Below are 70,636 nucleotides of genomic sequence, written 5' to 3'. Positions count from 1 at the left end.
TGGGATGATGAGATACCCCCCCATCAATACACGGGCAGGAGAAGGGCACGTGGGTCCCAGGTACAGCTTAGTAGTGACTTTGATGGGAAATAGGAACGGTTTTTTTGCCTCTGGCGTCTAGAGTTGTTTTTTTCATCGCAATCAAAGGAATTCAAAGAACAGTTCGACTCTAGGTGAGAAGACATTCCTACATTTTGTCAAACCCAGAAGAAGCCATCCATTTCCTGAATCCCTTTGGAATTTGTGGTTCGACAAATTAGAGAAATGGTGACATGATTGTTCTGTCTCCTGTGTCTAGCTGTGCTCCCCAGCCAGCAAAAATCAAAACAAAGGCCAGGTGGTTTGACCTGCCTCCATAAGACCCTGGAGACCATGGGGACATGGAAACCACTAATAATTTCCACGTCTCTTCCCAAGGCCACTCCTGACCTCCATCTATTTGTCTCTGATTGGAAGGTGTTACTGAGCTGTCCCCATAGGATTCTGTCCTCAGCTCCCCTTTCTGCCCCCTGCAGCGTCAGGGGTGGAGTTAGAGGTCAGGGCAACAGTAAGAACTAGGCTCATTTCAGAAATATTGTTTTTCTTAACTCCAGTTGCCCCTTTAGAAAGATTTTTGGCATGATATTTTCCCCAGGGCCTTTGTAAGGCTGTTTTGATGCCTAGATTGGTTTTGTTTTGTTTGTTTCTTTCTAGCTGTATTTTATTTCATTTGGTGTGAGAGGTTTTGCGTTTTGTTGTTGTTATTGTTGTTATGTCTTTGATTTTGCTGATTTATTTTATTTATTCAGAGCTCTGCTTATTAAGGTGTGGGTGAGGGAAACTGGGACTCTTGGGAAATTCCCTCTTGTTGGCTTTGGAAAGGGGAGGGGAAGTTCTGACCTTGGCCTCCCAGTCAGGAAATAGCTAAAGAATTCCTAGCAGAATGCAAGAAAGACCTTTACCTAATGCATTTAGGGAAAGAGTTCCTGACAATGGAAAATTGAGCGTGCTTTCTTATTTTTTTTTTTTTTACTGCTCTCTAACAATAGGTAACTTGCAAGTTTTCCAGCATGATTTTCTTCTTTTTTTTTTTTTAGTTTAAAGTAATTATTTTTTATTTTATTTTTTAAATCTACATCCAAGTTAGTCAGCATACAGTGCAATAATGATTTCAGAATAGAAAGCAGTGATTCATCTCCACATATAACACCCAGGGCTCATCCGAACAAGTGTCTTCCTTAATGCCTCTTGCTCATTTAGCTCATCTGTCGACCCACAACCCCTCCAGAACCCCTCAGTTTGTTCTCTATATTTAAGAACTTCTTCTGTTTTGTCCCCCTCCCTGTTTTTATATTATTTTTGCTTCCCTTCCCTTATGTTCATCTGCTTTGTATCTTAAATTCTACGTATGACTGAAGTCATATATTTGTCTTTCTCTAATTTCACTTAGCCTAATACTCTCTAGTTCCATCCACGTAGTTGCAAATGGCAAGATCTCATTCTTTTTTATTGCTGAGTAATACTCCATTGTATATATATACGCCACATCTTCTTTATCCATTCATCCATCGGTGGACATTGGGGTTCTTTCCATACTTTGGTTAGTGTTGATAGTGCTGCTATAAACATTGGGGTGCATGTGCCCCTTTGAAACAGCACACCTGTATCCCTTGGATAAATACCTAGTAGTACAGTTGCTGGGTCATAGGGTAGTTGTATTTTTAATTTTTTGAGGAACCTCCATACTGTTTTCCAGAGTGGCTGCACCAGTTTGCATTCCCACCAGCAGCGCAAAAGGGTTCCTCTTTCTCCACATCCTTACCAATATCTGTTGTTGCCTGAGTTGTTAATGTTAGCCATTCTGACAGGCGTGAGGTGGTATCTCATTGTGGTTTTGATATTTATGTCCCTGATGATGCATGATGTGGAGCATTTTTTCACGTGTCTGTTAGCCATCTGGATGTCTTCTTTGGACAAGTGTCTATTCCAGCATGATTTTCTTTCCTACCTAGATAGCCACCAAACCCCAACTCCCAGACTTTGCCATTTTTCTTAAATCTAATACATTAAGCTTTTGAAACACACACAAATTCCAGTGTAATTGACAACCATGTGAAGAACAAATGTAGGAAATACTCTACGTGCTAGGAGATTCTAAATTACAGACTATGTAACTATGTATCTGTTTTCACTTGTAAAATCCACATTCTTTTAGTGTACAGTTCCACGTGTTTTGGCGAATGTGTGCTGTGGAACCATTAGCATGAGCAGAATACACCAGCATTTCCATCACCCCAAAATTACCCTCATTTTGCTCCTGTGTAGTAACCCCACACTTGACCTGAAAAGATGCTGGTATGTTTTCCATCTTACAGTTTCACCTTTTCAGAATGCCATTTAAATTGGAACATTCAGTATGGAACTTCTGAGTCTGGGATTCTTCTAACTTAACGCATTTGAGCTCCATCCTTGTTACTGGGTCTGTAGTGGTTTGTTCCTTATTAGGACTGAGTTCCTTTTCATTTCACTGTATGAATATACCGCACTTTGTTCATCCATTCAGCGCTTGAAGGACATTTGGACCGTTTCCAATTTTTGGTTTTTATGAATAAAGCTGTTATATGCATTTGTGAACAGGTTTGGTGTGAACAAAAGTCTTTATTTCCCCTGAGTAAGTACAAGTGAGGTTTCTGGGCCATATGGTGAGAGTATGTTCAGCTTCTTCAGACATTGTCCAACCATTTCTCAAATGGTTGTACCATTTTGCAGTGTGTGAGAGTCTCAGTTGATCTACATCCTCACCAGCACCTGGTATTATCACTTTTTGTTTTGGTTTGGTTTCTATAGCCATTCAAATAGGTGTGCAGTGGTATCTCATTATAATTTTAATTTGCATTTCCCTAATGTCTAATGATATTGATTGTTTCCTACGTGCTTACTTGCCATCCATATATCTTCTTTGGTAAATCACCTACTGGAATATTTTGACCATTTTTAAATTGAACAGTTTATTTCCTTTTTGTTCAGTTTTGGGAATTCTTTACATATTCTGAATATATATCTGTTTGTCGGGTATGTGATTTGCAAATATATGCCCCTAGCCTGTGGCTTTTTTCTTCTAAAAGTGTATCTCACAGAACAAAAGCTTAATTTTGATAAAGTCCAATTTTTCCTTTTTTTTTTTTTTCCTTTCTGGATCATGCTTTTGGTGTCTATCTAAGGACTCTTTGCTTGACCCAAGCCCAAAGGTTTTTCCCAATGTTTTCTTCTAAAACTATTATACTTGGACGTCTTACATTTAGGTCACCAATCCATCGTTAGTACATTTTTGTATAAAACATGAGATCTACCTGGAGGTTCATTTTTTTACATATGGACATCTAGTTATTCCAGCACCATTTGTTAAAAACACTGTCCTTCCTCATCCTCTTTATGGAGTCTAAGCAGGGAGGTTTGATGAAGCATTTTTTGAAGATGCTGCTGGAGTTTGTCTCAAGAAACAGGAGTAGAATGCATCATGGAAGAGATGATGAGTTTTCTGTTTCAAGAAAACTTCCATTGGCCAACGCAATCTCGAGAAAGAAGAACAAAGCCTGGGCATCACACTCCCGCATCTCAAACTATACAATACTATAGTCATCAAAGGAGTATGGTATTGGCATAAAAACAGACACATAGGTAAGTGGAACAGAATCGAGAGTGCAGCAATAAACCCACACATATATGACCAATTAATTTACAACAAAGGAGCTGCGAACACGCAATGAGGAAAAGACAGTCTCTTTAATAAATGACGTAGGCAAACCAGACAGCCACATGCAAAAGAATGAAGCTGGACCACTACCTTACACTATGTATAAAAATTAACTCAAAATGCCTTAAGGACTTGAACATGAGACCTAAAACCACCAAAGTCCCAGAAGGACACAGGTGCTAAGTTCCTTGACATCAGTCTTACTGATGATTTTTTGTTTCTGACACGAAAAGCAAAGGCAACAAAAGCAAAAATAAACAAGCAGGACTTATTGTGGTGATCACAATATATACAAATATGGAATCACTCTATTGTATACCTGAAATTAAACTAATGTTCAGTGTCAACAATATCTCAATTAAAAATAATATTAAAACTAAAAAGTAAATAAATAAAGAGGCACCTGGGTGGCTCAGTTGGTTGAGTGTCCAACTTCAGCTCAGGTCATGATCTCATGGCTCATGGGCTCAAGCCCTGCATTGGGCTCTGGGCTGACAGCTCAGAGCCTGGAGCCTGATTCAGATTCTGTGTCTCCCTCTCTTTCTGCCTCTCTCTCTCTCTCTCTCTCTCTCTCAAAAATAAACATTAAGAAATAAATTAATTAAAAACTAAAAAAAAATTTTTTTCTTAGTTTTTAATTAAAACAAGAAATAGAAAACTTCCCTAAGATGTGAAGAGTGGATGAATCAAAGCTCTTCAGTCACCTCAGCAGGAAAGGAGGAGAGAGCTGAGGGTTTGGGAAACAGGGGGTAAAGGGAGGGCAGAGCAGAGGCAGGACCTCTGGAGGCTGGGGTCTCAGGTGCTGGGAGTACCACCCGTACATCCTTCCAGGAAGCAGACAGGGGGGCAAGAGCAGACATGCAAGCACATGAACTGGAGAGAAGACCGGTGAAGGATAAAGAAGAGGTTTCCAGAAAAGGTGGGGAGAGCCTGTGGGCTACTCTGCCCTGGGACACCTGGAAAGAGAGGGAGTGGGAAGAGCTGGGTAGAGAGTGTCAAACCGCAGAGCAGTTCCAGGAGAGCGTGGGCCAGGCCAGTGGGGAATCTCTGAGCCAAGGCCGCCTGTGGGGAACTGAGTGTGTCCCCTCTAAAATTCCTATGTGGCAACCTAATCCCAGTGGGATGGGATTTGGCCCTCCGGGAGGTACACAGGCCACAAGGGCGGGCCCTCGGGAATGGGCTTCCGGCCCTTATGAGAAGAGGCCAGAAAGCGAGCGAGCTTTCTCTCTCTCTCTCGTGTGAGGACACAAGGAAAAGACCGTCTACAACTTAGAAGCCTCACCAGAGGCTAACTGTGCTGGTGCCCAATCTCAGACTTCCAGCCTCCAGGAGGGTCAGAAATCAATTTTTACTGTTTAAGCTCCCCTGTCTATAACCCGTTAGGTCAGCCCCAACTAAGACATTGCCCAGGGTCCCACATCTCACAGGCACGGACCAGTACGAGCACCCTGCACACACAGACATTGGCTGGGAACAGCCCACAGGAAGTAGGGCCTTGGCATGGAAGGAGTGAATTGAGAAAAGCAGTCCACCATGACCCTTCAGCATCAGATCCCACAGTGTGAGAGCTCAGTCCCACAAGACCACCCCTCCCACTGCAGACATCAGGCACAAGTACAGGCTGTCCCCTGTGCTCCTGGCTGATTGGTTAGAGATCAGAGGTTTCAATGAACCCCTCCTTGGCTTCGTTTAATTTGCTATTATAAATAACATTTTTTCTAACATTCTTACACATTTACTTTGGTGGACACATGCCCTCATTTCTCTTGGATATACACTTAGGAGCAGCATTTCTAGGCCATGGGACGGCCTATGTTGAGCTCAGTAGACTCTGCCAGATGGTTTTCCAAAGTGGTTATATCAATTTATACTCCCTCCAGAACACACTTGCTCTATATCTTTGCCGACACTTGACATTGTCACCATCTATAATTTTAGCAATTCTGGTGGGTATCAAGTTCAGATTTTAACATTCAGTGTGCTGACCAAACGGAAAGGGCCTGTGAACCTGCAGGCAGCTAGTATGAAACCTTTGCACCTAAGGGCTGTTTGTGCCCTGCACAGGTACCACCCTCCCCCACCGCACACACACACGTGGAAGTCAGGCTCCTCATCTTCTTTGACCACTCATGGGGAGCCCTACTTAGTCCAGGGATCATTGCCCTGCACTGCTTTCCGCCGCTTCACCCCATATCCACCAGTGGTAACATTCCTGAATTATTGCACGCACAGTCCATGGTGTGTACTAGGTTATGATTATGATTATTATCATCAATCACCACTATTTGGAAATGCACAAATGCAAAAGGTACAAAGTCTAGAAGAAATAAAAAGATGTATAAGTGATCTGTTGCTGCATAACAAATTATCTCAAAATTGGGTGGCTTGAAATAATAAACGTTTAGTATCTCATGTAGTTTCTGCGGGTCAGGAGTTGGGGAGGGGCTTCCCTGGATGGTTATGCCTCAAGGTCATTCAGAAGGTTGCAGTTAAAGTGTCATTCTAGGCTGCAGCCACCTCAGGGCTTCCCAGGGACTGGACAATCCCTCACGTGGCTGGCAAGCTGGTGCTGGTGTTGGCAGGAAGGCCTCAGTCTCTCACGGCACGGCTTCTCCACATGGCTGCTTGGCCATCCTCATGACTAGGGACAGCGAGTGATCCAAGAGAGCAAGTCACACACTGTCATTTCCACAATATCTGCTGGTTACACAGGTGCATCTTTCCAATGTGGGAGGGAACCAAACAAGGGTATAAAATGTGAGTCCCCCTCCCATGGGTCCATGCCACCCATTTGCCCTTCCAGAGGCAACCACTCTGACCAGTTTCTCGTGAATTCTGCCAGCAATAATTTTCACACACACGCAGGAGGTCTCACACACACACACACACACACACACACACACTTTTTTGCACCTTACTTTTTTTTGCTCAACAGATCTTGGAAATTCTTCCACATCAGGACATACAGACCTGCCTTCTTCCCTTTGCCTGTGGTAAGCCCTGCCATTGTATGGATGTGCCATAATTTACTTAACTAGCCCCCTGTTGATGGATATTTGGGCCGGCCCATTATTTCCCTACCATAAGCAAAGCTGCAATGAATAAATATGAGCATATATCCTTCTGCAAACACACAATAATGTGTAAGAATAAATTTCTGGGAGTGGATCAGCTGGACAAAAGGATCTGTGCCTTTCTCAGTGTGATAGATGTCGCCACATTGCCCACCATACAAGTTGGATATAACGATTTGCATTCCCGGCAGCAAAGTTATGGATTTCATGAAGCTTCAAAGGGGAATGGCCAAAAATGTGGGGCATCTCAGGCAGCTCAGCAAGTAATTCAAGTTCAATATCAGCCATCCCCATCCTTTGAAGCCTTTCCTGGTTGCCCCAGCCCCACTTCTCAGCTGGAAAGCCTCCCCTGGCCCTCCCCCACACCACATGCTGGGCCCTTGTCTCTCTCTAGCTTGCAAGTTCCTTCCCTAAAATTCCCATTCTTGCCTTAAATGCAGCAGATGAAGAGTTCTTTGCCAGTAAGGCCCCAAAGGCTGACTTTTTGGTGCCAAAACTGTGCTCCAAGCTGTGTTATCCAACTATGACAGTTCTCACCTGAGATGACCTCTGTCCTCTGCCCTGGGTGAGCGTTCTCGCTCCTCATGGATAGATGTTTTCACAAGTCTGCCCCCTGCTCAGCTCTGAGTCTCCCAAGGGCAAAGGCAGTGCTGCGTCCATCTCTGGCTCCACTGCTTGGCAATGGCACAGTGTCCAATGACTGTTTGCTGAATGAATAAATGACCCAGAGGTAACTTTGTCAAACTAGTGCTGTCAGAGGCCTCTTGCTTTACCCTATTCTAGGAACTAGGTGTGTCTAGATCATTCTGAATGTTGTCTTTAGATGCAGCGTTTATTTTATCCACCTGAAGCATTTTTCAAGGGATTATGTTTCTCTTCTCATTTTTCTCGTTTTCGCCTTTGGCCTGGTCAGAGCCTCATGGGAACACGCAGGATGGGAAGCAGGCACAATAATGCTCGCAAACATAAGGACGTGCAGACTTGTCAAACCTGGGCAAACACACACACAGAAAGGGATAAATATTGACGCTGCAGAGGCAGGGGTGTGGCGGACGGGAAGCCACCGCTCTTTTGTGGTTTCAAATCCAATACTTCAGCAATCCTAAATCCAGCAATCTGGAGAGATTTTCTTGTGAAATCAGTTTCCAAACCTCTCAAGATCACCTCCTTTAAAATCAATCTCCATAACCATTCAAATAGAAATCTTTCCCAAATGTCCCACATTTCCACGGCTTTGAGACTCTGCCTTGGGTGCATTATGTGTATTACTGATAAAGAAAGCAGCATGCAGAATCATGGGAATCAAACCAATTTGAAGTCGAGTTCATGACCTGCCCATTGTAAGTAGGACAACCACTGTTTCCTTTTTTTTCTTGTTTTCTCAACTTATGGTTTTGAATATTTTCTTTTTTTTTAATGTTTCTTTCTTTGTTTTTGAGACAGAGGGAGAGCACAAGTTGGGGGGGGGGGCAGAGATTGAGAGAGAGAGAGAGAGAGAGAGGGAGAGTGAGAGGGAGACACAGAACCCAAAGCAGGCTCCAGGTTCCCAGCTATCAGCCCAGAGCCTGATGTGAGGCTCAAACCCACGAACTGTGAGATTATGACCTGAGCTGAACAGACTGAGCCACCCAGGTGCCCCACTGGTTTGAATATTTTCAAACCATAAGAAGAAAGGTATGATGAACATCTGTAAGTCAGGGGTCAGCAAACTCCAGTCTGTGGCCTGTTTTTGCATGACCTGTGAGCTTTTATATTTTTAAGTAGCTAAAAAGAAAATCAAAAAGAGAAGGGCACCTGCATGGCTCAGTAGCTTGAGCATCCACCTCAGCTCGGGTCATGATCTCCAGTTCTTGAGTTCGAGCCCCACATGGGCTCTCTACTCTCAGCACAGCGCCCGCTTCAGATCCTCTGTCTCCCTCTCTCTCTCTGCCCCTCTCCAGCTTGTGCTTGCTAGCACTCTCTCTCTCAAAAATAAACATTAAAAAAGTTTTTTTAAAGAAAATCAAAAGGAGAATAATGTTTCATAACCTGATAGGACAGCAAACGTTAGGGTCCCTAGGTCAAGTTTGCCCATGGGCCTAAGCACCATCCAGGGCTGCTCTCACTGTGCAACAGCAGAGCTGAACGGCAGCCAGGGATCCTGGCTCACAGAGACTAAAATATTTACTATTTGACTGTACAGAAAAAGCCTGCCGACCTCTGACTTAGAGACCTCACCTGTTAATACTTAGCCTCATTTGCTTCCCTCTCTTGCTGCAGCATTTCTGTTGGTCTTGATACTTTGCCCTAAATGCTTTGTGTCTGCCTCACTTTCTTAGGCTCAAAGTGGGGAATGACAGGTCCAGCCTAAGGACAGATAAGAGAATATGAAGTATGAAGTATTTAGCACACAGTGCTTGGCACTTAGACAAACTTGAGAAGAAGATCCAAGATAAATGCCTGGTGTTTTCCACTGAGGTGATTGCCGGAACTGCTAGCTTGAAAATCATAAGCCTTGGCAGTTTCCTGAAGGCCTGGTTCCTGAAGTCTGGAAGCCAGCTTTCCCTCAGGAAGGGCTTCTTACCCGAGGAGCAAAAAAAGCCTCAGGGAGACCTCATTTTTTCCACAGCTTGTGGCTTGGCTGAGTCAACTTCTGCCTTTCCCTGAGTCACGAGTTTTTCCTCGTATTTGGAGGAGCACAGCCCTCCACCCAGGTCCTCTCCACCCACAGCTGGTCCCAGTTGGGAAGGGGTGGACGACTAGCTGGTCAGAGTCTGTGCCGCCTCCAGGGGATTTCCCAGAGCTCCACCCAAATCCACACAATGTCAATGCTGGAAGGAAGGACAGACCAGGAGACTGAGGCCCCAGTGGGCCCTGGACCAGCACTGTGACAAGGCTAGCTGGGGTCTCCCAGCCGCAGGACCTACGGGGTATGCCTCCTCCCTCCGGTTTTGTAGAACCAGGGAAAGGCGTCCCTTCCTGGACACGTGCTCCATGCCAGGCATAGTGCTGGGTGCCAGGGCGCTGTCTCAAACCAGAAAGCCCTGCCTTCAAAGGCTATCCAGCTCCCTTCCCATGGCTACCTCACGCCAGGCAGGGCCTATCTTCCCCAAGAGGCCCTTCTTGCTAGGATGTGGGGGACCTGGTGCTGAAGCACCCATGGAACCTGGCCTTGAAGGTTCTGCTCGAAGTCCCCCTCCAGCACCACTACCCCCTGGCAACCAGCAGTGCATACATTTGGGATGGCATTTTCCAGTGTCTCAAAGTCCCAACCGACCTCTCTGGTTATAAGTCAGCCTCTGGTGGGTGGGCCTTGTCTCCTCCTCTGTACTGTATGGAGGCCTGGCTATACCACCAGAACTCATCAGTTCAAGTGCTTATTCAACCGGAGGCACATAAATGGGTAAAGTAGGGCAAGAGGGGAACCACAGAGAGAGGTGGGGACTGTAGTGAATGGGGTCATGTGCGCAATCTAAAGGGGACAGTTCCACAGTGAGATGGGGGACCAGTGTTTTCAAATCCTCTGATTTAGAAGGTCAAAATCCTGATTTTTATATGAAATCTCTCAATATGAAATGTTGGCAATGCATTTTATAATGTTTGAGTACGTTTATGAGGCCATAGCTTCTGTCAGATGCTCAGTAAACACTGTCTTTGCTGAGGAGGTAATAGCAGAGAAGGTGATAGAGGTGGGGATGTGGGCTCTCCAAGGCCACAATCGGTGGCCCCCTCACTTGCCTACCACCTCCACCCTCTTCTTTCTCCAGGCCTCTCCGTCCCTTCTCCTCCCCTGCCTCATCCCCTTCCTTTCTTAGTCCAAGTCCTGGCCTCACTCCTGTTGGGCTTGGAGAGGCACATTCTCACCTCACAGGCTCCGCCCACACCACCCAGGAGAGCAGGTCACCAGGTCACTGCCACTCAGCTCCTGCCTCCGAGCTCCAGCCTCCAGGCAGAGATCCACTCTGGCTCCTGCTGCTGTCTCTTGCCTCGGTCCTGGCCCGCAGATCCTGCATGGGCCTGAGCCAGCTCCTCTCCCAAGTGCCCAGGGTCTGCCCTATTTGGCAAGACAAACTGCATCTGACCCACAGACATTTACTGTTTCTACTAAGTGCTGAATTCTGATCTCAGCTCTGGAGACAAAGGAATGAATGAGAGGAGTATAGTCCAGCCCATGAGGCTCAGCCTAGGTGAGGGAGACCAGCCATGAACACGTAAACAAGTGATCTAATAAGATGCCTTCGGGCTGGAGAAATACTTTACAAAGTAATAAAACTGGGTGAGGTAGTTGAGGGTGATGGAGTGGAGGCAGGAAGCTGCTCTGGGCGGCCAGGGAAGCCTCTGAGGACATGGCAGTTTGAGCTGAGACTTGAATGCCAAAAATGCAGCCATGGGAATATCTGGAGGCAAGGGAAGCGCAAAGGCCCAGAAGTGGTCTAACAGCCTTGGCGGTGGGAACAGTCTTGGGGATTTGAGGAACAGGAAGAAGCCAGTGTGAGATGGAAGTGCAAGGAGGGTACCAGAGGAAGTCTGAGACGGACCTCCTGGAGTGGTGAGGCTGGGAATTTCAGTCCAGGGTCCTAGAAGGCACGCGATGGCCTGGGTGGGGAGGTCCCTGCTGGAAATGTTGGAGCGGGTGGTGAGTACCTGGATCCCATTAAACTGGACTCAATCAATGTATGTTTGCAAGTTTCCACTATAAAAAAAGTTTAAAATTTAAAACAGATTAAATGCTGCTGATTTTTAATATTATGATTATTAATTTCCGGTGGCTGAGAGCAGATGACTGTGTCAGCTAGCAGCAGGGAAGCCAGCCAGAGGCAGCACACGGCACAATAATTCCACCGCCTCCCTTCCTCCCCCCACTGTTCGGGGGCCCGCAGCGAAGACGCGTCCACAGCGGGATGCGAGCAGCTAGGGTGCGGAGCTGCGGTGTTGCGTTCGGCAGGGGAAACTGGTGGCAGGCGACTGGGGGATTTAGACTGGAGAACCAGCCCTGAGAGATTCCGAAAAGTAATTTCATGCAGGTCTGGCCGATTCTAACTTGGGACACCCCGCCCGCGCACACTTCCTCCGCACTTGGGCTCTGAGTGTGGGGCGTCCAGGCTCCGCCCCCGCCCGCGCGCCCGGGCTCCGATTGGCGGAGCCGCGGTGGGGGGCGTGTCTGACGGGAGTGGGCCGGCCGTAGCGCAGGCCGCGGGAGGGGGCAGGGGCACCCAGACCCGGAGCGGAAAGCAGCGCCGGGGAGCGGGCTCGCAGACGGGCGCTGGGCAGGGTGCAGGCGCGCGGGGACCAGACGGAGGAGGTAAGTGCCCCCGGGCTGGCCGGGGCGCGCGGAGCAGGCGAGCAGTGTGCCCGCCGCCTCCAGTCTCCCCGGGCCACCCTGTCCAGGTGGCTCCGGGGCTCTCGCCGGGCGGGAGCGCAGCCAGGGCCATCTCGGACTCTGACCCGAGCAGAGGAGCGGAGAAGGGCGCTTACTGCTGGTTGGGGGTGCTGGACGCGGGGTGGAGGCTCCAGGGGCTCCAGGGAGAGAGGGGTGAGCGCAGGTAAGAGAGCTGGGCAATCAAAGCAAGATCCCCGGGAATGCACGACGGGCGACGGAGGCGCCCCCGGATCTGCCCCCTGGGTGACAGGGATCTCTGCACGCCAGTTTTCCCGTGATGGTTCTGAGAGACCTGGCCTGACGCCATCGTCGTGGTCTCACTTCTTGGTCCCGGTTTTCGGGGTCTGCACAAGTGGACCAAGACAACTGCCCCAGTGGACTGGGGAGGTGGGGGTGGGGGAGGTGGCAGTGTTTTCCAAGTGGCCTAGGTCCTCTCTGGCCTCTCTCACTGAGGAACAATCTGAACCCCGAAGCGTTGGAATTTGTGACTTTTGGCAGGAGTTGTCAAAGGAAATGGCGGGGCTTAATCTCCCATTTCACAGAGGAAGTCACCGAGGCAGGCCCATAGAGAGATAGTCCCAACCTGGAATGAACTGGAATCTCTTTCCCTCTCTCTCTCTCCCTGAACACGGAAGAGTTAGGCAGGGGAGTGGTGTCATCAGCCCTCTTTGCAGGTGGGAAAATGAAGGTTCTAAAGGTTCCAAGGTTCAGAGTCACTCTGAAACTTTATCTCCACAGTCCAAGGAAAATATCATTTGCAATTTGAGCAAAGCTGTTATCTCACCCCAGAGGGTCAAAAGCCAGCAAGGAGGGGACTATCCTTGCTGGGGTCATTCTTGGCACACAGTTTCCACTTAGTACTGGGGTGTTCCTGGGCACATAATTTCCACTGGGGTCTGTGCTGGCCAAGAGATGACTCTAACTTCAGCCTGTGTCCCTGCACCCGTCAGCCCCAAGACAGGAGGTGAGGCAGTCCAGCTGAGCTTAAGGGACCTGCCTACACCACCCCCAAGGGATCCCTGGGTTGGAGCTGGAGTGTACGCAGGGGATCAGGCATTTGGAGAGGAGCCCTGCGCTCTGGACTTCAGGATTTCTGGTTCTGTCTTCGGTCAACAACAACAGCCTTCCGCAGCTCATGGTTATTTTTGGAGCTGAGCCGTTGAGCAGTAATTTTGATGATGGAGGTGATACTTTCCCCAGTGGGGCTTTTGTGAGGATTAAGTGAGATAATACTTATAATGTGCTTACTTTTGTACGTGGTGAGCTGTAAGCTCTTAGTTAATGGTGCCTCTGGTTTATTTTCCTTATTACTATTTTTTTCATGGAGAAGGGCCTCGGGGAAGCACAGGGCTGGACAAGGCTGAGGGGTGGCCCCCTCTGGAAGGAGAGGACATTTGGATCATGGCACTCTCCTCAGTGTACTTGGAGAAAAACTCAGACCCTCATTTTGGCCTCTGGACCTTCAGGACTGGCTTCTGCTCGTCCCTTTGACCTTATGTCTTACCTCTCTCTCCGTCCTCTACAGCCTCCATGGGTCAGATTCTCGAGCTATTCCCAAGGCCCAGAACATTCTTTCCTTAGCCTTTGCATGACTGACTCTTTCACAGTATTAAGGTTGGTGCCAGGTTACTTCCTCACCAGACCTTGCCTCACCCCCACCCCCACCCCTGCTGTGCCAGGCAGATCCTCTGTCTTTTTCTTCATGGCACTTAGCACTCACAGTCAGAAATTACCTGTTGATTTACTTACTAGTCTGGCTGCCCCACCAGGAAGTCTGTTACTGGAGGACTTGTCCCTAGTTCCTTGCTGAAACCTGGTGCAAAACACAGTAGGACTGTGTCTGGCACATGGTCAGACTTACAGTAAATATTTGGAAGGTGAAATCAAGCAGGTGTGGAAGCCCAATGGGCCTGGTTGGGGCTGGAGGGAAGAGGAGCTGGTGATGAATCAGCCTGGCCCCAGTCAGAAGCCAAAGGATAGTCCAAGGGGCTAGTATCCTTATTCCCCCTCTCTGTGATCTTGGCCAGGTTCCTCCCTCTCTTATAAGCAGTGTCCCCAACTGTAACTCTAACAGAAGGGTGGAGCTGGTGTCCCTCCTAGGTCCTGTTTTCCAGGGTTCCCAGGGTGGGGCCCCAGACATCTCTCTCAAAACACAAAGGCTGTTTCTGAGTGGAAGAGAGGAGAGAACAAGTTCCCTCAGGACACAGCCCCGTGTCAGGTGCATCCCTGGAGGAGTTGTATTATGCATTTGATAGTATGGGGTAGTATAGATCAGGGGTCTGCAAACTTTTTCTATAAAGGGCCAAATGTAAATATTTTAGGCTTTGCAACCAGCCTCTGTTGTCATGTTCCAATGACTTTTATTTAGAAAAGCCGGCAATGGGTCAGACTTGAGGTAGGTTTGACAGACACCTCGTCCGTCATGCACAGAACCCTGGCCATCCAGCAACACTTGGAGCATGGTTCCCCAGACCCCGGTGCTCACTGAGCACCTTCAGCCCAGCTCAGGTGGTGGGATCACTTGTGTTCAAGAGGGCCAGCCCAGGAGCCTGGCACCCTCCCAAACCTTCCAAAAACAAACAAACAAACAAGCAAACAACAACAACAAAACCAGGTCTATTAATTTCCCTGCTGTCAGATACTGACCAACCCTCTAGGAATGTCCCCCCTCTGTCAGCACCCTGGGTGCTGGGTACCACAGCGGAGGCCGCACAGGCACTATCCCAATGCCAGAGGCTGTCCGGAGGCAGGCTAGTCCCAAGAGGAATGGGGTCAGCTCTCCCCTCCCCTGTCCTAAAGGAGAGAGATTCACTTCTTTGGTGAGAACGGTAAAAAGAAGGATTCCCCATCTGCTTGGGTGAAGAGCTGCCATATTTACCAAGAAAAATGTCCAGGCCATGTCAAACCAAGGTGTGACATTACAGTTGTGGGAAGGGAGGGCAGATATGGAGAGAACCCCAGGAGAATGTTGTCTGCCCAGCCCCTCACCCAACCTGGGACCCACTATAGGCTCATGGAGGAGAAGGGCATGTGAGCCTTCTGGATGCCCCAGTCAGTGTGTGGGATCAGCTCAGGGCCCAAATCCCTTTCACAAACACCCCCACACTTCCTGGGCCACATTTTGCTGCCAGCAGCTGAACAGGGGCCACGAGGGCCTGGAGAGGGTCTATAGATCATCGGCTGGGGACAAGCAGTATGGGAGTCTTGCATGGGGCATCCTGGTGCCCCTACAAGGGACAAGGAGACAGAGTTGTAGGCCCTCCCCTGCCTGAACCTCTCCCCTCCCTGGGTGCTGCCCTTCACTTCCTCCATGCCTCCCACCTGGGTAGCGCCAGGTCAGAGTGGGGACCTGGGCAGGCTGGCCCCTTAGAGCTCACCAAACCCCACAGAGCCAGGTGGGGGCCATCTGCTGTCTTCTGTCCCGGCACAAAGTCTGTCTGCTTCAGCTGCCAAACGTGTTAAGCCTCAGTCTGTGGTGGTAAGATTGGGTTTTCATCCAGTTCTGCCAGGCAGCCTGACACACAGGTGTGCTTGGAGGAAACAGGTAGCACTCTTTGCTCAGGGCTCCTGGCATCTCCTGTGTCCCTGGACCCTGACGCTGTGTGGTCAGGGGAGGCCCCACCTGGTGACCCACTGCATGCACTGCAGGCCAGAGCTCCCAGCCAGTAAGCTCAGAGCTCCTGAAGCAGACACTGTCCTGACCTCTTTTCTTTTTGAGGACCTTACATTTAGAGAAAGAAAAAGAAGCTCATCTTCCCACTTCTCAGAACTGGCTGGTATTGTGATTTTATCACATTGCTGCTGCTTTTTCTAAATAAAAGAAAGAAAATATCATAGATTAAGGTGCAGTCCCACTTGATCCCCCCCATTCCTGGTCACATCCAGGTCACCCTTCCCCAGGCCACTTTCTGCTGACTTTGGTTTGGGTTTATCATTTTTTTTTTTAAACCTCGACATTTTTAAGTGTACAGTTCAGTGTAATTAAGTGCATTTCCATCGTTGTGAAACATCTCCAGGATTCTTTTCATCTTGCAAAACAAACTCTACACCCATTAAATAACAACTCTGGGCAACCACTTTTCTACTTTGCGTCTCTATGAATTTTACTACTTGGAAGTGCCTCGTGTAAGTGGAGCCATGCTGTATATTTGTGACTGGCTTATTTCACTGAGCATAAATGTCTCCAAGGTTCATCCATGTTATAGCAGGATTTCCTTCCTTTCTGTGGCAGAACAGTCTTCTGTTGCACATTTTGTCCACCCATCGATGGACACTTCTACCTCTTGACTATTGTGAATACCACTTGGAGACCCTGCTTTCAGTTGTTCTGCTATACACCCAGGAATGGGATTCCTGGATCATATGGTATTTCTATTTTTAATTTCTCGAAGAACCTCCATCCTCTTTTCCTTAGTGCTCCACCAACTTATATTTCCAGCAACAGTGTGCCAGGGTTTCAACTTCTCTGCATCCTTGCCAACACTTGTTATTGCCTGGGGTTTTGGGGCTTTTTTTTTTTTTTAAATAGAAGCCACCCTCATGAGTGTGAAGTTCCATCCTGTCCATCTTTATTCAGAGATCTAGATCTTGAACACTTTTGAAATGCTGTGTGATGTCTGCCTATATAGTGTCACACACCAATCAGCAGGTTGCTTTTTCCACTCACCGTTTGATGTTGACCCACATAGATTGGCTGGGTCATAGTTACAGCCGACAGTATTCCCTTGTACGAGCGGACCTGGCTATTGGACCCGTTCCCCTGCTGCTGTTCCCCTGCTGCTAGACATCTCTCTTGTCTCCACCGCAGGCACTACATTCACTGCATTTGGTGGTCTCTTTCTACTGAGCTCTTCCGGTGCAGCCATCATCCAGCCCATCCCAGGGTCCCAGCATGCAGCCCAAGGGCTGGAGGGTGGCCTCTGGAATTTTGCCAGGCTATCCACAGCAGGGACCCAGTAATCAGTCCTGGCAGGAGAGCCCCAGGCTGTCACCAATAATCAGCTAGGTTTGCAACACACAGCCAAGATTAGCAACCTAAAAATAGTTGTTCTTTCGTAAGGTGGTGTGGGCAGAGCTTCTCAGGATGCCTTGTGGTCTGAAGGGGGCACGTGGTATGTGACTCAGGGGGCCGAGCACCCCTCTTGTGCAGTGTGTCCGACCCCCATACGGGGCCCTGCTCTAGCTTCCCACGAGCGGTCTGACATACAGAACTACACTGTGGTGACCCAGAAATACCACATGTGTGATCAGCTTGGCCAGGGTCATGCTGTGTGTGCCTGTACACATGGTGCTGGCAGTGACATCAGCTGTTACCTGCTTCCTCTTCAGAAGTAAGAGCTAACTCATGCACGGTGGGTGTCTGGGAGCTTCGGAAAGGTCCCTTCGTTCACTAGCGACTTACAAAACACTTAGCACTGTTCCAAGCACTGGGGATACTGTAGCAAACAAGAAAAGGCTCCTACTCTCATGCAGCTTACAACTGAGTGAGGAAAATAGAAAACACATAAGCAAGTGATAGATAGACAGGAAAATATAAAGTCCTAATAAATCCTGTAAAAAACAAAAAAACAAAAAAACAAAACAGGGTAACATCTTCGAGAAAGGGTCAGCAAACTTTTTCTGTAAAGGGCCAGAGAGTAAATATTTTAGGCCTTACGGCCTATAGTCTCTGTCACCACTAGTCATGCCTGCCTTTGCAGCATGACAGCAGCCACAGACAATTGTAAATGAATGAGAGTGACCATGTTCCAATAAAACTTTATGTACAAAAACAGGCCATGGGCCAGACTTGGCCCTTAGGCCATAGTTTGCCAACCTTGTCCTGGGTCTGGGGAGAAGCTACCTGAGCTGGGGTTGTCAGAGACCCTTTCTGAAGGGAAATAAGAGCTGAGAGGTCACAGGAGGGAGCCAGCATGGGAGAGCCTATCTCAGGCAGGCATGATAGCGCCTTGCTGCAGATTCAACGGGGTAGCTGTGTGGTGAGAAGCAGGCAGCCTCTGGCTCAGTGTGAGAGAGAAAAATGGCGGAGCTTGCTTATGGGCTGAATGTTGGAGGTACAGGAAAGAGGAAATTCAAGGATGAGTCCTAGATTTGGGTGAATGGTTCTGTTTATGGAAAAGAAGAAAAGCTGGAGCAAAAAGCTGGGTTTGTGTTGGGCATGTTGAATTCGAGGACCTTTTCTCAGATGAGCGGGTGAGAAATCACGTGAGCAGGTGGACACCCACAGCTCAGAGAGAAACCAGGACCGGAGGCTTGACCTGGGGAGTCAGTAGTGTTTGGGTGGTCAAAGCCATGAGTCTGCAGGCTCAGGGGAATATGTGTGGACAGAGCACAGGGGGCCTGCATGAGACCTGGGCCACTGACATTTTGTGCTTGGCAGGGGAGGACAGAGTGGGCCTCACCCTCCACGGAGGAAGGCGCTGTCTCCCGGGGTACAAGCTCTGGGCCCCCTACTTACTCACAGAGCCTCACTTTCCCTCCTGTCAATGCGGGATTCTACCTCCTAGGATTGGTGTGAGGATTAAATAAGATATTCACGCTTGACGTGCAGAAAGCACTCAGCACATGGTACCTGCGATGATGGCAGTGGTGACCACTGAGCTCACAGGCTGAGTGAGTGGGTTGCAGGTCTGTGATGGTTTGGCTTGATGGATGGGGGAGTCAGTGGTGGGTTAGGTATGCAGACCCCCGTGGCCTGGCACTTGGTGTCCTGGTACATGCACCTGTGCCCTTCCACCTGGGGCAGGCCCAACGTGCCAGGTCCTCGGTGCCCCTGGAAGCCCCTGATGGGAGTTGGGGCTCAACTGGGGTGGTCAGCGCTGAGACGCGTTCTACCCTGTATCCCAAGGCTCCCCAGGGAATCGAGCCCCTACTGCCCACAGTGGTAGCCTGGCGCAGCCACACGTCCCATCCCCAGCCGACTTCCTCATGCCCCTCACGGGGGAATCCCCCTTCATCTCTCCATAGCTAAGAGTTGGCTTCTGGGACACCGAGTTTGTTTGGTTGGGTGGCTGTCTAGGCCCTCTGGGTCGCAGTAGGGTAATGAGTGGCTTGTCTGGCTGGGTGGGTTCAGTGAGTTGGCGGGGTGGGCAGTGTGGTCCCACCACCACTCCCCCCTCCCCCCACCTCCCGCTCCCTGCCTACCCCCAGCTGTGCCGGGCAAGCTGATGCCTCCCTCACCTGCTGCTCCTCCCACAGCCAGGCTGCCAGAGAAGATGGTGGATTACCTGGCCAACACGGAGATCAACAGCCAGCGCATCGCCGCGGTCGAGAGCTGCTTCGGGGCATCCGGGCAGCCCCTGGCCCTGCCAGGCCGGGTGCTGCTGGGCGAGGGCGTGCTGACCAAGGAGTGCCGCAAGAAGGCCAAACCGCGCATCTTCTTCCTCTTCAATGACATCCTGGTGTACGGCAGCATCGTGCTCAACAAGCGCAAGTACCGCAGCCAGCACATCATTCCGCTGGAGGAGGTGACGCTGGAGCCGCTGCCCGAGACCCTGCAGGCCAAGAACCGCTGGATGATCAAGACGGCCAAGAAGTCCTTCGTGGTGTCGGCCGCCTCCACCACGGAGCGCCAGGAGTGGATCAGCCACATCGAGGAGTGCGTGCGGCGGCAGCTGCTGGCCACGGGCCGCCAGCCCAGCACGGAGCACGCGGCGCCCTGGATCCCCGACAAGGCCACGGACATCTGCATGCGCTGCACGCAGACGCGCTTCTCGGCCCTCACGCGGCGCCACCACTGCCGCAAGTGCGGCTTCGTGGTCTGTGCCGAGTGCTCCCGAGAGCGCTTCCTCCTGCCGCGCCTGTCGCCCAAGCCCCTGCGCGTCTGCAGCCTCTGCTACCGCGAGCTGGCCGCCCAGAAGCGGAAGGAGGAGGAGGAGGAGGAGGAGCAGAGCGTGGGGTCCCCCCGGCAGCCGGCCTACCTGGCCGGGGCCATCTGCGGAGCATCCAGCGGGGACGATGATGACTCTGACGAGGACAAGGAGGGCAGTGGGGACGGCGACTGGCCCAGCCGCGTGGAGTTCTACGCCTCCGGCGTCTCCTGGTCGTCCTTCCACAGCTGACCCGAATCTGCAGCTGTGCGGGAGGGCCTCCCAGGTCCCTTCTGCACCCAGTCAGACTCCATTGCCCGTGCTCCTGAGAGAACAGAGTTCCCAGACTGCCCAGCAGCCCCCAGGACCCTGCCCCGTGGGTGGCAGGCGCAGTGGGAATGGCTCTTTCTCTCTCGGCCCCCAGTGCCTTTGGGCTGGACGTTGGCAGCCTTCTGCTCCACTTCAGGTAATTCTCTTTCCAGTTAGCAAACCCAAACACTTCGGCCTCTTGGGAACAAATTTATTTCTCAGCCCTATGAGCTGTAGCCCCAGATGACCCCTTGAACTAGACAACCCCGGGTACCTGTCAGGACCAGAGGGAAGGTAGGACTGGCGCGAGGTCCCCTGTTCTCTGAGGACGTGCACCACCGCACCTGGCCCTGGGACAAGCACACCCCCAGGGAAGACCGGGAGCCCTAGAAACCACCGTCTGCCCGTGCATCTTGCTGAGGCCCACTGGCCTGGGTGGCTGGGCCTTGTCAGGCCAGGCATGTGGGCTTACCTTGAGCCAGGCAAGAGAGCCATGCTCCGAGTACCCACCAGGCTTGGTGCAGCCTGACTCCTGGGGGTCCAGGGCAGTCTGCCCAGGCCTTTGGCCCCATCTCACCTCTGTCCAGCTGTCCAAGAGTCTGATGCCTCTCAGTCCAGCCCTCCTCTCTCCCTGTGGCTGGGGAAGGCAGCGTTTTCTGTTAGGACTCTTCACTGCAAGTGACAGAAACCCTACCTAGACTGATTTAACAATAAAAAGAACATTTATGGACTTGCGTGGTCAAAAAGTTCAGGAGGATTTTGCTTCAGACATGGCTCGTGAGGGGCTGAAACCATGCTGGGTGGCAAATGTCAACAATTGTATACCACGCTGGGTGTTCCTGGGAACACTGGCAGCATAGTGGGGTCAGACATTCACACCACGTGGATGTGTTCTTGGCTGGTTCCCAAGGAAACCTCGCCATCCATCTGGGTACTCTAACCATGGCCCAGCACCTGTAGCCCTGCTCACTTGGTGTGAGTCATCTAAGTGGATGGACAGTGAATAAACACGGAGCCACTTGTCCAGCTCTGCCTGGGCCTTCCAGGCTCAAAGCTTTCCCATGCGGCCTCCTGCCTGGCCTGCTCCTGGGGGTCATGTCACTGAGTGGGAGAGCCCCAAGTGCAGCGACTGGCCTTACTCAGAGCGAGTGTGTTGGGACTGGAGCTTGAAGGCCAGCCTCCTGATGCCTGGCCTGCAGCTGGCCATAGGGTCATGGGTCCTTTGATGGTCTCCTGCATTTGCTTCTGCCCTGTGGCAGAAGAGGGGAAGATCACTGTCAGCTAGAAGTAGTGACTCTGGGGGAAGGAAAGCATCCCCTACCCTCATGGCACAGTGGGCTCTGGCCAGGATCGGAGGTCTCAACCCCATTATCTGGGCTCCAGGCCCTAGGTGAAGAATTGCCCTCTGCCAGTTCTCAAATCCTCACATGCAAATAGAATCCTGAGGGTCTGGTTAGAATGCCACCTCTGATTTGGCAGGTTGCTGGATCCCAGGGACGGCAAGCCTCCAGCCCAGTGAGGGAGGATAGAAGAGGTAAAGTGTGAGGCACCGGGGCCTGCCTATGGCCTTTCTGTGCAGGCAGAGGGAGCAGGTGGGAGAGGGTCAGAGGTACTTCCGAGAACATGTTGGTTTTCAAGCCCTTGGTCTCCCTGAGCCACACAAACTGGTCCAGGTTGGTTCTGCCTGGGCGGAGGGCTCAGGGCAGGACACATCACAGGATGAGAGACAACTTCCTGAAGACAGATCAGATACCCTCTCACAGCCAGGCCAGGCAGCCCCATCCCTTCACCCCAGAGCTGGTGCTGGGGGTGGTGGGGAGTGCCCAGCTCCAGCCACTGGCCTCTCGATCACAGCCGCACTCTCCTGGAGCCTCCCTTGCCTGGTAGAGGGGAGTAGAAGCAGCAGGGGCAGCATTCACTTGGACAGGAAGGATGCCTGCAATGGATCCTGGGCACTGCCAGCCTTCTCTACAGATGCCTGACATGGGGGCACAGAGCACAAGACCCAGGCATGCAGGGCAGGTAACCAAGGTCCATGACTTCCTCACCAGGGCTGGGCAAGTGGTGCCTTGTCCCTCAACCTGGGACCCTTAGACCTGCTCTCCTTGTACCTCCCCCCACCCAGGACTGGGAGAGGGTGGCTGCTTCCTTGAGCCCCAAGGTGTTAGGTACAGCCTGTAAGGACCCAAAGGCTCGAGTGGCCAGCAACCTTTGGAGGGCTTTCATTCATGCAGATTCATTGCTCTGTGCCATGCCAGGTGCTGAGGACACAGCTGTGAGTAACACAAGGTCCCCACTCTTAAGGTTTCTCCTCCAGCGGAGGAGACAGGCACAGAAGCTGGTGCTGTAGGTCCTAGTATGTGCTGTGATGGGACAGGGACTGAGGTATGACATAGTGGGCAGGTGGAGGGCAGCACGCCACAGAGGCAAGCTCCCTGTGATTGGTGAGAGAGTCAGCAACGCCATCTGGGGAGATGGTGTTCCAGTCAGAGGGAATGACAAGTGCAAAGGCCCTGAGGAGGAGAGGAGTCCATGTGTTCTGGATCAGCATGGCTGGATTGAGGCCAGAGAGGTGGCGGGACCAGCTCAGATGTGCCGAGAGCCACTGGGACCTTCAGCAGGGCAGCACGTCTGCTCTTGACTTTCAAGAGCTTGCCCTGATAGCTGTGTGCAGATGGCTGAGGCAGAGAGAGGGGCTGTATAGCCCCCCAGACCCCTAGGATCCCTGAGACAAGGAACTAGGCTCCACTGAGGCCTCATCTGCCTGTGGTGGTGGGTGGCAGACGGCTGGCCTTGGCTGTCTCCATCTCTTCCTAAAGAGCTGGCCCCTCCCCTGTTCTACAGGATGTTCTAGATGACTGCAGATGGTGCACCAGGAAGCTAAATAAATGCCATGGGCTGAACTTTGCCCTGGGCCAGTGTGTGAGGTCGAGTGATGACCAGTGCCCCTGGCCACTAAAGCACAAAGGGGAGTGTGTTGGGAGGAAGCAGGGCCTCTCAGAAAAGAAGATCTGGGCCCAAGAAGAGAAGGGGATGCCTCAAGAGACCCCATCTCTCACTCTTTTACGTCTGCTCCCCTCCAGAGACAACCTTGTCAGCCTGGCTTGGGTCAAGGGTCAGGCCAGGCCCTGCCTCCAGCCACCCCCGCCCCAGGCTGTTCTGAAAAGGGGCTCGCTGTCCACCAGGCTGCTGGATTCTGCGTTCTCTCACCTGCCTCCCCAACAGGTGCGGTCCTGAAAAGCTCTGGAGTTGCCCCAAGCCAAGGCCGCACAACTGACCCTCGCCCTTGGCTACCACTCCACCCCCACACATGCAGGAGGTCAGGAGTCCTCAGGCTGAATCGATGCCTCTGCTCTTCACAATGTTCCCTTTCCCCAGAATGAAGCTTGAGGTCTGGCTGCAGGACTGGGTCTGCTGGGCCTATGTCCTAGCCTTCACTGTCTCCTGGGGCTTCACTTACAAGGCCTGGCAAGGGCACGGGAACCGGCTGTCCTGCCAGCCAAGTGCTCCCGTCTACCGCCTGGGAATCCTTCCTCCCAGCTGCGCGTGGACTCCTGCCTGCCAGAGGCTGATCCTTCAGCCCGGGGAGGGGCCTCTCTTGCCCCTCCTCCTGGGAGATGGAGATGGGCCAGGGGAGGTTCTGAGGACCGGGCCCACGCCTATGAAGGGCACTGGAGCCCCCCACCACCTCAGCATTGCCTGAAGCGCCCTTGTGGCATCAGCCCCGACAGAAGTTGCTCCAGGTGGAAAGTGGAGTCTCAGCAGTGACCTCATGGCATTTGGGGACTGACTGACAGGCAGGCCCTTTAGAGTTTGACCTGCCCCTGGGCAGGGATGCGGCGCTCCCGAAGGACTCTGAGGATACTGAGGGCGGCCTCTGCGGGCAGTAAGCCAGTGACCCCTCCCTGGAAGTTTTGACTATTGGGATTTTTAGGTGCTGAGTCTTCTTAAATAGGGCCCACCTGTATGGGTGCTGGGCGCAATTGCCAGAAGCAGGGAGTCAGGCAGGGGGTTGACAGGACCGGAGGAATCTTATCCCTCCTTGATGATGGTGGAGGCAGTGGTACTGGTGCTGGTGGTGACAGCACGTGCCACTTTCTGAGAGCCGTCTCTCAGTAAGCCATCTATCAGCATCAGTCTCAGGAAGGCAGAGCCAGGTTACATAAGGCCATCCTGAGTCTGAAGGGGATGTGGCCTGAGTCCTGAAAGAAGGATAGACAAAGCCAGGAGCCAGAGCTCCCAGAACAGCTGTGTGATCAGGGAGGGCTTCCTGGAGAAGGTGGTGTTTGGTTGAGCCTCAAGGAAGTCATGACTTTATCAGAAAGGATGGTAATCTCCATTAGGACTGGAACTCTGGGTCGTTTTATTAACTGCCCTCCTGTCCCTGGCACTGAACATTTGTTGGTTAAATAAATGAATCAAGTAAGAAATGGGGTTGAAGGCAGGGCAGAAGGGATGATGATGAAATGCTCATTGAGCCTCACCTCTGGAGCCTCCAGTCAAGGTGCTGGATGAGAATTGTTGGCCCTGGCCTCTTTCTGGAGGGTTGGGGACCAGCACTTCGCCCCAAACACTGACCTTTGCCCTGTCAGCAGGGGCAGGAAGTTCCTTTCCACCCCCTTCCAGGCAGAGCTTTCTGCAGACGTGATGTTAAGACCAGTTTGCAGGGGGACATCATTCAGGCTGATATCAGAGGATTTCAGCTGGCCGGGCCTCTCCCCTGCCTCAGCCTGTTCTTGAGGACTCAGCTAGAAAGAGGATGCAGGGGACATCAGGGCCACTGCTGGACTCGGCTACCGGGCAGACTAGGAGTGACTGCAAGGCTGACCCAGTTCTCAGCCAGGATCCTGGAGCTCGTATGCCATTCTTGCAAACTGAGGCAGCCACTTCTGCTGGCCTGCCTCTGACCCGGCCTTGCAGGAAGTAACCCTCCTGAGGGCTGTGGGCAGGGGAGAGGCCGCCTCTGAGTCGGGCTTTTCACACCTGGCACCAGGAGGCTCTGGGCTGTCTTCCTGCCTGTCTCTGCACCCAGGCTCCCATGTCTGAGGGGAGGGAGCCCACGAAGGGGCCCACCCCCTCGACGCATATGCTCTGCCTTAGCCCTGAGCAGGTTCAGAGACCTGTGCCAGGATTTCAGATGTTGGGGCTGGGTCCACGAGCCACAGGAGGAATTCTGCGTCACCAAACCCAACAGAGCCAGACCCCAGGCTTCTCTTCTCTGACTTTGCCGACTCTGAACCCAGCATCTGCCTTTGTCCATGAATTTGGGCCTCCCTGTGGACCCCAGTGCTGCTGCCACCTCTGCTCTGCAGCCTTCCTGGTTGTCCCAGGGCAGCATTGACTGTCCCATCCGTGCTCCCAGAACCCCTGCAGCCTCTGCTGTGGCTCCCACCCTCCACCTGTCACGAGGTGTCTGAGTAGACCTGTGCCCACCAAAGCTGGCCTTGGAGTCCAGGCTGCTTGAGGGCAGGGGGACCACTCATTCACCATTCACCATTCACCTACAGCCCTCACATTCTCGGCAGAGTTCTGCAGATGCCTTTCTTTGAAGGTGGCCTTGAGACTTCCCCTAGCTCATGGAGGATGATGGCAAGATGCTGGGGTCACTGGGGCCTCAGAGCCCCTGTGTCTGAAACTGACTCCACCGGCTTCCCCTAACCAGCTAATCCTGTCTCCACTGGTGCCCGCACCCAGGCCTTTGAGACAGACACTGGGGGGTCTCCTGACCCTTCCCTTTCCTGTCCCCTCACTCTTGTACCTTTCCAGGCAAGCCGGGCCCAAACTGAGGGAGCCTGTGGTGCACAGCGGGCACAGAAGGAGCTCCTTTAGGGCCCTGGGGGGAGTAGTTCAGGCAAGACCACAGAGGGGCATGGGCCAGACCCCACAAGATAGTCTTTATCCCAGCAGAGAGGGAGCCCTGTGCACACACGTGCACACACACACACCTTCCGCTCCTCTCAGCCTCCCTCCTAGTTTCCCAGACTCCCCATGTCAAAGCCTCAGACTAGCTTTTGGAGCAGTGTGCAAGGGAGGAATAGGGAGTAAGGACGGTTGCGGGGAGGGTGTCACACAAGGAGAGTGAAAACCCAGGGAGGCTCTCAGGAGCAGCTCATGTTTCCTTCACTGTTGGGGCAGGGAATCTGAGGCCCCAGGGGCAGGTGCACCCCTGACACGAGTCAGAGTCAGTGCCAGATGAGAGGCTGTGGCCAGAGCATTATCCCATGTCCCTCCCAGAGTCCTGTCTCCTGCCAGCTCCCTTCACCACCACAGAGCCCAGCTCTGACTGAAATGTTCCAATGCAGAAAACAGAAAGGCAGGCGGGCAGGCAGGGAGGAAGAGAAGAGGGGTGGGCGAAGACCAAGCCAGATATTTCTGGGCAAAAACAAGGGGAAATTTCAATCCCTGGAGTGTCACTTCAGGGGGTCCAGCCAAATGTTTTGACCCCAAATAACAGACTTTCCGGAGAACGGTTTCTGCCCACTGTGGCTCCAAGTTGGGAGGGAGAGGAGTCGGGTGCCTGAAGCCAGTGCTGGTGCTGCCCATTCTTTCTCTGCACAGCTGGGCTTAACAGGACCCCTGGGTGCCCACAGCAACACCCAGGGCTGTAGAAACCCAGGGTTCCAGGATTCTGGAACCACACACACACACACACCCCACAAGTCTTCCTTTGTGTGTACAAAAGGAAACTTTATGCGGTTTGCAAATTGCCAACATTCTTAAAATGCCAAAATGCCTTCCTTTGTATTCCAACCAAGCCTCCTGGGGTCCCCACCCCCACCCAGGAAGTAGATGAACCCTCTCAGCCTTGGCCCAAGCCAGCCACTTGCTAATCTCTTTCCCCAGGCTTGGGCTGGAGCTGGTCTAAAAGAGTGGAGTCAAGGCAAAGGAGCTCAGTGAGAGGGAGTCTGGGCAGGGGCTGGGATGCAGTCATCACCCCCAAGACAGGCCCAGGCTCCCCACATCTTCTGTTCTGCACTTGTGTCCTCACCTTGAAACACTGGCCTGCTCACAGCTCCTTGCCCCCTGCTGCTGCAGTGGGTTCATGGGGTGGTGGGCGCCCATGGCTCACCTGTGCACACGTTTCTCCTTCGGGTGCTCACACTCTGGTGTTTCCTGGAGTGAAGTAATACACTTGTATATATTGGTCTCTACTCCCAATTCCTGGCACAGAGCTCCTGAATACCTTGGAATTTCCCAGGTGACAGGAGTGCCTTATGTCCTAATGCAGTACTTAGTGGACAAGACCAAGCCATGATTAGAAGCTTGGAACTTTCGGTCCCACTCCTCATTCTCCAGGAAGGGGAGAAGGACCAGAAACTGAGTTAATGATCAGTCACGATGATGGTTCCATAAAACACCCGGAAGTATGGGTTCAGAGAGACTCTGGGCTGGTGAACACGTAGAACTGCTGGACAGGAGGTGCGCTGGGGAAGGGGGAAGGTCCACACCCCTTCCCACGTACTTGCCCTACACATCTCTTCACCTGGCTGGTCATCTGTGTCCTTTATCATATCCTTTATAGTAAACCAGTAAATGTTTTTCACCGAGTCCTGTGAGCTGTTTTGGCAAATTATCAAACCCAAGGAGGGGGGTCATGGGAACCCTGACCCAGGTGACACCCTGGGACTTGCGATCGACGTCGGAAGTGGGGGCAGTCTTGTCCGTGGCATTTGCACTAACTCCAGGGGGACAAGGTCAGAACTGAATTGAATTGTAGGACACCCAGCTGGTTGTGGGGAATCGCTCGGTGTGGGGGAGAATCCCCACATGTGCTGTCAGAAGTGTTGTGAGTGTGATAGGGCCATGAGAATAAAGGCGGTCACAGGCGTGTTTCTCACACACCCCTGGGGAAGCCCTCTTCCTTACTTTTGGCCACGGGCTTTAGTACAGCTGAGCCATCCACATCCTGGCTCTAGGAGTGGGCACAGGACCCGGGTCTGGACAACCAGCACAATTGGGAGGCCTGAGGGGACATACTGAGGGGTGTGAGGGTCCATATCCACGTCTCCCACCTGCACAGAGAGGAATGGCCCTGAGTCACGTGGCAGGGAGTGGCAGCCTGGCTCTCAGGAGGGCCCAGGGAAAGGGAATGGGGCCCATATTCATCCCACAATGAGGCTGTGGCAAAGACAGTGTGCAGATTTCAATTCAATTAGGGAGAAACCCACCCAATGATGAACAGCTCCGAGATATGAAAACAGAGCATTCAAAAGCACAATGGACACAGTGATTGTTTCCTTTATTCAAGTCACAGACAAAGCGACATCTCACTCAGGCAGCCTCAAAGTCTCACAAGCTGATTATCACATGAGTCAAAACTCTGAGGAACAAACATAATTCTGATGCAAACCTGATTTGAGGAAACAAAGCCCGTCCAGTCCCCATCAAGTTAGGACAACAATGACGCAGAGACACTGAGCTCAGCAAGGATGTACTTTCTGAGAGTACCATGTCCTCCACTGTTCAGTCCAGGGTATGTTGAACATCGATCTCCTCTCCAAAGGTCAAGGAGTAAGCAGTTAGGAAAATCGATATGTCTTCAGAGCAGTACAAGGAGGAAATTAGCATGGGGTGGGACATGAAGTTCAGAAGTGGGGGCAGTTGGCCACCTTGGGTACCCACTGGGACCTTTGGGTTTTTTATCGAAGTCTAAGCTACATCCAGTAAAGTGCGCAGATCTTAAGTGTTCAGCTCAGACTCCACACATACACACACACACACACACACACAGGTGGCCCACAGGAGCAGCACCAAGGTCAAGATACAGAGCATCTCCAGCACCCAGAAGCCTCCCTCAGATTCTTCCAAGGGTCCCTGCCTCCGAGGGACTGGTGTTCACGTAAGTTTTCCTCTGTTTTTTTTTTTTTAACTTCATATAGATAGAATCATAGTCTAAGATTTGTTGTTGTTGTTCAGACTTCTTTGCTCAAATTCTGTCTGTAGGACTCTCCGTGTTGTTGTAAGCATCTGTGTGTACTTGGTGTTTTGCATTGTGGTGGAATATTCTATTTGGTGGGCCCTCCACAACCATATGTCCTCTCTACTGTGGATGGGCATTTGGGTTGTTTGCAGTTCCAGGTCGTCACGAAAAAAGGGGCCATGACCATTCCGTAGACGTCTTTGGTGGACGAAGCTCTCATTTCTGTCAAGGGTATGATTGGGGTGGCAGTGCTGGGCCACGGGACATACATATGTGCAGCTTTAGCACATGCTGCCCGGCTGTCCCCTGCAGTGGTTGAGCCGGTTTGCGCCCCCCAGCAGATGTGGGCTGCAGACGCTCCACACCTCACCAGCCTCACCAGCACTGCGTTCCGTAGGGCTCTCTCACTGCAGCGACTCTGGGGAGTCACCTGGAACGCAGCCTGACTCCGGAGCTCACCTCGGCGGGCTCGTGGGATGTGGCCTTTCCTTGTGCTCAAGAGAAGCCGGTGTGGGAGACTGAGGTGGTGCTGGTGTTGGGCCTGCACGTGAGATGGAAAATGAAACCCCAAGGAAGCCCATCGGTGTTATTTTTATTCATTCATTCAACAAGAGCCCCTTGAGTACCTATAGCACTGGGGATACAGCTGTGGAGCTGTATCCTTCCGCTCGCAGAGCTCACACTCGTAAAAGTGTGAGAGACAGAGACAGACCACAGTGTGAGAGAGAGAGACAGACCACAAGCACAACTGGAAAATATACTCTTTCATACCTCTGGGGTCTTTTCCAGCACTAGGAATATTCCCAACCAAGAGGGGTGTGCTATGGAGGCACTCGGCCTGCCCCTTGTTAGTTCAGCTCTGTTGACGAGCCTTTTTTCATTTGGTTTCTGAAGAGATAATCTCAACACCCTTCTCCTTGATGTAGATCCTGTAATAATGGAGTATCTGAGAAGGATTGAGTGTACAGATAACAACAACACAGAGAGGGGGACGGTGAGAGCTGGGTGGCTACAATTTCAGATCGAGTGGCCAGACAAGGCATCACTGAAAAGGTGTACTTGGGTCAAGACCTGAAGGAAGTGAGGCAGATATTTGGGGGAAGAACATCCCGGGCAGAGGAAGCAACAAGTGCAAACACCCTGGGGTGGAGATGTCCCCAGGCTGGTGGAGGAGCACGGAGGAAGCCGGTGTGGCTGGCAGAGTGAGAGAAGGGGAGAGCTGCTGGAGATGTCCAAGGCTGGGGAGACGGAGCAGGGCCCTGGAGGCATCGTGAGGACTTTGGCTTTGCGTGGAGCGAGGTAACAAGAGTCATGGGAGGTGTTTCAGCAGAGAAGCACGCCTGACTCACCTTTTAGCAGGACCACTGGCTGCCACGGACTGGACTCACGGGGGCCGGGAGGGCAACCTGGGAGCCGCTAAGGAGGTGGGAGGTGATGATGGCTGGCACCAGGCTCCGTGCAGAGGTGCTAAGACATTAAACGCCGATATATTTGCAGGTGGGACCAACAGAATCTGCCAGTGCATTGGATATAGGGTGTGAGAGAAAGAGGTCAGTGCAGCTGCAAGCGTGAAGCTCCTGGTTTGTGAGACAGAGAAGGCTGGGGGCCAGCCACCAACCAGTGGTGGTTGTCTGTCGTGGTTTCTGAGCGGAGAGTGTGGGTATCAGGAGCTCAGTTTCGGCATGTAAAGTTGGAGACTGAATGCAAAGTTGTACGGGAAGGACTAGAGCGCAGGCGAGAGTCCGGGCTGACAAACGCTGTTGCACACGTGGACAACCCCACAGGACAGACCGGAGGCCAGAGCCGCGGAGGTGGAGGTGGAGATTGGGGAGCAGCCGGCCAGGCCGGAGGAGGGCCTGGAGAGCGCGGCAGCCGGCAGGGGGCCCAGCCATGCCAGACGCTGCCCACGGGGGTCATCGGGTGGCATGAGGACCAAGAGCCAGCCTGTGTTCAGTAACGTGGATGTCACGTGAAGTGGTCGCCTACAATGTGGCTGCTGTGACAGGAGAACATTTAGTGGGGTGATAGGAGCAGAGGCCCGCTGGAAAGCACCCGGAGAACAGACCCAAACTGGTGAAGTCATCTGAAGAATTCCATTGCAAAGGGGAAGAGAAACGCAGCAGTGGCTAGAGATGGAAGAGGTGCTTTATGTATGTGTGTGTATATATATATATATATATATATGTTCATGTTTATTCATTTTTGAGAGCTAGAGCGCAAGTGGGGGAGGGGCAGAGAGAGAGGGGGGAGACACAGAATCCGAAGCAGGCTCCAGGCTCCGAGCTGTCGGCACAGGGCCCGACGCGGGGCTCGAACCCACAAACCGTGAGATCATGACCTGAGCCGAATTTGGTTGCTTAACCGACTGAGCCACCCAGCCGCTCCCAGAGGTGCTTTTTAAACAGCTTTATTGGGATATAATTCACATCCCATAAAATCTATCTGCCCTTTAAAGTTTGCCGTTCAGTGATTGCTAGTACATTCACAAGATTGTGCACCCGTTCCCACTATCTAATTCCAGGAGATTTTCACCATGCCAGAGTGGAACCCCACACCCATGAGTGCTCACTGCCCGTTCTCCCCTCCCCCGGCCCCTAACAACCACCCATTTGCCTTCAGTCTCTATTCTGGACATTCCACACAAGTGGAATCGTACAATATGTTGTCTTTTGCAACTGGCTTCTCCCACTTAGCATCTTCCCACGTTCATCCCTGTTGTAGCATGTATCGGTATATAATTCCTTTTTATTGCTGAATAACATCCCATCGCATGTTTCAGACAATGTACATACCGCATTTTGTGTATCCATTCATCAGCTGACAGACACCTAGGTTGTTAACCCTTTTTGATTCTTATGAAAAATGCTGCTAATGGACATTCACATACAGGTTTTTGTGTGGACATGTTTTCAGTTCTCTGGGGTATATACCTAGGAGTAGAATTGCTGGGTCATATGGTAACTCTATGTTTAATATTTTGGGGAACTGCCAAACTGTTGTCCAAAGTGGCTGCACCATTTTATGTTCCCACCAGCAATATATAAATGTTCCAATTTCTTCCCGACCTCATCAACACTTGTTATTGCCTTTTTTATTTTAGCCATCAGAGTAGGGGAGAAGTGGCATCTCATTGTTGTTTCGATGACTAATGATGTTGAGCACCCTCTCATGTGCTTATTGGCCATCTGGATATCTTTTTTGGAGAAATGTCTATTCAAATCCTTTGCACATTTTTTAATTGGGTTGTTTGTCTCTTTATTTTCAAGTTCCAAGAGCTCTTTATATATTCTAGATACTAGTCCCTTATCAGATACATGATTTGTAATTATTTTCTCCCATCCTGTGTTATTTTTTTTCACTTTCTTGATGGTGTCCTTTGAAATACAAAAGTTTTTAATCTTTTTTTTTTTTTTTAATTTTTTTTTTTTTTCTGACGTTTATTTATTTTTGAGACAGAGAGAGACAGAGCATGAACGGGGGAGGGTCAGAGAGAGAGGGAGACACAGAATCTGAAACAGGCTCCAGGCTCTGAGCTGTCAGCACAGAGCCCGATGCGGGGCTCGAACTCACAGACTGTGAGATCATGACCTGAGCCGAAGTCAGACGCCCAACAGACTGAGCCACCCAGGCGCCCCCAAAAGTTTTTAATCTTGATGAAGTCCCATTTATCAATTTCTTTTTGTCATTTGTGTTTTTGTGTCATGTCTAAGAAACCATTGACTCATACAAGATCATAAAGAGTTATTCCCATGTTTTTATTTAAGAAATGATCTATTTTGAGTTAATTTTTTATATGGTATCAGATGGGGGGTTGCCCGCCTTCATTTTTTATACAGTTGTCCCAGAACCATCTGTTGAAAAGACAGTTATTCCCCATGGAATTGTCCTGGTACCCTTGTTGAAATTTTTGTTGTTTTTTAGTATGGAAGAAATGCATGTGTACATGCTTATGGGCGAAACCCTGCACAGAGTGAGAAATGGTGATGAAGGGGAAGGAGAAGAAAGACTGGAGCAGCAGCCTCCAGAGGGAGAGGGGTGCCCAGAGGAGGGGCTGGCGCAAGTCAAGGGCAAGGAGATGTGTGGGCAATGAACGTTCTCTCCCAAACACTTCCCTTTCTGTAGTGAAACAGGCACCATGCCACACTGCAGAGAAGGCAGAGGGGGAGGGGTGGGAGCTGGGAGAAGAGGTTAGCAGGAGCGGAAGTGGTCTGGGAGAATACAGGATACTTGCCTGCAACACTGCCACCTCCCTGAGCTTAGTGATGATGAACCAAAAGTAAGACCAGTCTGTGTTCAGGTGTTCTTTAGGCAGGTGCGGGGGCAGGGGTTGGGAGGGGTGTGGGAAGAGTGGAGGGATCGAAGGCCTCTGTGGGCTGCCTGTACCAGGGTGGAAGGACAAGTCTGGTTCTTTTTTTTTTTTTTTTAAGTTTTATTTATTTATTTTGAGAGTGAGCAGACGGCAGAGGGCAAGAGAGAGAATCCAAAGAGAATCCGAAGCAGTGCAGAGCCTAATGTGGGGCTTGATCCCACACCCATGAGATCATGATCTGAGCCAACATTGAGAATTGCACACTTAAGTGACTGAGCCACCCAGGTGCCCCTGGACAAGGCTGGTTGTTAGTGGCTGCAGCAAGCAGCCCTCTTGCTGAGGATGGTCAGGTTCATCCAGGGAGAAGGTCTTTAGCCACACACCAGACCAGCTTGTTATCCCAAGATACAGAGAGAAAATGCCCTTGCCCCTAAATCTAGTTAGAGAGGGTGAGGAGGGAGTTACCAGCAAGTCCTCAACCTTCCAGTGCCCCATCTGTCTCAGTGGCCTTGGGCTGCCACAACAAAGTAGCAAAGACTGGGTACTCATCAACAATGGGCTTGTACTTAATGTAAACAATGGACATTTATTGCTCACTGTCCAGAAGCTGGAAGCCCAAGATGACAGTGCCAGTGTGGCTGCATTCTGGTGAGAACTCTTGGTTTGCAGTCTTTCCACTGTGTCTTCACAGAGAGATAGTGAGTGAGGTCTCTGATGTCTCTTCTCATAAGGGCACTAATCCCATCATGGGTGTCCCGGCCATGGTCTCATCTAACCCTGATTACCTCCCAAAGGCCCCACCTCTAAATGCTATCACATTGGGGGTTAGGGCTCCAGCCTATGAATTTGGGGAGCACACAATTGAGCCCACAACACCATCCAACCTGCTCTTGACCTCTAACAAGGACCTCAAACAAGCCCAGATCCTGAACTTCAGAACAAAGAAGGGACAGAAAGAGGTTCCCGGCCCTTTACAGGGAGATGTCCATGTCACTGGTGACCCAAGTGGAAAAGAAAAATCTTTCATCTTTACATTTTCTATTATGTATTTTAGAGAGTTGTGATGCCTGATACAGTAGCCACTGGCCACATGTGGCTTGACATGTGGCTAGTCAGAAAGGAAATGTGCTATAAGTATAAAAACTATACACCAGGTTTAAAGACTTAATATTTTAAAGGAAGGAAAAGATCTCAATAATCATTTATATCAATTACAAGTTGATAATATTTGGTCTATTTGGTTAAGTTACATTATTAAGTGAATGTCATCTGTTTCTTCTTGCTTTTTAGAAATGTGGCTCACATTTGTGGCTTGTGTTAGATTCTGTTGGTGAGACACTAGAGAGAAGACCCCACATCCAAAATGGTTCCCGGCATGGCTGACCTTCCTGCCAGAGTCCGTGGGTACAAGTGCCACGTGCCTGGGGTGGAGCTCAAGGAGTTCATGTTACAGTGGGGCCATGCCTCTGAGGAGGTAGGGCCCCCGGAGCACGCTCGTGAAGACTCAGCCTCGAGTCCAGCCCAGGAGGCAGCCCCAGGGAGCTGGGGACCAGGCTGGTCCTTGTGTGGTTTAGGGACAGGTAAAGCACTCACACTTCGTAACACTAGAACGCCTCGGGGCACAAGATGCCCACAACGCAGGGCCTCTTGTCTGCTGCACACTGCTTCTTCTGAACCATGCCTTCACCGCTTTGGAAGCCTGGAGGGTCACCAGCACCTGTTAGAATTTGTCTTTTTCTTTATTCCCCCCAAGCATGGAAGGGTGAAACGGCTGTAAGGTAAACAATGTGTATGGAGAAGTTCTACCGAATTTCATATACCCATCCCCATTTACTACTTATTAAAATTGGCTATTAGTATTCCATTATATTGCCCACATATGCAGTTTGACTATGTCCCTGTTGCTCAGCACTGGGGCTGGTTCCCTTTTCTCCTGCTGCCATAAACAGCAGTGCTATGAATATCTTTATCCTTTTTCCATTTGAATTATTTTATTGTAATGTTTTCCCTGAAGTGAAATTTGTTGGCTGGAAAGTGTATACAATTTTATGGTTCCTGTGACTTTTTTTCTTCAAATCACTCTCCCAAAAGACTGTATCACCAAGTATTTTCTCCAGCACTCTGTGTGTGTGTGTGTGTGTGTGTGTGTGTGTCTTCCTGCAGCCCTGCCAGTTCTGGGTTTGATCATTTGTATTTATTGTTACCAATTAATTGTTATGTAACAGAAGCTATTATCCTGGCATTTGCTTTGCAAATGAGAATGAGTGAAGTCCTTCCCTTAAAACTCATACAAATTAAGTAAGTAGCCATCACCTCTGGCTCCTTCTGTGTGCCAGCACTTGGGATACCCACAGCTGCCCTGAGGCTACAATCCAGCTGGCCGACTCGAGCTTCACCTCCTAACCCACCGTTATCAAATAGTCCAAGAAGCCTCCTCCGGTTAATAAAGCCATTTACCTCCTCCCAACAAACTGAAAACGCATCAGTCAGCCCCCTTTCCCTGTGTGGTTTAGATGAATCCTGGCATTTCTTAATTGCCATATGTTGATTGTTCAGGATTGAGACACATTCTGGTTTCTATGCAAAAAGATTGCAGGAGATATGGCTGATGTTCTGTTCATGGCTTATTAAAACCTCAGGAAGACCCTAGCCGCCCTCCCAAGGGGAACTCAATAACAGGCATCCTGGTGGAGCCACGTCCTGGCGGGTCAGGTAACCCAAGAAGGCTGGGAGGGAAACTGACAGAGGATGTGCATACTTGACCACTAGATGGCACCTCTCAATAACTAATGGGGAGAGAATTGCTTCCTTCCAAACCTCCAGCCCCATTCCTGACAGCCTCCCCACCATGCATTGCAACACACCCCAGTCGTGTTTACTTCCAAGCCAGACATCTCAAAAAAATAAATAAATAAAATAAAAAAACAGAAAAATAAAAAAGTTCATTCTAGCTAAAAATACACCATCTGCCTGTGAAAAATCTTGCCCGGCGCTGTCATGTCAACACCCAAAGCAGGTTAATAACCGGCCCAGAACAGATGGTTTCTTTTTATAATTACTGGGTCCCCCCCACCACCAGCAAGGCTTCTTCCTCAGCTGCCTCCTTACCCTGCTGGCAGCCCCCTAGTGTTTCCTGGCCACCCCGCTGCCACCGCCCAGCCAGCTACTGCCCTGCCAGCCGCAGGGGGCCAGCCCATTGCCAGCCCTCTGCTCAGGCCGTAGGACCCGGGGGCTTTCAACACCACCTGGGAAGACGGCCACCAGGAGGTCACCCCAGCCTTGTCAACCCCACTATCAAAGAAAAACTAATCAAGCCAAGATGTCAGTAATCACTCAACAAATAAAGTTTAAGACACTTATCATCCTATTTCTGGGTGAGGATACAGTGAGATGTGCACCCCCAAACCCTGTTGTGGGGAAAGCAGATTATTAACACTATCTAGAAAGAATTTTGACAGGATATAACAGCTTTAAAAAATATTGCATACTGGGGTGCCTGGGTGGTTCAGTCTGTTGAGTGTCTGACTTTGGCTCAGGTCATGATATCACGGTCCACGAGTTCGAGCCCCGCGTCAGGCTGTGTGCTGGCAGCTCAGGGCCTGGAGCCTGCTTCGGATTCGGTGTCTGCCTCTCTCTCTGCCCCTCCCCTGCTAGTACTCTGTCTCCGTCTCTCTGTCTCAAAAATAAATAAAATTTAAAATGTAAAAAAATATATTGCATACTTAAAATTGTTTTTTTGGAGAGAGAGACAGAGAGAGAGTGTGGATGAACAAGCAGGGGAGGGGCAGAGAGAGAGAGAGAGAGAGAGAGAGAGAGAGAGAATCCCAAGCAGGCTCCACGCTCCGCGCAGAGCCAGATGCAGAGCTCAGTCCCACAACCCTAGGATCACAACCTGAGCCAAAATCAAGAGTTGGACACTCAACTGCCAGAGCCACTTAGGCACCCCTATTGCATACTTCTTAATACACTAATTTCACTTTGAGGAATATATCTGAAAGACTATCGTAATGTAAAATATGAAACGAATGTTAACACAAAAATGTTCACTGCAGCAATGGAAACCATACCAGGGATATGGTTAAGTGTGATGGAATGTTATACAGCCATTACATATTTACAAGGAATTTTAAATTATATCACAAATGTTACTTAATGTTAATTGGTAAAAGTGTTCAAAGAGGCCTAAACAGTAAGAACGCAAATATGGTGGAAATATGCACAGATAGCATTAAAAGGTTTGCATGAAACACACCAAATTTGTTAAGGGTGATATTCTGAGGGGTGCCTGGGTGGCTCAGTCAGTTGAGTGTCTGAATTTTTTTTTAATGTTTATTTATTTTTGCAGGAGAGAGAGTCAGAGCGTGAGCAGGGGAGGGTCAGATAGAGAGCGAGACACAGAATCTGAAGAAGCTCCAGGCTCTGAGCCATCAGCACAGAGCCCAACACGAGGCTCAAACTCACAGGCTGTGAGATCATGACCTGAGCTGAAGTTGAACGCTTAACTAACTGGCCACCCAGGCGCCCCATGAGCATCTGACTCTTAATTTTAGCTCAGGTCATGATCTCATGGGTTCCTGCGATTGAGCCCGGTATCAGGCTCTGTGCTGACACCTCAGAGCCTGCTTGGGATTCTCTCTCTCTCTCTCTCTCTCAAAATAAACAAACATTAAAAAACAAAGAGTGATAATCTAGGCGGTAAAACATCATCCTTTTCTGGATTTTTCTAAGCTTTCATCAGCAAACACTAACAAATAAAAGGAAATGAATGGTTTTAAAAGACTGTTTAAAAACAGAGTTAAGGAATACTCTGGGGAGAGGACTGGAACAGGGGTCCCTGCAAGAGGAAGGCTTGCTTTTACATTTGTACTGTCTGACATCTTCTAAGTTTTGTACCAGGCTGGTGTTACCTATTGAAAAATAAATAAATGAAGATTTTTTCATAGAAGACACAGAAATAAGAATACTAAAACCATAGGAGCCGAAAGGAAATTCTGAAGGGAAAGTGCTTTTACTTCCTATGGAAGACAGGACTCAAGGTCTGGTCTGCCCTCTTGGGCCCAAAGTCCAGTATGGGTCACTCCAGGACCCGGCTAGTCAAGGGTGACTTCATTCAGCAAGGCCTGCTCCATCTGACCCATAATTGGTCACCCAACACTTGGGCCAGTGTTTTTCCAAGGAATCAAGGCAGGCAGGCCAGAGGGGCACTTCAGTGGGCTTCACTAGGGCTTCTTACCTAGGACCCCTGTGTCCCCTGGGCCTGGGAGAGTCAGGCCCACCCAACACAGAAGTAATGCATGGGTGAGGCTTCCCCAAACTTCCCAATCACCCTCTATGAGTTAGAAGAGCCATCCAAATGGCCCCCTACCTGCACCCCATTAACTCAAACAGCACATCAATGACCAGTGGCTTAATCAGTTCCAGGGGTGTGGCCTGTGCCAGGGCACCTAACTTGTGTTAGCTGAGGCCAGCTAAAGAGCACCTTTTCTGTGAGATAAAGGCTCAATCCTTCCTTAATCAGCATGGGTTCTAATTCACCCTGAAGTTTCCTTTACACCAATGGAAGAGCTGGAACACTGGTTCTCCTTAGGAGGGCCTCCTCCGTACCCCCAGGGAGGCCCGTGCCGTTTCCCATCAGAGAGAGCCCCAAGTTGCTGTCCTGCCCAGGGCCTGGAGACCTAAGAGGCATTCTGCAGGTGCCAGGGGAGTAGGGGAGGCTCAGGGCAGGGTGCACACATGGCAGCACAGGGAGGCTGAAGCAGGAAACCTGGAAAACTGGGTCTCAAGCACTGGACTTGGGAGGCTTCTGTCATCCTTTAGAGCCACAAATCCAGCATTCCCTTGCACTCCAGGTGTTAGAAATGCTTTACACAAAATATGTGAGAAGAGGCCTGTTCAGAAAACATTTATTGCAATTTGATAACACCTAGTCAAGTTACGGTTCCGAAAACAAAGTGAATATAGTATTAAGGGAGAATTTAGGGTGGACGCATTTCCTAGATTCTATCAATCCAGAAAGAGCAACACTTTTTACTGAAAGTACTTAATTTGAAAAGCAAACCTCAAGAACTACCATGACTTTTCAGATGGGGAGAGTAAGCCCCTGGGACGGTGAGAGCCCAGGTATGCCACGTGGGAGAAGGGCTGGGGGCCTTGATGTTGTGGCTTCACTCAACATGCCGACCGCCCCTCCGTGGAAGGGACACTTGGAAGTCACTGGCCAGGGAAGGGGCACATGAGGGAAATGTGATTCCCTCATGGGCCAGCTCCCAGGTCCTGAGACCCAGGGCCCCAGGGGAGGAACAGGTCCCGTAACAGGTGCTTAGGACAGGCGTCCTCTAACAGGTGCTTAGGACAGGACTCCTTCACAGGTGGGGAGGTGGAACACAAGGGCCTTCCGCCACACTGCCTTGTGAGTAACAGTGGACCCGGAAAGCTGTCACTGATGTCGCTCTTCACCAGCCTTCCAGCCACAGGGTGGTCAGTGCATATTAGTGCGCGTGACCCCAAAACACGACATCTTCATAAATAATCTCCAGAGCATGATACCGCGCCGCAGTAACCTCTCCAGCAGCTTTCATTCCACGCAAGGTAACACACTGATGATGTGGGGCTTTCCCAAACCCCCTGTCCCCTTCTGTGGGTCTGAATCACGTACACGAGACCCCTGCGTCCCAGGAGGAACGACCTAGTCATCGTACTGAACTTCGGCCTGGAGCTCCTTGGTGACATAGTTCACCAGCATCGCCAGCAGCTGCTGCTGCAGGGCCTCACTGCCCATGACCAGCGTGGTCAGCTGCACGGCGTCCATCCACTCCAGGTGCCTGACGATGGCGGTGGCTTGATTAAAGAGCTTTTGCTGCTCAGCGGGTGGCAGCTCCATTAGGATCTGAGGAATTGGCTTAAACTGTCCGCTTGTCATCCATGCACCTAATAGACCCCCGACGGCCCCCCCTAGAAAACAAGGGAAGGCTTAATTAGTTGGGCCGTAATCGTAAATGACGGTCTCAGGTTCTTGCAGAGAGCACGTTCACCACCATGACGAGTAGGCACATTCAGGGAGGGCCAGAACGGGCTCGGCTCTGTGCCCGCTCTACCCCACAGTGCGGGGGGCAGAGGTTTATGTGGTCTTTAGTCCATTTGGGTCCGTATAATTGACACCCAAGCATGCCCTTCCTTAAGCTCTGCACGAAGCGTCTCCCACCTCATAGCTGTGCTAACTACAATCTTTTCCAGGGGCCAAAGGCTCCCATGCTTCCCACAAAAATCTCCCTCATCTGAAAGGAGAGAGCTGGGATCAAGTGCATTTTCAAGGAGAATTATCTCAGTGGTGAGGCAGAGTTTTCTCCATTGAGTGTCTAATATGCTCTTTGCCCCTGCACTTTGGAAATTTCTAGTGAAATCATGTGCTTAAAGGACCCTGGGGACAGATAAGGAGACCTTTACTCTTGAAACAACTATTTTTAATGCAACCCCTCCAGAGCTGTATGATGATAAATATCAGATTTAACTTACTCAACTATTTCTTTTTCAGCAGCCCCAAAAGGGCATAATCAGTGTTTTTAAATGTAAATTTATGATCAAATTTAAGGCGCACGATTTGGGGACTTGATGCCCTTATGTCAACGGAAAGTCCTGTCTAACCAAGTGGGATGCAGGCTTGTTACAGAAAGGCACCCTGGGGCAGAGGTCTCAAACCCTAGTGCCTTCAGGGGCCAGGCAGGGGGCTGAGAGGAATGAGGAAGGCTGGGTGAGCCTGTGGGTGACAGGGAGCTGTTTCCCTGTCTAAATGGGCCGTGGCCACCCCTTGCCAACCCATTGGTACTGCACAGAATGCTAGATTTGTATCTTCAAAAGGTCCCATGATTTTCAAATATCAATGATCAGGTATTTAAAATATGCAGCCCAGCTAGCTGGACATGACAACTCTCTTCCAACGAGTAGAGCAGAGCATGGAAATGGGAAACGGTAACTTCACAGTGGAGAAACCTGGCAAATACCACCTTAACCAGGTGAGCAAGGTGGGTGTCACCAGGGAGGCCCTGTGGGTGTCACGTGTCCCTGAAATGGCACTATGAAATAGGCACACCACCTCCTTCCATGGTCCATAACCCCAGGCTAATCACGAGAAACTCATCAGGCAGACCCAAACGGAGAGGCATTCTACAAATACCTGACCAATATTCCTCAAAGCTACCCAGGCTGTGAAAGACAAGCAAAGTCTGAGAAACCGTCACAGACCAGGGGAGACTAAGGAGACATGAGGATTAAATGCAGTGTGATATCTTGAGCTGGATTTGGGGACAGGAAAAGTTCATTAATGCAAAAACTGCCAAAATCCAAATAAAGTCTGGAGAATAGCTAATAGTCAGGTATCAGTGTTGGCTTCTTAGTTTTGACAAACGTACCATTGTAATACAAGACGTTAATGTTAGGGGAACACAAACCGGGTGAGGGATATACAGGAATTCTCTGCATGGTCCTGCCAACTTCTCTGTACATCTACTACTGCTCCCAAATAAGAGGTTTATCTGAAAGAATACAGCCCCGGGCCAGGGAGGACCCGTATGTAGGCTGGACCCTACACACACTCCGTAAACCTGCACCCTCTCAAGAAGCACACCCTCCCCTGAGACAGAGACCAGGCCAACATAGAGTCCTGGAGCCTCAGCACTGCCCCTGGACAGGCTCCCCTTCTGCTCCTAAGGCAGGGAGGATTCTGGGGAGGGAAAATCAGTAATTTACAAGTTTTACTGAACTTTTCCCCATGACACCCGTGAAGTGCTTAGAGTCGACAAGAGTTGCACACATCTGCACTAAACCTTTATGAGAACATCAATATTTGATTTAGAGCAGCACTTAATGCAAAAAGTCGCCAGGAATATCGACCAGCAAATTACTAACTCTTTGGAGAAGAGAAAATTCCTTTGTTTTCTGGGTAAAATGATACTCCCGCCCACGAGCAGGGGCTGCAAGTAGCGAATCCCCCGGGTTCTCTTTGCAGACATCCTGTTCTCCACCAGCTTTTACATAATCTGAATAAAATATATGCTCCCACAATGGCATCTGAGAACAGCTATATGATAAACGATCCTATCAAGACCGCCCCTGAGTGCACTAGATGGGGTGGGACAAAGATACAGAATGTCGCTGAGGAAAGAGGCAATGGCCTGGTCTCCGCCCTCACTGGCTGCTTGTTGGATGGTGAGAAGCTGAAGTCAGGACTCACTAATTCACAGTTTGGAAAGGGAAATGTACATGTGGAAGGTCTGGGGCCACCCACATGCTGATTTACTCCCCAGTGTGATCTCAGCTTCATGAAATGTCCTCGGATATGCCCATCCTGCTATAGAAAGGCAGAACAGAGCAGGAAGCCATGCTGGGGAGCTGGGAAACAGAAGCCAACCTGGCAGACACACAGTCACCTCTCCAGCCTATACTCGTGTACAGACAGGATTTCCACCAGACTCTGAGCTCTCCGATGTCCCCAGCACAGCCTCCCCAGCACAAGGCAGGCATTCAGTTAAGGATTCACTGAGCCCAATGCAGCAGACCATGTCTTTAGCCAATGCTCCTATGTTTCAGGGTCCATCTGAGGCACCTCAAGGGAGGCATAATCCAGCCCCTCCTCAAGTCAGGCCCACACAGCAGCCAGCTCACTAATGCCACCCTAGCCCACAGTTCAGGCCACACAGGAATTCTTCCTTCCTATTCCTAAGCCAAAGGAAGCAACCTCATCCTATCTCCAAGGAATGATGGGAAAATCAGCCAAACCTCCATTCATTGCCAGAAACTGGCTCTCAAATAGAAGCAGGTGGCAAAAGAAAGGGGCAGGGATGGCCACTCTAGCATAGTTTATTGCTGTTTCTGCATTAGATTGTTTGCTTTCAGAATGGGGCAGTCTCTCTGAATGGGCTTATGTAAAATGGCCAGACAGCATGTGCTCCTAGCAGGTGCTCAGCAAGTCCCAGCCTCCTCCCTGGTTCCCTTCTGCAGTGATATGCAATGGTGACGGGGTTAGGAGACTATCCAAGGGACCCAGGACACCCCGATATCTTCGGACTCTAGGACACACCCCTGCGGGGAGAGGCATCCCCCAGGTCTGCATGACACATGCCATTTCCAAGAACGCCCTGCACTTCTGAGACATTCACACTCAGAAGCTGCGTTTTCAATAGGATACATTATGTACACAGAGATCATTTCACAGAAGCAACTTGACTGAACATCTCACACGGGACAGAGACCTTTATGAGGTCTCCGTGGTCTCAAAGGCCTTTTTCACAACACCACCAGGCTGGCTGCCCCTGCAAGGGATTCACGCTTACCAACAGCTAGTCCGGGTGGGCCTCCAACCAGGCCCCCGACGAAGGCCACGGCCCCTGTGACCAGGGCGCCCCTCCCAGAGTGCTTGACGGCCGCCTTCATTTTCCTCTCCTCGGAAATGGAGCAGAGCAGCTTCATGATGTCTCCTACCACGACGGGCATCTCGGCAAGCCTCAAAGGAAGCATTTCAGAGGGAGACTTTCAATGGGTGTCAGTGTATTTCCACCCAAATGTTACTCTCCCTAGAGTTTTGAGGAAGAGTCCTCATTTTTCAGTAGAGAACAGTAGCTCCACCACACGCACGACCGACAGCACTCCGTCACGTGAAAAGTTGTCACAGACAAAGCAGGGTAGCATTTAGTTAACAAGCAAACAGAATCAGCAGAATGGGTGAAAGGTCTTCTCTTCTCTCTGCTTAACTTCTGACTTAGGACAGATTAAGGAGCAACCGCAACTGCAGGCTCTACCGGTTCACCACAAGTGAGGCAAGACTGACCTCTCTTGCATCAGCGACCGTCCTGCTGGCTCAGGCATCCCCAGTGTGCAAAGCCTGGCAGGGTGCAGAAAGTCCTGGCCTCGAGTCCTCTTTTGTGTGACAGTGCAACTGAGCTCACGCCAAGCCAGTAAAGGGGAAAGTGTTGGGCTGTGAGACCACACCGGCTTTGTGCCCGCACTTGCCCGCTGCATGACCCTGAGCAGACCGTCACATTCCTCACCTGTAATATGGAGACAAACCACCTACAAGCTGGATTCTTGAAAGGTATAAGTAGAATGGATGCAAAGTGGCCAGTGTGAGTCTGGAATACTGCAGGCCCTGAGACATGATGGCTCTAAATGGACATTCTGGGGGCGCCTGGGTGGCTCAGTTGGTTAAGCGTCTGACTTGGGCTCAGGTTATGATCTCACGGTTTGTGAGTTCGAGCCCCGCATCAGGCTCTGTGCCGACAGCTCAGAGCCTGGAGCCTGCTTCCCATTCTGTGTCTCCCTCTCTCTCTGCCCCTCCCCCACTTGTGCTGTGCCTCTCTCTCTCTCTCTTAAAAATAAATATAATGTAAAAAATAAATAAATGGACATTCTGTTACTGACACACACCACTCCTAAACCCAAACCAGTTCTGCATGTGGGGTATCAAAGACAGAGACAGGATGACATGGTAATATGAAACAATCGGAGAATAAAATAAACCAAAGAATTCCAGGGGGTTGCATATGTTTGGACAGAGACAGATGGGCCTTTGGAACAATGACCTTAGAAAACTTCTCTGAGGTCAGGAAATTGTTTGCCATACTGGGGGAAACTGGCAGGCAGGCAGGGCAAGGGCAGGGTGGGCTCTGACCCAGGGTGGGCATGAATGGAGAGCCACTACACTGATGGGCCACCTGCCTGGGCTGGGGGCTAAAATCAAAGCGGCCCGAGCTGGTGCTTCTCCTTCCCGCTTCAGCTGAACCCAAGACTCAGTGGGCACTTCCTTTCCATCACTCCCGTTTTCACTCAGGGCTGACACATTTGCTAAAGGAATGTTGCTAAAGGAACTTGCAAAGTTTGGGGCAGACCCTGTTGCTCAATATCTTTTGGTTACATCTTCTTTTTGACCCAAGGATAATCCAGAACCAGCCTCTAATGTAAAATTACCCTCCCAATCCTGGGAGAGCAATTTGAGCCCTTAGAACGAAGTGTGTGGGCCTGCTGGATCACCACAGTCAGGTTTCAGAACTTCTGTGCAGTCCCCAGAGAGGTAAGAAGTCTCCTGTGCTCTGGTCCCTGCAATATTCTTGAGATCAGTGATTCTCCACAGTGCACAGGAACCACTGACGACCTTGCTAAGTACAGCCAGTAGGAGTGGGCTGAGATTGTGCATTTCGAACAAGCCTCCAGCTGGTCTTCTAACCCCACTTTGGACAGCAAGACCCTAAGAGAGCATGACCCGGGACATCTGACATCTCTTACTTAGTCCTCAAGTTCAGAAACTGCAAACAAGCATCCCCCGAATGCGTCTGTTTGACCAAGTGGGGTATAGAGGCAATGAGGGGCAGGCCCTGAAGGGCCGCTCGAGGGACTGGAGGAGAAGTCAGGATGCCCGTTCCTGCTTTGGCTGCGTGTGTCCTGGACCCATCAAGGCACCTCCCAGCTTCCAGGCACCTTTGCTCACTACTGGCAGCCTCTCGCAGAGTACATGCTGCCTTCTCCTCCCTGGAAGGCAGCCCACTTGAGGGTCAAGACTTGTCCACTCACAAGTGTCACAAGAGTAAAATAGCATTACAAGAGCTAAGGGACTGCACACAGCAGAAGTCACTACAACATGAGGGGATGGAGGGTGGGACTTGATTCACCCAGTAGCCATGGTCCTGTGAAGCTATGAAAACAAAATGAGTTTTATTTCAAATGCTCATTTATTTCAAATATTGATAACCAAAGGCATTTAATTTCATGGTCAAGCCTTTCAAAAAGCTAAAAACCCTCCTGTAGAATGTCTAATCATTGTATACTTTATATCTGGTTTATATCTAGCTTTTTATCAGTCAATTATGCTAGGGAAAGGGAGACAAAGCTCCCGTCCTAGGAAAGCGCCTCTGGAAGCTGCAGTGAGCTTCCCATTTCCGGGCACATGAAGACCCCAAGGGTGGTCTGCAAGGCTGGCCTCCTGGCCAGTGCACTCTGCCCAGACACCACTCCTAAAACAGGTTTTCTGCAGCATTATGATCTGCACTCTCGAAACCGTTTCTGCACAGCAAGAAAACACATGTAAACGAGGCAGGAAACAGCCACATCACGCTCTATTGTCCATCAAAAAAACCCTAGCTTCCGACCTGCTCTGATTGACTTTACATAAACCCACAGGGGCTCATAAGGCATCATTGTGCAAGTGCTGTTCTCAACCTCCACTTTGCCCAGGCAGACCAGCACAAGGCACAGGCCCAGGGCTCTGCAGAACTGGAGGACCAGCAGGTGTCACGGTGTGTGGGAGGGCAGGGGAAGAAGTGGCCCAACTCTGGCTGGGCTCAATAGCTCTACACCACAGAAAGCAGTGGCACTGTGGCTGCCTCAATCCAAGAGAAAGCTGGCTTAATTTCCTTGCAGGAATCATTTTAGAAGCTAGAGCATCAATAGACTCTTGTGGAAGAAAGGTTTGTAACCCCATCTCCTGACTCCTTGCTAAAAAGCTCAGCCTCCTGACTTCTCCAGGCTTGCCAGATTGAGGGAGGAAGCAGTCCTGCTCCTTCTCCCACTCCAAGCTTGCCTTTGTCTGTAAGCAACAGGGAAGCGAGGAAGGAGGGAGGAGGGAGGAAGAGTACTCTGATGGGGACAGACCTCAGAGAGTGGGAATGGGGCCTCCCCTCCCATATCACACCTATTTCAGAATCGGATTTGTCCACAAAACAGGTTCTGGTCACAGAAAGCCCATCTGCCAGCCACAGGGAAGGCAAATGCCAACTTGCAGCCCTGGTTTTCTCCACGCACCAGGCTGGTCTGCTGATTACAGCAAGGTTCTGGGAAAGAGGGAGATGAGCCCATCCCTGAGACTGCAGCGCGGCTTTTTGAGACGGACCAGATTGTGAGACAGGAGAGAGAGGGGGGCTTCAGCGCTAACATAGACCTCCATGCACCCTGTTTAAAAAACAAAAAACAAAAAATTAGAAAAGCAAGCCCCTAAGGACTCAGACAGAGATCTTGCTCACCTGCAATCTTCAGTACTTTCTTCTTGTCTGTTGGAAGTCATCAACTTCCACTGTGTGCACTGGCTCCTGTAAACCTGGTCTTCCCACCTCTGTATGCCCTGGGGCCAGGGTTACTCCTGGATCCCAGCAGCATTGTCAGATTAGCTCATAGACTTTTTTTTTAATTTTTTTTTTTAACGTTTATTTATTTTTGAGACAGAGAAAGACAGAGCATGAACGGGGGAGGGTCAGAGAGAGGGAGACACAGAATCCGAAACAGGCTCCAGGCTCTGAGCTGTCAGCACAGAGCCCGACGCGGGGCTCGAACTCACGGACCGGGAGATCCAGACCTGAGCCGAAGTCGGCCGCTTAACTGACTGAGCCACCCAGGCGCCCCGCCCATAGACTTTTTAAAAACTCAGCTGGTTGCCAGTATTAAGAGATCTGATTTCACATACATCTGATTTCAGATTTCTTGTAAAAAATCGAAAGAGCAGGGCGCCTGGGTGGCTCTGTGGGCAAGCGTCCAGCTCTTGACTTCGGCTCGGGTCATGATCTGGCGGTTCCTGAGTTCCAGCCCCCAGTGGGGCTTCACACTGTCAGTGCAGAGCCTGCTTGGGATTCTCTGACGCGCCCTTTCCCTCTTCCCCTCCACCGCTCATGCTCTTTCTCTTTCAAAATAAATAAATAAACTTAAAAAAAAAAAAAAAAGAAAAAAAAACATCAAGAGAGCAAGCCGCCCTGGCCTATCTTCTTGTACCAAGGAGGCCAAAGCAAAGCAGGTACTGCCTTCTCTCTGTCACAGGCCCGGGGAGAGTGACCTTACCTACCTACCTACCTACCTACCTGGCCCATGAACAGGCCGCTGTGCAGCCTCTCAAAGTCTGTTTCCTTTTTTCAAGGCTAAAGAAGCCACCTGTCCTCACCAAACTAATTCGCCCCTCCTAAATCATTGACATCCATTCGGGTCATCTCTAAACATTCCCCATTGGGCGAGTCCAGGGGTGCTGACTCACCCGGTATCCTAACTAGGACTCCATCCTGCCCCCCCCCCCCCCACGCACCTGGGACACTGAGGAGGGTGATACCCACCCACCGGCTTACTGAGGAGGACACATACACGTGGGTAACTGAGGAGGTCACACAAACACACAAACCCGGGTCACTGCGTGGCGCACCGCTGCGTACGAGCCCCCACCCCCAAGTCTGGCAGCCCGGGTTCTAAACCCAGCTCGGCTGCTACTGCTTACTTCTGATGTGACGTCAGCCTCTCCGTGCCTCAGTGTCTTCATATGGAAAATGAATACCCTAGCAACGTGACAGGCTAGGCCCGGCAGCCCGCAGGCCTCCCGGCCCCACCTCCTGGGCGCCCGGCCTCACCCCGCGCGACGCCGGCGCACGGAGGCCCTTCCCCCCGCTGGGAGGCGGCCCGCCGCCCGCGTCGCCGCCGGGAGCCCCAGACCCGCGCGACCCGAGTCCCGCGCCGCCGAGCGTCCCCCGGCACCCGCGGCGGCCCGGGCTCCGCCCTCCCGCCTTCCGGCTCGCCCGCAAGGGGGGCCTTCCGGCCGCCACTCACCCCGGCGCCGCGTAGCGCCGCGCTCCCGCAGCCGGCCGGGCCCAGGCTCGCCGCGGAGCCCGAGGGCGCAGGCGGCGCCCCTCCTCCTCCTCCGGGCCCAGGCCTCCGACAGGCTGGGCCGTGCAGGCTGAAGTCACCGTGGTCCCCAAGCTGCGCTCCAGCGCGTCCATCCCCTGTCCTCTACCCCAGCCCGCACACGTTTTAGATGCGCTTGGCACCTTGCAACTCCCTCAAGCCCGGAAAGGCCTCCTGGGATCCTCTTTCCCTTTGACCTTTGATTCAGGATCTCTGACCCTCAGGCCTAGGGACTATCCTCCCTCCCCTCAGCGATCATGGGAACCACGGGAAGCCCAGCAACCACGGGAAGCCAAAGGTACTAAATTAATGTTCGGTGAATGTATGGGCCAAAGTCCAACATAAGCTGGAGGCCGGTGCTGGCACCAGACGCCTCTGGGTCTGGGGGGTTGAAAGGCTAAGCGCTCGATTTACTCCCAGGGTTCCAAGGGAAGGGGACTCCAGCTTCTAGGACAAAGCTGAGGTTGGGGAGACTGTTGGGAGGGGGCAGAGGTGGGGAGGGGGTGCAGGGGATACTTTCCAGAGAGTATGGAGGAGATTCCCCCCACCCCCTCCCCCACCCCCGTGCTCCTACACACGTGCTCACAAGGGCTGGCCTTGAACCATTTCAAATCTGAAAAAGGCTCTGGTGGCTTTCCGTGGACTATACCACTTAATCCTGGCAGTAGTCCTGTCACCTAGGCATGGTTGCCACTGCCATATTACAGATAGGAGAAGCCAGGCATGGAGAGGTGGGTCTGCCCAAGGCCACCCAGGTAGGGTGTGTCAGGGTTCAGACTCTAACCTGGGTCCACCTGGCTCGAAGACCTTGCTGAACCCAGCACTTAGCCTGGCTTTCCAGGGTACTGTAGACACCCGGAGGATGGGCCTCTTTTACACCACCGGTCATCTTGTTTCCTTTTCTTCTTTTTCCTCTTTTGAGTGGGAAAGTACACACATATGTATATACCACATATATACACGCATATATACACATATAAATACCATGTATGTACACACACAGATATAAACACATATGCATATATATATATATATATATACCATATATTTAAACAGACATATATACTATAGTATATACATGCCCCAATAAGATGTTTAAAAAAAAGGTATATATATTTGCTGACTTAAAAAAGCTGTACGTATTAAGGTATATAAGCCAACGAGTTGGGGGATAAGCATATACCTGTGAGACCATCATCACAATCTATACCATAAACATATCAAACTTCAGAAGTTTTTTCCCACTCTCTTTATTATTACTATTATCGTGTGTGTGTGTGTGTGTGTGTGTGTGTGTGTGTGTGAGAGAGAGAGAGAGAGAGAGAGAGAGAGAGAGTTGAGAACACTTAACATAAGATTTACCCTCTTTAGTATACATTTAGTGTATGATACAATATTATCAGCTGTAGGCAGTATGCTGCATGGATTCCTAGCATGTATTTATCTTGCAGAATTGAAACTTTATACTCTATAACTATCATCATTTTTGTTACTTCCGTTTCCCTTCTGTCCTCCTGTGAGAAAGGGCCTTGAGCATTAACCAGGGTTCCCTGGCCACAGTGAAATCCATCCATTTCTGAGTAGGAGCTTTTGTTGAGTTTGGGTGACATTCAACAATGAAAGTTAACTGAGGCTAAGAATAGCTCAATCATCTCCAGGCCCCTACCTGGGGGAGATTCTCTAGTTTCTCTGCAGGCAGCTCCCTCTGGTGGCTCATTAAAGAATTGGGCTGCTGACTCCTTCCCCAGAGGTGGTAAGGGGAGTACTGGTAGGCAGGAAAGATGCTGGAAGGGAAAGAAACTTCAAGGTCAGGACCCTCTTGAGAAGAGAAGGTGAACTGTAAGAAGTCCCGCAAACATTGCACCTATCAGCAACCTGGCACCTTCATTCTGGTATGAGTGGGTGCACACACAGAAGCCCATAAATGTAACAGATGATTCCACAGTCTCATAGTGTCAGCTGGGCCTCCTGTAGAGTCGGTCCTGTGAAGGAGGTGCACAGCAGCGTCGCCATCATGGTGACTGTGCCCTGGCCCAGCATACAGATAGTGCTCTCATAATGCTTACAGTCCTAAGATCTGGCTGGGTGACCTTGGGAAAGTCATTCAACTTCTCTATGCCTCAGTTTCCTCATTTGGGAAATGACAACAATGATAGTCCCTGTCCCATAGGATACTACTGAAGAGTAAAGGAGGAAATGTATAGGGATCAAGATTATTCTCGCGAAAAACATCTCCAGAGTCCCAAATGTGAGCCTCATGTGCCCAGAGAGGCAGGAAATCTGATTCCACCCCATGCCTTCACAATCCACCATTTTCCAGAAGGGTGCAAGAATCCCAAAGCATGCTGGTCTGCATTCATAAAGCCAGCTTCAGACTATGATCCACACATTCACCAAATGTTAACTTAGCATCTTTGGCTCCCCAAGGTTGCTGGGCTGTCTCCATGACCACTGAGGGGAGGGAGAAATGTCCCTAAGCCAGAGAGTCAGAGATCCTGAATCAGGGGCCAAAGGGAGACACGATCCCCAGGAGGACTCTCTGGGCTTGAGGAAGGTGCAAGGTGCAAGGTCCATCTAAAATGGGGTAGAGGGCAAGGGATGGATGTGAAGGAGTGCAGCCTGAAGGCCATGGGGCCCCCTGAAGTCAGCACCTTTCCCCCCACCCCAACTTTTCTAGAGTTCGAGTTAGCTAGCTCCTACCTTTTATGGCTTTTTCAGGATAAAAAAAACCCAGACCCAGAGCTGGACAATTCCATATACAGGTCACACACACATAAACCCCTGCAACCTCTTAATCAAAGCATATGAGTAAACTTGATGTCATTTTGAACACTAAAATCTTACAGTGTTCTTTTTGTTTTTTATTCATTTTTAATTTTTATTTCTTATGTTTTTTAAGTGATCTCTACACCCAACATGGAGCTTGAACTCAACCCCGAGATCAAGAGTCACATGCTCCACCAACTGAGCCTTCTTTCTATTTTAGATTACCTCTAAGGAGGCTCCACAGTCTTGTGCTTAGGGATTCCCAGGGATCTTGATCCAGACTTGCAACCATAGAGCCAGGGTTTTGGGTCAGGAGGGATTCCAACCCCATATGGTGGGCCTAGGACACCCTTCCTTCCTTGGCCCTTGGGATGGAGGGGGTATCCCTTGCCCCCAGCCTTCTCCCTAAGATGCAAGCCATTCCTTTCATATGGGAAATATTCATCACACTGCTGTAGCAGGTAGGGCCCTATAACAAAGCACCACAAAGTGGGTGTCTTAAAACAGAAATTTATTGTCTCCGTTTCGGAGAGCAGTCCAACATGTGGGCAGGTCCAAGCTCCCTCTGAAGTCTGTGGGGGACATCACTCCTGGCCTCTTCCCAGCTTCTGGTGTGGCTGTCAGCCCTTGGCATTCGTGGGTTTGCAGCTGTGCCCTGCATCTGTCATCACGTGGCATTCTCCCTGTGTGTCTGTGCCTGTGTCCCAACTTCCCTCTTCATATTGGATTAAAGGCCCACCCTAAAGATCTCATCTGAACTTGATGACATCTTCAAAGACTCTATTTTCAAATAAGGTCACATTTACAAGTTTCGGGGGTAGGACTACAAAGTCTTCGGGGTGACACAATTCAACGCAAAACACCAGGTATTCAACAAATGGCAGCCGTGATGATAAGCATCTGAGTACACACATGGTACATGCTGGCACAATGAAAGTAGGAGGCTCGGCCCATGCCTTGTATCACAGTTGTTGTGTGCAGAGGGACCATCAAGCTGCCTGTCTTTGGTCTTGGGGGAGCTTAATTCTGAAAGGACTGTTGTGGGCAAGGTGGTTTGGGGGCTGGTAATGGAGCTGGTCCGGAGCTTCATCACTGTGCCTCTAAATAATTAATTCATCTTCTTCCTTGGTGTTTACATCCTTCAGATATCTGTAGATGGCTATCATGTCCCTTCAGTCATCACTCAGCACCTGTCTACTTATTTGCCATGGTGCTGAGTATGTTTATTGTTGTTGTTGTTGTTGTTGTTGTTGTTATTTCCTCCCTGCACACTCCCTTGGTCCCTCAGCCACCATCATGGTTCTGTGAATTTCCTCCAGTTTCCAGCCCTGCAAGTGCCAAGTTACGGGGAGGGAGCATCAGAAGTCAGCAGTCAGGTGACAAGGGATGGCTCACAGGCCCTCTGGCCTCCTACTCCTCTGTAATTTTTGTCAGTTTCCCCAAAGCCACATCAAATAAATAGGCAAGCTAAGGAAAAACAGCGTGCTTACGGTGCAAATGCAGTTTCCAGACAAATCCCCTGCCCCTGCTCCCATCCAGACAGTTCCCAGGTTCCTCAGCTACTAAATGAGAAGAATCCTTGCTCTCAACACCGAAGGGCTGCTGTGAGGACTTCAGGAGGAACAGAGCCAAGAGCCCCCGTGTCAACCACAAGGCTGGGAGAGCCGCAGTGCCAGCAGTGCCTTCAAAAACGATTGGATCTCTGCAGAATGTTCCAGGGGTCCGCTGCTCTAGAAGCTAGAAATTCTAAGTTAGAATTTACAAAATGAACTTGATAGAACTGAGATTCACCCTAAAATCTGTCTGTGGAAAGAATAGAGAGATGCCCTACTTCAAAATCTACCATCAGATTTTAGTTTTCCAAATAAAGTATGGAACTCAGAGCCAGGTGGGCCCTTGGAGACATGTTACAGATGGCCCTGAGGGGGCTTTGGAAGGTTATGCTGCTATAAAAGATTTGAAAAAAAAAAAAGGCCACCTTGCCTTCTATTTCAGATCTCACTGAAGAGTTCTCTGTACCTGGAAGACTTATTTTCAGTGTGAGAAGAGTGATTTTCAATGGTTCTGTTGAACATGCAATTCTCATGCAAGTATTTCTATAATTATCCTGTTTCAGTTATAATACAGTTTCCGGAACAATAGGACTTTTATTGTATTGCCATATCTGTTATAATAGATGTTTTATTACAGAAAATGATGGTAGAGTCACTATTATGAGTCTGAAGTTTTTATTTCAAATTGCTCATAGGATGGAAATTCTTTCTCCCAAGTAGTTTTTACTTTAATGCTGCTTTTGTTGTTTTTTGGGTTTTGTTTTAAACGTTGATGTGTTTGGGCTTTTGTTCCGTGGCAGAATGTGGATGGTTTGGAGGGTTTGGGGAGGTTGTTTTGCTGCAGTACAGACTGTGACTAAGTGACCCCTGGCGTTTGTGTGTCTGTTGTCAGTTTCTGGTACACAGAGTTTCTTCAACATGTCAGATACATTGTCGTATCCACACATGCTTTAGTCTGCTCAGACTGCCGTAACAAGTTACCAAAGACTGGGGGATTTACACGACATGCCCCACAGTTCTGGAGCCTGTGAGCCCAAGATCAGGGTGCTGGGAAGGCAGGTTTCATTCAGAGATCTTTTGGTTTGCAGGCCTTCCACCTTGGCGATGGCCTCTTCTTTGTGTTTGTGGTAGGGAGCGGAGATCCAAGTCTCTGGTGTCTCTTCTTATGAGAACACTAATCCTATCACATCAGGGCTCCAACCTTAAGACCTCACTGAACCTTAATTACCTCCTTATAGGCTCCTCCCCAAAGACAGTCACACTGGGGTTTCAGGCTTCAACATGAATTGGGGGTTGGGGGTGGGGGTAGGCACACCATTCAGTGCCTAGCACTGATTTTTTTTTATTACTGCTGAAGAAATACCTAGAGCCCTTGAATTAAATGAACCCAATAAACAATATTTTGAGAAGGAGTAAATAATGTTAGAATACAATAGAGACCTTGAAGCTTCAAGCACAGTTCAGTTAAGTAATATCCTATTTCGGATGGCAGCCCAGAGGGGAGAAGAGCGGAGGGGAGGGGGAGGCAGGACTTTTTCCTGGTTACTTCACTGGCCTCAGACCCCCAGCTGTTGGAGGCCAGGCCGGGATCTGGAAGCATGTTCATTGATTCCACCACAATGATCTTAGCTGCCAGGAAGTCACAGCCTCCAGGAAAAGGATTGTCCTCAAATCTTGGACATTAAATCTAACTTTAAGCCCAGTGGACCTCTCCACAATGAAAGGATTTAAGGACCATGAAAAGTTCCCAAATACCTACCCACAGCACTCCAGCCCTGTGAGAACCAGCTCTGAGACTAGCCACCATTTCCACACGTCCCTGGTGAAACACACTCTCAGCTTAGAGTCCAGAACTACTGATGTGGGGGACATCTCCTGGGCCCTGGGAAAAGTGGAGGCCCCCCAGTCACAGCCTTTAGAGAGAGTTCAAATCTTCTAGGCGCCCTGGTCTCCAGATGATTTCTTAGGCTCCCCAAGAAATAGAGAGGGGAAAGGACTCTCCATGGTTACACTGTTAGTCACAGAATCAGCACAAAACCCCAAACTTCCTGGCCTCTAGGCCTCTGTTCTCATGGCAGGGACAGGATGGAGGCTACTGCTGTGGAAGGTGCTGAGTGCCTTGGAAGGCAGGGAGAGGCTGAGGGGGGTAAAACAGAGAAGTTATGAATATGGAGAAAGTAAGAGAGGAGAATGGCCCTGGAATTCTCCAACACGAAAATAATCCCATAGCTGGAGCTCCCAAAAGAGGGGTGCCTTGGAATTCACAGCAGCATTGGCACTACCTGGGGTCTCAGCTTCTCCCTATCCCCATTCCTAACCCACAGCTGGCCATCCACTGCAAAATTTCAGTTGCCTTGGGGGAGCATGTGCCTGACTTCAGGATGGAAACCAGTGGAAAAAGGGATCCCATTGGCATACATTCCTTTCCGCAAGCGGCTTCTCTGCTATGAAAGCAGATACCCTCTGATCCCATGGATGCTTATCCACTGGAGGGGGGTGAGGGAGGAGGAGCGCAGTTAATGATGTTCTGTTCACCTCAGTACTCAGGCCCTGATAACGGGGACTTCTGGGTGAAGGTCGGGGGAGATAAACCTGTATCATCTCTGGCAATTTCCGTGGGTCAGGAATTCAGTGATGCGGAGAGGACACCCACTACCCCCCAATAGCCCTTTCTACCAGGGGTTCCCTCCTTCGGCCACCTCCCAGCTTCCAGCAGGTGTCTGGGCTTAAGTACTTGCTGCCCCTTCCTTGGTCGAAATCCTCACTGCAGGATTTTCTTTTTCAGTCGCCATCAGCTTTGCTAGCGGAGCCCCAGGCAGGAGCCAGCCCAGGTCGGTGGGCAGCACGGCCTGCGGCACACCAGGCCAGTCCTGGGGATCAGAGGCCCGCGCATGGTGGCCGCTCTGCCAGAGCCGGCAGCGTGGAGAGTGATCTGAGCGAGCCAAGGGATTGCTCTCAAGTAAGCTCCTCAAAATAACTCCAGGAACCTCAGAGATTACAGCGCCCACACAATGGGAGCAAAGAGGCTTCCAATAATGCGGCAGACAATCAGGGGAAGGCCACGGCGCAGGGAGCGCAGAGAGCGCAGAGACCTCAGCGGGGACCCCGGCTGGGCAGTCCCGGGGGCCAGGCTTGCGGGGACCCCTGCTCAGGCAGCCCCGGAGGCCAGGCTTGCGGGGCGGCCGCGTTGCTTCACCCGGAAAACAAAGGCCCTGGGCCCATCTGCTCCGGGCGAGGGAGGGAGTCCCAGTCGCTAGCACCGCCAGCAAAGCGAGCAGACAAAGGGCGCAGCCCCGCTGGTGTGCACGGGCAAGTAATTAAGGGCTAGTGGAACGTCGTGTGTGTGGATTTGCAACGAATGTGACCGGCCGCCGATGCCCCTTGTTTTCACCGGGCTGCTTTCTGCTAAGTTTAAGTAATTTGCATGCCATTTCAATAAAAATGAATAATGGCCGAATTTGGGGTTTATTTACATAGCATGAAGTCTTCCTTTCCTTTATTATTGAGGTAATTCAGCCCCGAGCAGGACGCACTGTGTGCAAAGGAAAGGTCTCCTCCCAGACAGATCCCAGCTTCGCTTCCTCTGAGCCAGATAGCCAACTCTTGCTGTCCACCTTGGTTGTGGGAATAAACTAGACGGTCAAGGCTCTCACTTTGTTAGCCTGCTTTTCTTGCAGTGAAAGCTCCAGAATCTATGTAGGAGGGGCTCAGGGGTAGCAATGTCCTGGCAAGGAGCTAGAGGTTAAGGGGCATCTCTCAAGTTGCATTTGCAAAGTGAGCACACCCCTAAGGTTGCAACTTTTAACAATGTAACATTTTCTGAAGCTCCTTTTCTAAAATGTGTATCAGACCAAGGAAATGTCAGCAGTTGGATTAAGGAACAGCTCCAACTTCGCCTTGTCTGTGATTATTGCTGCATAACAGGTTACTTCAAAACTTAGTGGCCTCAGACAACAGTGAAGGTCTAATACATCTCACGGTTTCTGTGGGTCAAGAATTTGGACATGCTTTAGCTGGGCAGTTCTAGCCTGGGCTCTGTCCTGAGACTGCAGTCATTTGAAGGCTTGACTGGGGCTGGAGGATGGGCTTCCACCAGAACACATTTACATGGCTCTCGGCAAGGGGGCCTCAGTTCCTTGACACCTCGGCTGCTCCACAGGGCTGTCTGAGCATCCTCACCGCTAAGCAGTGGACTTCTTCCAGAGCAAATGATCCAAGACACGAAGCAGGAGCCACCTATCTTTATGATCTAGCTTTGAAAGTTACACACCGTCACTTCCTCAATTTCCTGTGCGTGGGTGCAGCCCAGCATTTGTCAGCACGGCAGGGAGCTCCGCAAAGGTGTGACTACAATACATGAGGGTCATTGAGAACTGTCTTGGAGACCGGTCATCACAAATGGTTACCATTAATATTATCTGGCTGGTTTTTTTTTAAGGTCCGGAGGAGAGTACTACATGGCTAAAGCCACCATTTCTTATGTTCTTTCTAGTCAATGCAAATTCAGTGGCCAGTTACTGTTAATGGTATCCCATGTCGCAGCCAAACCAACCATCTGCCAACATGGACTCAGCGCTCTGTCGGTGCCAGCCCCCTTTCCAGATGGGGGAATAGAGCAGTAGTCAAGAGAGATGCGATTCTTCATCATGGGTCCCTGAGGTCCTGGAGAGGGAAGACACAAGGAGACAAATGGATGGCACTTAGTGTTGCGATGCTATAGAGGGGACTGTAGGTAGTGCTGTCAGGGGATCCAGGAAGGACACCAAGGCCTGAGCTAGAGGAGTCTGTCCACCTTGGTCGGGAATCAGAAATCTGCAATGACCCATGCTTTGGAATGAGGTGACTGCAAGCCAAACCTTTCAGTAGAAAAACAGCCTGGATAAGATAGACTCTTGAGAGCATGGGGCACCCCTCATTTGCCCGACACTCTCCCTCCTGGAATGTGAGATCCACAGGAGAGGAACTTACTATGCCTTATTTACCCCTGTTTCTTCGCCACCTAAAAGATGACTAGTATGTACTTGGCATTCACTAGTGATTATCACTAATAATTATTGTTTAGGGGCGCCTGGGTGGCTCAGTCAGTTAAGCTCAAGTCATGGTCTCGCGGTCCGTGAGTTCAAGCGCCGCATCAGGCTCTGTGCTGACAGTTCAGAGCCTGGAGCCTGCTTCGGATTTTGTGTCTCTGCCCCTCCCTCACTCACACTCTGTCTCACTCTCTCAAAAATAAACATTAAAGAAAATTTTTAAAATAATTATTATTTCATAGTTATCAGCCTTGTTGGTGTCTCCAAATATTTCAGGTTTAATGGAAGTCATTATTCATGTTAATAAACAAAAGTTATTGAAGTTGTCAGTCCACTTACAGTGGAATGTCAACACAGAATCCTAAAGATTGCCAGAGAGAGGTGGGGAAAACAGAGGGGGAGCCCCAGGAGCCTGTGTCTTTCTGGTTCCTCTTTCAGCCCTCTGTCTCAGCTTCTGCTTCAGAAGACTCTCTCTACTCAGCCTGCCTGGCCTGAATGAATGGGAACTTCAGATCTTCCCAGGACCTTCTCAAAGTGTCTCCAACACAAAATGTTGGTGTCCCAGACTTTAAGGTTTATAGTAACCAGAGAGGGATAGATGTGACAGCATCAGCCATCAAATAGCCTGAGAGAGAATACCGAGACACCCCGGTTCTTGAAAGTTTCTGGGGCCCAGCCAGGCTCTCCCCATCTTGCTGCCCTCTTCCCGATGGACCGGCCTCAGTGTGTTCCCACTCTCTTCCTGGACTACCCTGTCCATAGCCATGTAGATCCATGCCATGTATCAGCAGTTGGGGGTCTAAAGCTCCAAACTAACACCTTGCCTTTCACATGGTCACATTTTTAGTATTGCTGCCTACCTTTCTTCTAAGTGAAGGACAGCTGTTATACGTAACAGTTTATTGTATTCCCATAATGAAATATGCAACACCCCCTTCCTCTTAGAAGTCACAAGTATCCTAGTCAATTTTTATGGGTTTTTAAATGGCAATTTTTTAATTCTAGCTATACATAAATATACATACATGCCCACAAGACCGCTGATCTTATTAAAACAAAGAAAATATCATCTTGAGAAAATTGACAAATCTTGAGTACTTTTTAAAAAGGTCTTTTGGTGTATTATATAAACACCATCACTTTGCAGAACAATTTGCTGTCCATGCAGTGATTTTAGGGTTTTTTTTTTTTTTTAAGATTGTCTATTATCAAAAGACTTTATCAGAGAGGTAGCACAATTGAATGAATCCCAGCCATTTTGTGGACAGGTGGACTGAGCGAGAAGTTCAGAGGGCATTCTGGAATGATTTGCAATGTCTCAAACAGAAATATAACATCTTTCATCCTCTGCAGAGTCTGGAGCTAAATTCACACCTTTTTTTTCTTCCCATCACTTAAAATCAAATTCTCGCCCTTAATACTTCCTTTCAGAACTGCACCAAAAATGATAATGTCTTCTCATGCATACGAATTACCCAAAGTGTATGAGAATCAGCCCCACTGGAGTGTGCTAAAGTCTTAACCCAACTAAATTTAAAGCTGCTAAGCCTCGATTAAGGCAAAGTTGTCTTTTTATTTTATAAGACATTTAGGACAGTTCACATCACCCTGCACTGATGTACTAAAATAGATTGTGGGCAAACTATAAAGAGAGCATATGCTCCCCATATCTGTTCTGGAGCCAGGTTGGATGATGAATTCTGATTTGGGATTGAAGCAAACAGTGGCATCTGTCTCCCCTGCACACACCTGTTTGGACACGGGTTTAACACCCTCCTTCACTGTTCATCTGTGGAAAGGTGGTACATTTTCAACTGATATCTCGTGCTCTACAGACCACATGGACACTCAACAGTTATTTGCTGGAAGAACAAACTCCTTGGAGAAACAGCAATAAAAGAAGTCTCTCCTGCAACAAATTTCCACTAATCATAGTTTTTGTGGAAGCCAAATTTTAGGCTTCACAGCTAAGCTCAGAACATGAATTGAAGATACCACGAGGGGGAGCTAGAGATCAGGAAATCCAGAAACCACTGGCGCTGCAGACCGCTCAAGAAGCTCCGGACTTTAATCCAACGGACGAAGCCTTTCACTTGTGGGAACTGTGACAGCAACAACGACTTATATCTTCACCATTTTGCTACGATGGAGTTACTCTCTATATGCCCATTTTGATAAATTTGTACACCTTGTGATTACATAGAATTTCCTGACTGGCTGCAGGCTACAGAACCCAGGTCTGTGTGATAAACAAGCATCTTAAGTACTTTGTGTTCATATCCTTTTTAGCCTGACACAGACAGAAATTCCACTTGTCTACTTTAGTGCTTTTCCAGGGGAAGTTGGAATTGGGAGACACTGTCTTAACCTAGGTCCTTCCCTAAAAGCAGAGCCTGAGAAAAGTCCTGAAACAAGGATGGCTTCTTTGAGAAGCTATCCCAGGAATGGGGAAAAGGAAGGGGAGAAAGTGGCAAAAGGGGAGGAGAGAAAGTGGATGCAAGGATGCATTATCAAGGCTGGCGGGTCATTGCTGTAGGCAGCCAGGGCTCAGCCCTGTGCAGACTTCTGAGCAGCGTGCAAAAGGCCTCCCAGAATTCTCTGCCTCCCCCCACCTCCCAAACCCCATCCCCTGCCCAGGGTTCCCATGAATGTTAATCTCCTGCACTTCCAGGCTGCATGTGTATCGTGTATGGTGCATGCTGAAAGGGCTCTTTCTGCCATCCCATGCCACGGCATTAGAGAAACCCTGGGGCCACAAGCAAAAAACGCACTTAAGGCAAGGTGCGATCAGGGCAAGGTAAGCTGAGGCTTGCGTGAAATCGTTCACCACAACCACAGCTGGCTGCAGACTTGAGGCCAAGGGGATATGGGACAGGCAGTGCATAAGGCATGTCTGATACAGTCCACCTTTGTCCCCCTCAGGTCCACTCACACCCGCATTAAATCCAATCTGTCGCCACATCCTCAAGGCAGAGACCAGCCGAAATCCCTCCTGTAGATGGCCCTGGAGCCACAGTTGATATTCATCATCTCGCATACTAATACCAACCATTCTAGATTTCCGCTCTCTTGGCCAGCACTTGAACTTGTCTAAATTATATGCCAGGCGAGGTGACCAGACCTCGACCCCGGAGCATCCTAGGTCCTTAGTTGCTCTTTTTAGCCCATGGTTGCTACAATTGCCCATTTATCTTTACTACGGGACACACATTCACCAAGAGGTGCCTATGTGAATCCCCTGAGATGAGACATACCTGGCCCTCCCTCACTGTGAAGCAACACCTCTGTCCTTCATAATAATCAGGACTTGACTTCCCATCCATCGTAATCACTACCTTTTATTGTTGTGGTAGTAAATACAGCAGAACATTTGCTTTTTTTGAGAGAGAGAGTGCACATGCACAACAGGGACAGAAGGAGAAAGAGACTCTTAAGCAGGTTCCACTCCCAGTGAGAAGCCCTACACGGGGCTGGATCCCACAACCCTGGTATCATGACCTGAGCCATAATCAAGAGTCAGATGCTGAACCGAGCCACCCAGGTGCCCCCCAAACTTATTTTTAAATATACAATTCAGTGGTATTAATTATGTTCACAATATTGTACAACCATCACTACTCTCTATTTCCAGAACTTTTTTTTTATCGCCCAAACAGAAACTCTGTACCCATTAAGCAATAATTCCTTATTCCCCCTCTCCCAGCCCCTGGTAGCCTAATCTACTTCCTGGCTTACTTTACTCAGCATAGTGCTTTCAAGGTTCATCTATGTGGTAGCATGTATTAGAATTTCATTCCCTTTTATGGTTGAATAATATCCCATTGTATGTCTGCCCTACATTTTGTTTATTCATGTATCTGTTGAGGGACCCTTCTGTTGTTCCCACCTTTTGGCTATTGTGAATTGTGCTGCAGAGAACATTGGCTTCCAAGTATTTGTTTGAGTCCCTGTTTTCAGTTCTTTTGGATATATACCTGGGAATGGAATCGCTGGTGACTCTAATTTTAATTTTTTGAGGAACCACCATACTGCTGTTTCCCACAGCCACTGTGTCATTCTACATTCCCACCACAAGGGGTCTAAAGTCTCCACATCCTCACCAACACTTGTTCTTTTCTTTTCTAGTAGCATTTCCAATGGGGGTCAAGCAGTATCTTGTTATGGTTTGCATTTCTTTCATGACTGGTGGTGTTGGACAACTTTCGTGTGCTTTTTGGGCGTTTGTAGGTCTCATTTAGAGACATATCTATTAAGTTCTTTGCCTGTTTTTCAACTGAGTTGTTTGTCTTTCTGTTGTTGAGTTGTAGGGGTTCTTTATATACAGTTGACCCTTGAGAACACAGTTTTGGGGCTTCCTGGGAAGCTCAGTCCATTAAGCGCCGGAGTCTTGGTTTTGGCTCAGGTCATGATCTCACTGTGAGGTCAAGCCCTGTGTTGGGCTCTGCACTGACAGTGCAGAGCCTGCTTGGGATCCTCACTCTCCCTCTCTCTGCCCCTCCTCCCACTCATGTATACACGCTTTCCCTGAAAATAAATAAACTTGAAAAAAAAAAGCAAAGAAAACACACTTTTGAACTGTGTGGGTCCACTTCCTTGTGGATTTTTTTGTTTTTGATAAATACAGTACAGTACTATGAATGTAGTTTCTCTTCCTTATAACTTTCTTAATATTGTTTTCTTTTCTCTAGCCTACTTTTTTGTAAGAACATAGTATATAATATATATAACATACAATTTATGTGTTAATTGACTGTATATGTCATTGGTAAGGCTTCCCGTCAACAGTAGGCTACTAGTAGTTAAGTTCTGGGGGAGTCACAAATTATACATGGATTTTCCACTGTGTGGAGGTCAGCGCCCCAAGTCCTGCATTGTTCAAGAGCCCACTATATTCTGGATATTAAACTCTTATTAGACGTATGATTTGCAAATATCTTTTCCATTCCCTAGATTATTTTTTCACTTTCTTGAGAATGTCCTTTGATGCACACATTTTAAATTTTGATGAAGTCCGATTTATTTTTCCTTGTGCTGCTCATGGCTTTGGTGTCATAATCTAAGAACCCATTGCCATATCCAAGGTCATGAAGATTTACCCCTATGTTTTCTTTTGAGATGTTTATGGTTTTAGCTCTTACATGCAGGTCATTGATCCATTTTGAGTTGATTTTTATGAATGGTGTGAGGTAGAGTGTCCCTCTTCAGTATTTTACATGTGGAAATCTAGTTGTCCTAGCTTCTGCCTGCCCACCCCTTTTGTTTTTGCCTCTGGCCCACTTACATGAGAAACCCAGGGTGACCAGGTGGTAGTTATGCTTTAAATTCAGTGACATTTGCAATGTCCCCTAGTGGGAGAGACTGCCCTCCACTCCCTCTTCCCTCACCAAGAACCAAGACTGCTTATTTGCCAGAGCACAACCCAAGGTTGTGGGGACAAGTCAGTCACTGAGAGTGATGGTAAGAGAAGCCACTCTAACCCCACCCCTTGGTTCCCGACTCATGGATTTCAGCTATTGGGAACATAGGACCAACATGGAGTTTAGCACATATGCTAAAGGATAGCACCCCACCTACACAGGGTGCTGTCCCAGGTTTTCCCCTTCACAGCCTTGCAATAGGCCATTCTGACTTTCTATTAGGCCAACTGTTTCTGGATGAATATTTTGGTCATGAGTCCATTGTCTACTCCCTTTACTGTAAAACAGATCCCTAGGCTTGAGGCAATGTTTGAATCCCATGCCAATAAACCAGGCATCTGTAAGTCCTTGGATGGTTATGCTGGTGAAGACACTATGGCAGGGAAGGAAATCCATATCTAGAATAAGTGTTGACTCTGGCAAGGACTAATCACTGTCTCCCCTAGGGCAGAAAGAATCTGACATAATTAACTTCTCACCAGTGTCCTGGTCTCCTTAACAAATCGTGTCATACTGAGCACCCAGTATTGGTTTATGTTGCGGGCAGGTAAGAGTCAGCAGTGGCAGTAGCCAGATCACCCTTACTAAAAGGAAACACATGATGTTAGGCCCACATATAGCCTGATCTTTGCCACCGTGGCCATGCCATTCATGAAATTATTTATTGTCCAAACAGTGGGTTGGCTGATAATGGATCCATAGAGTGAATCACCTTATCTTCCTAGATGCTGAGTGCTTCCTCTGCACAAGATGCTTTCTGGGATGGGTGGAGCCTTAAAATAAGGCCAAAGATTGGTACACTGGTGCCCATTTCCATAGATTAGTATCACTGATTTTTCCTTTTGCCTCAAGCTCCAATATAGCCCAGGACAGTACTGTTACTGATCCTCTGTTTATTTCAAATTTTGGTATTTTGGGAGGCGCCTAGGTGGCTCAGTCAGTTAAGTGTCCCACTCTCAGTTTCAGCTCAGGTCATGATCTTATAGTCGTGAGATCGAGCCCCTCATTGGGCTCTGCCCTGGGTATGGATCTTGCTTAAGATTTTCTCTCTCGCCCTCTCCCTCTGTTCCTCCTGTGCTCGCTCAAGCGTATGTGCTGTTTCTCTCCCTCTGTCTCTCAAAAAAAAAAAAAAAAAAAAAGGTTTTTGGTATTTTACTCATCATGGATTTTTTTACATTAATTTTGACCCTTTAAATATTATAGTTAACATTTTTCTTCACTATCAATACATTTTTCACACAAAGTGAGGGCTATCCTTGTCCCAGCCTGAGGGCAATAGTTTTTTACTTAACATCCACATGTTGAACCAGTCTGTCTGTAAGCCAGATCCAAGTTTTCTCCTCCTGAGTCAGGGGGACATAGGCACATATGTTCTTACTTTATTGTAAGAACATAGTATATACTATATATAACATACAAATTATGTGTTAATCGACTATATATGTCATTCGTAAGGCTTCTTACCACCCCACCATAAGCCCAGAAGGTCATATCTTAGTCCTTTTGGGCTGCTATAACAGAACATAAGGAACCAGGTAGCTTATAAACAATAAACATCTATTTCTCACAGTTCTGGAGTCTGGGAAGTCCAAGATCATGGCACCAGCAGGTTCGGTGTCCTGTGACCGTCTTCTTCTGGGTTGCAGAGTGCCAACTTCTCCCTGTGTCCTTATGTGGTAGAAAGGGCTAGGGAGCTCTCTGGGGTCTCTTTTATAAGAGGACTAGTCCCACTTATGAGGGCTGTATCCTCATGGCCTCCCAAAGTCCCCATTACTAATACCACCACGTTTAGTGTTAGGAATTCAATGTATGAACTTGGGGGGAACACAAGCATTCAGACCATAACTGGCTCTAAGTGTGAGCTAAAGGAGAAGTGTCATTGCATCAGAGACAGATGATCTAAGGGTCTAAGCCACCTGTTCACATAATTTACATGTTTCTATTGGACTTCCTTGAGTGGACCTGATCCTGAATACACAATATTCATTGCATGATGGATCACTATTGTGCCCTTCCAATCAATGACTTGTTGAGTCTGACAATGCCCAACTCATTATGGTTAGTCCAACAGCACAGTCACTGCTCTCTGATTAGTAGGCACTAAGTCTCTACCAGACCCAGTTGCACAACAGGAGCTGGTTCTTAAAGTATGAGTAGTTCTCTGCAGCAGAAGGAATGGTCTTACTCCAGAATGCTGAAGGTCTACACTGTGACTCTCCCACTGGGGCTTGCCAGAGACTCAACATGGAACCCTTCTCCATCATAGAGGATACTGAGTCTATCACCATTGGTTCCTCCAGTCATACAACCTGAGCAGAAGAGCAGATTGCTGTAGAGCCCTCTCTTGCTCTGGACTCCCTCAAAACTGGTAGTCTTCCAAGTCATCTGAGTAATGAATCTGGAGAAATATTACCAAGTGTGCTGTTCCTAGAGTCCCAGGGGTAAACCAAGTACTGTGCTTCTTTCTTAGTAGGAGATGATACAACAATCCTGCCATGTCCCAGGCCAGTGAGACCTCTAAAAACCTCATCAACATGGCATCCCCTGAATATTTCTAGGGTTCCCTTTCTACCCTTGGCATGCAAGTGTTTTCTTGCTAGGACATCCAATGCTTGCCACTTGCTGTTTACCAGGTCCATTTGGCCTAATGTTATAACGGAGCACGATTGTACTTTTCAGGCTGTATTGTGACAGAGGGTACTGAGGTGCTATCTTATTCATGACATTTAGATTCTTAGTTTAATAAAGTCATTTCTAAGCATCTATGTAGGATTTCTTTCTGGTTTCCAGCCCCTGCATAGTCCCTGGCACATGGCAAGGGGTCAGTAAATGTTGGTTGGTTGGTTGGTTGGTTGGTTGGATGGGAGAATACATGAATGGATTTCGATCTCCTTGGAACTTCTCCCAAGACATCAGCCAAGTTGCCTGTGTGAAGTAGGTTCTCACAGGGTCAAAAGAGCAACTTATGGTGAAATTTGAACAATATCTGTAGATTAGACAACACTATTATACCAGTGGTTATTTCCTGATTTTGATAATTCAACTGTGGTTATATAAAACAATGCTTTTGTTTTTAGAAAATATACACAGAAATACTTAAGAAAAAAAGGGAAGTGCATCTGCAACTTATTCCCAAGTGTTTCAGGAAAGAAATTATACATCTATATTTCTACCTGTCAATTAAGAAAATGATAAGACAAAGTATAGTAACATGAAACATTTGGAGAATCTGAGGGATAGATATACAGGAATCTTCTTTCTATTTCTGCAACTTTTATGTAAGTTTGAGATCATCTCAAAATAAAAGTTAGAAATAAATACATTAATAATTATAATTACCAATCTTATCAGTCATGAATTATCAGTTTCATTAAAATCAAAAACTAAAACAAACAATACATTTGACTCCTTAGGACATCTTTGTGCTCTTAGAACAAAAAGCCCCAAACAGAATCCACTTAAAATGGGTACAAATATGATTTGGTTATTGTCTACAAAATTGAACCTATCAACTATTGACAAGAAGTTTGTTTTCAATATTTTACTAAACTAAATTCTAGGTTAATATGACCGCTATGCTCTAAATCTTAGGACAAAGGATGGATCGACTATTTTTTTATTTATAGCTTTTATATTTTATTTTATTTTATTTATTTCATAACATTTCATTTATAACTTTTATATTATTTATGACTGTCTTATTTTTAGGGGGAGAGTGGTTTTCTGCCAAAAGTACATGACATGCTCTGGCATCCTTTACTTACAACTTCCACAGGGTGATCACAAAAATATCATTCTTCTAAAACCATGTGAGGCTCCAAGTATTTGATATTCGAATCATCCTCCTTTGAACTCCTATCACGTCAACATTTTTGTCGATTTTCTTTCTTTTGATCCTTATCTGATCTAACTTGGCCAGAGGCGCAGGGCTTTCCACATGATCCCAGAAACTCTCCAACACTATTTTCATCAATTTCATGAAATCCTTGGTCTCTGTCAGGATTTTCAACCCCACTTCATAGACGATTTGCATCCCATCTCCGTTTTATTGATGGAAGTTTAAAACATGCTAGAGTCAGACCAAGATGCTGCCACGCTGGGCAGAGAGAAATTCTGGTGTCGGCAAGAAAACGAAGTTTGAGTGATTTGTGTGTATGTGGACTCTGCTTCCCTTGCACTGTGTCACTGTGGCTACGGGGCTAAGGAGGCCCCTGCATGCTCTCCAAGCTGCCTGAGCCACGGGGTTGTGGAGCAGCAGAGACTTTTCTTCTGAGGAATTTCTAGGAAGCTTGCCATTCACCAGGTTTCCTAGTTCTATGCAATCAGGGACCCTGTGAGGTCTGCTGGAGGAGAGACAGAGGGAGAGAGAGACATTTGTGAAAGACCAGCAGCTTCTCTGATTAAATGGTTCTAACCATGTACTCAAAATCCTCCTACCTGGTTCCTGGTAGTTCCTCAATCCTTAACAGTCAAAACAATGCATGTTAAGGAGCACCTGGGTGTCTCAGTTGGTTAAGCGTCCTACTCTTGATCTCGGCTCCGGTTATGATCTCACAGGTCATAAGTTTGAGCCCCACGTGATTCTGCTTGTGATTCTCTCTCTCCCTCGCTCTTTCTCTCTCTCTCTCTCTCTCTCTCTCTGCCCCTCCCCCACTCATTTTCTCTCTCCCTCTCTCTCTTCTCTCTCTCTCAAGTAATTAAACATTTAAAAAACATGAGTGTTAAGTGAAGGTTGGGGTCTTTCAAAAAGTGATTTTTAAAAGGGAGTTTGTAAAGGAGGGATTACTACATGGAGCACAGGGGATTTTGAGGACAGTAGACATGCCTTGTGAGACACCATAATAATAGAGGCAGGTCCTTATACGCTTGTCAGAACCTATTGAGTGTGCAGCACCCAGAGTGAGCCAGAAACTATGATGATGTGTCAGTGCAGGCTCATGACTAGTATCAAATGCACCACTCTGGTGGGGGGTGTTGATAAGGAGGGAGGCTGTGCAAGTGTTGGGATGGGGGGGTGGGGGTGGGGTAAATGGGAAATCTCTGCACCTTCATTCACTTTTGTCGTAAACCTAGAACTGCTCTAAACAAATAAGTCTCAGGGCGCCTGGGTGGCTCAGTCAGTTGAGCGTCTGACTCTTGATCTCGGCTCAGGTCATGATCTACTGCTTGTGAGTCTGAGCCCCGTGTCTGGCTCTGTGCTGACAGCATGGAGCCTGCTTGGGATTCTCTCTCTTCCCCTCTCTCTGCCCCTCCCTTGTTTGTGTGTGCCTGCACATGTGCACTCTCTCTGTCTCAAAATAAGTAAACTTAAAAAAAAAAATAAGTCTTAAGAAAATGGAATATTTCTTTTTAAGTTGAATCAGTACTTGAAATTGGAGACAGTAATCATGGCCACCATTTACTGTGATTTTGCCAGCTCTGGGCTGTGAGCTTTATGTCTGTGGGCACTTCTCTGTGGCACTGCGTTTCACTGATGTAAGAAGTAAAATTACTGCATTTTACCAAGTACGGCCTTCAGCCACTTGATGCTGAACTTCCCTTTCCCACCTGCTGGGGGTTCTTTCTAGGGGATAGTATGTTGGCATCACCTTGGCCCATTGTAGGGGGACCTACAGACCCCCTCTGAGGGGCAATCCAGGGTCCCTTCAGCCCCACCAATGGCTGCCTTCTTATCTACACCTCCATCCCAGGCCCCCTGCCCCTCCCCATCCTCCATGTTCCTTTTCCTGGAGCCTAGCCACCTGCTGAGGTCGTCACTCTGAGAGGACTGCGGGGAACTGAGGTAGTCACAGGCCCCCATCTTTCTTCCCACACCCACTCCATGGCAGTCCCTGCCAGCTTCTGTGCTCAGGACACTCTGGTGTCCTCCACCTTTTGACCCAAGATTGCACCCATGGCTGTGTCCTCTTGGCTCCTCCCCGGCTGGCTTCCTCTGCTGCGCCTGCAGGTTCTGAGCTCAGCACCTAGGTGGGATTGGGGTGCTTGCTCCTCCTCCTGCAGGCACCCCAGTCATTCCATGTGACTAACCCCCTCATACTCAGCACCCCACACGTGAGCCCAGGGTTTATTTGCACAGGGTTAAGTTCCCCTTGGGTAGCAAGAAAATAACCATCTCACAAACCAGGATCCTCTCCTCTGTGTGGCCAGTATCCTTTCTTCTGGACACAGACTTGCCTGAGAAGCCAGACCTTCATCTTTGCTTTTCGAGCAAGGAGACTTCCAGGTAACAGGACGTTTAACTGCTTCTGATGCACATCCATGGGCATCACTGATACTGGAAATAGTCCTGGGCATGAGAGCTAAGGCGACTGCAGACTTCACAGAGCCACATGGGCTCTGGGGCTGCCCTCCTCTGTGCCCCAGGGCTAGCCATGCCCCTCCCAACTGGCCTCCCCTTTCATTTTTATGCTGTGCTGCCAAACAAGTGGCTGAAAAGTCCTTTCACCCAGAGCCCTGCGGTTCCTGTTCCACTGTGCACCTGTTACAGAACACCCTCAAGGGCAGGCTTACTTAGCTAGTTTGTAAGATCTGGGGGGTCGCTCTTCGGGAGTCCTTGAGCATGGACAGGAAGTCTCCTCCGGCAGCCACCCCTCACTCTTTGTCAGAGGTGAAAATGAAGCTGAGATGGGGAGACGACTTCCCACAGTCACACAGCTAGTTGCTGCGCTGAGTCATTAACTAGGCCAGTTTTACCCCCACCTGCCTGGTTTTCCCCACCCGTTCCCTCCCGA

General features: G+C 49.5%; 2 protein-coding genes across 6 annotated transcripts in view; one reads left to right on the top strand and one right to left on the bottom strand.

Moving 5' to 3' along the window:
* The window catches only part of PLEKHF1 (pleckstrin homology and FYVE domain containing 1), a 21,911-nt gene extending 764 nt beyond the window's left edge, over positions 1-21,147 (top strand). Inside the window, exons 1-2 of one of the 2 annotated variants that reach the window (XM_042918742.1) lie at positions 12,005-12,088; positions 19,364-21,146. In XM_042918742.1, the coding sequence (XP_042774676.1) occupies positions 19,381-20,226 (846 nt within the window). In that variant the 5' untranslated portion in view covers positions 12,005-12,088; positions 19,364-19,380 and the 3' untranslated portion in view covers positions 20,227-21,146. Of the gene's footprint in view, positions 1-12,004; positions 12,089-19,363 lie in introns of those variants that run through there. The other variant, XM_042918743.1, reaches the window with a different exon arrangement.
* Positions 21,148-39,399: 18,252 nt separating this feature from the next.
* CE2H19orf12 (chromosome E2 C19orf12 homolog) lies at positions 39,400-49,114 on the bottom strand. 4 transcript variants are annotated; one of them, XM_042918581.1, is made up of 4 exons: positions 48,742-48,936; positions 47,185-47,441; positions 43,838-44,007; positions 39,400-40,463 (listed from the first exon to the last, which is right to left on the bottom strand). In XM_042918581.1, exons 3-4 carry the CDS (start codon positions 43,995-43,997, stop codon positions 40,198-40,200), a joined length of 426 nt encoding a protein of 141 aa, XP_042774515.1. In that variant the 5' UTR covers positions 43,998-44,007; positions 47,185-47,441; positions 48,742-48,936; the 3' UTR covers positions 39,400-40,197. The 4 variants fall into 4 exon arrangements, with proteins under 4 accessions (XP_042774515.1, XP_042774514.1, XP_042774513.1 ...); XM_042918580.1 differs by lacking the exon at positions 47,185-47,441; XM_042918579.1 differs by lacking the exons at positions 47,185-47,441; positions 48,742-48,936 and adding an exon at positions 47,513-47,657.
* Positions 49,115-70,636: the final 21,522 nt, after the last annotated feature.

This window comes from Panthera leo, chromosome E2 (genome assembly GCF_018350215.1).
Source record: "Panthera leo isolate Ple1 chromosome E2, P.leo_Ple1_pat1.1, whole genome shotgun sequence".
Classification (NCBI taxonomy): Eukaryota; Metazoa; Chordata; class Mammalia; order Carnivora; family Felidae; genus Panthera; species Panthera leo.
The sequence above is the reverse complement of the archived record's forward strand: the minus strand, read 5'-3'. Positions and strand labels throughout refer to the sequence as shown.

Bases quoted from the DNA above. Each gene is read 5' to 3' on its own strand.
- CE2H19orf12 (XM_042918579.1), bottom strand. From the start codon at position 47,553: ATGACTTCCAACAGACAAGAAGAAAGTACTGAAGATTGCAG. The intron at 44,008-47,512 runs GTGAGCAAGATC...GCTTCCTTTGAG, and splicing joins GAAAGTACTGAAGATTGCAG to GCTTGCCGAGATGCCCGTCG. The intron at 40,464-43,837 runs GTAAGCGTGAAT...CTTGTTTTCTAG, and splicing joins CCCACCCGGACTAGCTGTTG to GGGGGGCCGTCGGGGGTCTA.